This window comes from Symphalangus syndactylus, chromosome 24 (assembly GCF_028878055.3).
Source record: "Symphalangus syndactylus isolate Jambi chromosome 24, NHGRI_mSymSyn1-v2.1_pri, whole genome shotgun sequence".
In the NCBI taxonomy this organism is placed as follows: Eukaryota; Metazoa; Chordata; class Mammalia; order Primates; family Hylobatidae; genus Symphalangus; species Symphalangus syndactylus.
Genome location: NC_072446.2, coordinates 51,214,507 through 51,285,921, shown reverse-complemented (window position 1 = coordinate 51,285,921; position 71,415 = coordinate 51,214,507). Strand labels below are relative to the sequence as shown.

General features: G+C 47.8%; 2 protein-coding genes and 1 non-coding gene across 4 annotated transcripts; 2 read left to right on the top strand and 1 right to left on the bottom strand.

The window, feature by feature from the left end:
• The first annotated feature begins 26,092 nt into the window (after positions 1 to 26,092).
• CST7 (cystatin F) lies at positions 26,093 to 37,063 on the top strand. Its single transcript, XM_055265571.2, has 4 exons — positions 26,093 to 26,569; positions 34,344 to 34,516; positions 35,998 to 36,114; positions 36,703 to 37,063. The coding sequence occupies exons 1-4, from the start codon at positions 26,434 to 26,436 to the stop codon at positions 36,778 to 36,780; spliced, it is 504 nt and encodes a 167-aa protein (XP_055121546.1). The 5' UTR covers positions 26,093 to 26,433; the 3' UTR covers positions 36,781 to 37,063.
• Positions 37,064 to 39,433: 2,370 nt separating this feature from the next.
• Positions 39,434 to 69,343, bottom strand: APMAP (adipocyte plasma membrane associated protein). Of its 2 annotated transcripts, XM_055265640.2 has the most exons (9): positions 69,121 to 69,343; positions 60,441 to 60,557; positions 55,172 to 55,287; positions 49,803 to 49,895; positions 47,907 to 48,023; positions 46,637 to 46,811; positions 45,967 to 46,101; positions 45,330 to 45,522; positions 39,434 to 40,508 (listed from the first exon to the last, which is right to left on the bottom strand). In XM_055265640.2, exons 1-9 carry the CDS (start codon positions 69,213 to 69,215, stop codon positions 40,299 to 40,301), a joined length of 1,251 nt encoding a protein of 416 aa, XP_055121615.2. In that variant the 5' UTR covers positions 69,216 to 69,343; the 3' UTR covers positions 39,434 to 40,298. The 2 variants fall into 2 exon arrangements, with proteins under 2 accessions (XP_055121615.2, XP_063489507.1); XM_063633437.1 differs by lacking the exon at positions 49,803 to 49,895 and having other exon boundaries at positions 69,121 to 69,304.
• LOC129474983 (U6 spliceosomal RNA) lies at positions 50,327 to 50,433 on the top strand. The gene has a single exon (XR_008654722.1). It is a non-coding gene; the product is annotated as a U6 spliceosomal RNA (small nuclear RNA).
• Positions 69,344 to 71,415: the final 2,072 nt, after the last annotated feature.

Here is a 71,415-nt window from a genome sequence, read left to right as displayed (position 1 = left end):
CCATTGCAAGAGATGGCACCAGTGATCCCAGTGGTGCCCTCCCCTTACCAGGGAGAGAGGCATCCCACTCTTGAGCCCACAGTGCTTGCGCCTCCGCAAGACAAACATATCCCTAGGCCACCCAGAGTAGACAAGAGAGGAGGTGAAGCCTCCAGAGAAGCTCCTCCCTTGGCAGCTCATTTAAGACCCAAAACTGGGATACAAATGCCCCTGAGAGAGCAGCGGTATACTGGGATAGATGAGGATGGTCATATGGTGAAGAGGCGTGTTTTTGTGTACCAGCCCTTCACCTCTGCCGACCTTCTCAACTGGAAAAACAATACCCCGTCCTATACTGAAAAGCCACAAGCTCTAATTGATTTGCTCCAAACTATTATCCAGACCCATAACCCCACGTGGGCTGATTGCCACCAGCTGCTCATGTTCCTCTTTAACACAGATGTAAGGTGAAGAGTGCTCTAAGCAGCAACTAAGTGGCTAGAGGAACATGCACTGGCTGATTACCAAAATCCCCAAGAGTATGTAAGGACCCAGTTACCAGGAACCGACTCCCAGTGGGACCCAAATGAAAGAGACAATATGCAAAGGCTAAATCGACACAGGGAAGCTCTCTTGGAAGGATTAAAGAGGGGATCCCAGAAGGCCACAAACGTTAACAAGGTCTCTGAGGCCATTCAGGGAAAAGAAGAAAGTCCAGCACAATTCTACAAGAGATTGTGTGAGGCCTATCATATGTATACTCCCTTTGATCCTGATAGCCCTGAAAATCAGTGCATGATTAACATGGCTTTAGTTAGTCAAAGCGCAGAAGACATTAGAAGAAAACTGCAGAAACAGGATAGGTTTGCAGGGATGAATACATCACAGTTATTAGAAATAGCTAACCAGATGTTTGTAAACAGGGATGCAATAAGCCATAAGAAAAACCACAAAGAGAATGAACGTCAGGCCCGGCAAAACACTAGCCTGTTTGTTAGCTGCAGCAATCAGAGGGGTCCCCCCAAAGAGGCAAGGGAAGGGACGCCCCGGGAAAGAAACTCAGCCTTGAGGAAAAGCTCCGGTCTACAGCACCCAGCATGAGTGATGCAGAAGACGGGTGATTTCTGCATTTCTATCTGAGGTACCAGGTTCATCTCACTAGCGAGTGCCAGAGAGTGGAAGCAGGACAGTGGGTGCAGCACACCGTGTGTGAGCTAAAGCAGGGTGAGGCATTGCCTCACTCGGGAAGTGCAAGGGGTCAAGGAATTCCCTTTCCTAGTCAGAGAAAGGGGTGACAGATGGCACCTGGAAAATCAGGTCACTCCCACCCTAATACTGCGCTTTTCCAATGGGCTTAAAAAATGGCACACCAGGAGATTATATCCCACACCTGGCTCGGAGGTTCCTACACCCACAGAGTCTCACTGATTGCTAGCACAGCAGTCTGAGATCAAACTGCAAGATGGCAGCGAGGCTGGGAGAGGGGCACCTGCCATTGCCCAGGCTTGCTTAGGTAAACAAAGCAGCCGGGAAGCTCGAACTGGGTGGAGCCCACCACAGCTCAAGGAGGCCTTCCTGCCTCTGTAGGCTCCACCTCTGGGGGCAGGGCACAGACAAACAAAAAGATAGCAGTAACCTCTGCAGACTTAAATGTCCCTGTCTGACAGCTTCGAAGAGAGTAGTGGTTCTCCCAGCACGCAGCTGGAGATCTGAGAACGGGCAGACTGCCTCCTCAAGTGGGTCCCTGACCCCCAAGCAGCCTAACTGGGAGGCACCCCCCACTAGGGACAGACTGACACCTCACACGGCCGGGTACTCCTCTGAGACAAAACTTCCAGAGGAACAATCAGGCAGCAGCATTTGCAGTTCACCAATATCCACTGTTCTACAGCCACCGCTGTTCTGCAGCCACTGCTGCTGATACCCAGGCAAACAGCGTCTGGAGTGGACCTCTAGCAAACTCCAACAGACCTGCAGCTGAGGGTCCTGTCTGTTAGAAGGAAAACTAACAAACAGAAAGGACATCCACACCAAAAACCCATCTGTACATCACCATCATCAAAGACCAAAAGTATATAAAACCACAAAGATGGGGAAAAAACAGAGCAAAAAAACTGGAAACTCTAAAAAGCAGAGTGCCTCTCCTCCTCCAAAGGAACATAGCTCCTCACCAGCAACGGAACAACGCTGGACGGAGAATGACTTTGACGAGATGAGAGAAGAAGGCCTCACATGATCAAACTACTCCGAGCTACAGGAGGAAATTCAAACCAATGGCAAAGAAGTTAAAAACTTTGAAAAAAAATTAGACAAATGGATACCTAGAATAACCAATGCAGAGAAGTCCTTAAAGGAGCTGATGGAGCTGAAAGCCAAGGCTTGAGAACTACATGAAGAATGCAGAAGCCTCAGGAGCCATTGCAATCAACTGGAAGAAAGGGTATCAGTGATGGAAGATGAAATGAATGAAATGAAGTGAGAAGGGAAGTTTAGAGAAAAAAGAATAAAAAGAAATGAACAAAGCCTCCAAGAAATATGGGACTATGTGAAAAGACCAAATCTACATCTGATTGTTGTACCTGAAAGTGACGGGGAGAATGGAACCATGTTGGAAAACACTCTGCAAGATATTATCCAGGAGAACTTCCCCAATCTAGAAAGGCAGGCCAACATTCAGATTCAGGAAATACAGAGAATGCCACAAAGATACTCCTCGAGAAGAGCAACTCCAAGACACATAATTGTCAGATTCACCAAAGTTGAAATGAAGGAAAAAATGTTAAGGGCAGCCAGAGAGAAAGGTCGGGTTACCCACAAAGGGAAGCCCATCAGACTAACAGCGGATCTCTCAGCAGAAACTCTACAAGCCAGAAGACAGTGGGGGCCAATATTCAACATTCTTAAAGAAAAGAATTTTCAACCCAGAATTGCATATCCAGCCAAGCTAAGCGTCGTAAGTGAAGGAGAAATAAAATACTTTACAGACAAGCAAATGCTGAGAGATTTTGTCACCACCACGCCTGCCCTGAAAGAGCTCCTGAAAGAAGCACTAAACATGGAAAGGAACAACTGGTACCAGCCACTGCAAAAACATGCCAAAATGTAAACACCGTCAAGGCTAGGCAGAAAGTGCATCAACTAACGAGCAAAATAACCAGCTAACATCATAATGACAGGACTAAATTCAGACATAACAATATTAACTTTAAATGTAAATGGACTAAATGCTCCAATTAAAAGACACAGACTGGCAAATTGGATAAAGAGTCAAGACCCATCAGTATGCTGTATTCAGGAAACCCATCTCATGTGCAGAGACACACATAGGCTCACAATAAAGGGATGGAGGAAGATCTACCAAGCAAATGGAAAAAAAAAAGGGCAGGGGTTGCAATCCTAGTCTCTGATAAAACCAACTTTAAACCAACAAAGATGAAAAGAGACAAAGATCCCTTTACATAATGGTAAAAGGATCAATTCAACAAGAAGAGCTAACTATCCTAAATATATATGCACCCAATACAGGAGCATCCAGATTAATAAAGTAAGTCCTTAGTGACCTACGAAGAGACTTAGACTCCCACACAATAATAGTGGGAGACTTTAACACCCCACTGTCAACATTAGACAGATCAATGAGACAGAAAGTTAACAAGGATACCCAGGAATTAAACTCAGCTCTGCACCAAGCAGACATCTACAGAACTCTCCACCCCAAATCAACAGAATATGCATTTTTTTCAGCACCACACCACACCTATTCCAAAACTGAGCACATAGTTGGAAGTAAAGCACTCCTCAGTAAATGTAAAAGAACAGAAATTATAACAAACTGTCTCTCAGACCACAGTGCAATCAAACTAGAACTCAGGATTAAGAAACTCACTCAAAACCGCTCAACTACATGGAAACTGAACAACCTGCTCCTGAATGACTACTGGGTACATAACGAAATAAAGGCAGAAATAAAGATGTTCTTTGAAACCAACGAGAACAAAGACACAACATACCAGAATCTCTGGGACACACTCAAAGCAGTGTGTAGAGGGAAATTTATAGCACTAAATGCACACAAGAGAAAGCAGGAAAGACCCAAAATTGACACCCTAACATCACAATTAAAAGAACTAGAAAAGCAAGAGCAAACACATTCAAAAGCTAGCAGAAGGCAAGAAATAACTAAAATCAGAGCAGAACTGAAGGAAATAGAGACACAAAAAACTCTTCAAAAAATTAATGAATCCAGGAGCTGGTTTTTTGAAAAGATCAACAAAATTGATAGACCACTAGCAAGACTAATAAAGAAGAAAAGAGAGAAGAATCAAATAGACGCAATAAAAAATGATAAAGGGGATGTCACCACTGATCCGACAGAAATACAAACTGCCATCAGAGAATACTACAAACACTTCTACACAAATAAACTAGAAAATCTAGAAGAAATGGATAAATTCCTGGACACATACACCCTCCCAAGACTAAACCAGGAAGAAGCTGAATCTCTGAATAGACCAATAGCAGGCTCTGAAATTGTGGCAATAATCAATAGCTTACCAACCAAAAAAAATCCAGGACCAGACGGATTCACAGCCAAATTCTACCAGAGGTACAAGGAGGAGCTGGTACCATTCCTTCTGAAACTATTCCAATCAATAGAAAAAGAGGGAATCCTCCCTAACTCATTTTATGAGGCCAGCATCATCCTGATACCAAAGCCTGGCAGAGACACAACAGAAAAAGAATTTTAGACCAATATCTTTGATGAACATTGATGCAAAAATCCTCAATAAAATACTGGCAAACCAAATTCAGCAGCACATCAAAAAGCTTATCCACCATGATCAAGTGGGCTTCATCCCTGGGATGCAAGACTGGTTCAACATATGCAAATCAATAAATGTAATCCAGCATACAAACAGAAACAAAGAAAAAAACCACAGGATTATCTCAATAGATGCAGAAAAGGCCTTGGACAAAATTCAACAGTGCTTCATGCCAAAAACTCTCAGTAAACTAGGTATTGATGGGACGTATCTCAAAATAATAAGAGCTATCTATGACAAACCCACAGCCAATATCATACTGAATGGGCAAAAACTGGAAGCATTCCCTTTGAAAACTGGCACAAGATAGGGATGCCCTCTCTCACCACTCCTATTAAACATAGTGTTGGATGTGCTGGCCAGGGCAATTAGGCAGGAGAAGGAAATACAAGGTATTCAATTAGGAAAAGAGGAAGTCAAATTGTCCCTGTCTGCAGATGACATGATTGTATATCTAGAAAACCCCATTGTCTCAGCCCAAAATCTCCTTAAGCTGATAAGCAACTTCAGCAAAGTCTCAGGATACAAAATCAACGTGCAAAAATCACAAGCATTCTTATACACTAATAACAGACAAACAGACAGCCAAATCATGAGTGAACTCCCATTCACAGTTGCTTCAAAGAGAATAAAATACCTAGGAATCCAACTTACAAGGGAAGTGAAGGACCTCTTCAAAGAGAACTACAAACCACTGCTCAATGAAATAAAAGAGGATACAAACAAATGGAAGAACATTCCATGCTCATGGGTAGGAAGAATCAATATCGTGAAAATGGCCATACTGCCCAAGGTAATTTATAGATTCAATGCCATCCCCATCAAGCTACCAATGACTTTCTTCACAGAATTGGAAAAAACTACTTTAAAGTTCATATGGAACCAAAAAAGAGCCCGCATTGCCAAGTCAATCCTAAGCCAAAAGAACAAAGCCAGAGGCATCATGCTACCTGACTTCAAACTATACTACAAGGCTACAGTAACCAAAACAGCATGGTACTGGTACCAAAACAGAGATATAGATCAATGGAACAGAACAGAGCCCTCAGAAATAATGTTACATATCTACAACCATCTGATCTTTGACAAACCTGACAAAAACAAGCAATGGGGAAAAGATACCCTATTTAATAAATGATGCTGGGAAAACTGGCTAGCCATATGTAGAAAGCTGAAACTGGATCCCTTCCTTAGACCTTATACAAAAATTAATTCAAGATGGATTAAAGACTTACATGTTAGACCTAAAACCATAAAAACCCTAGAAGAAAACCTAGGCAATACCATTCACGACACAGGCATGGGCAAGGACTTCATGTCCTTTTTCTTCAGGTCCAAGAAAAAAGCTCAGATCTGCCGACAGCAGGTACGTTACTTGGGATTTACTATCTGACAAGGGGAGCGCAGCCTGGGATCAGAAAGAAAGCAGGTCATTTGCAATCTACCAGAGCCTAAGACCAGAAGGCAGGTGAGAGAATTCTTAGGAGCTGTGGGGTTTTGCAGACTGTGGATCCCAAACATTGCAGTATTAGCCAAGCCTTTGTATGAGGTCACAAAGTGGGGGGACCAGGAACTTTTTGAATGGGGATCCCAACAACAACAAGCCTTTCATGAGTTAAAGGAAAAACTTATGTCAGCCCTAGCCCTGGGGCTACCTGATGTGACAAAGCCTTTTGCATTGTATGTGTCAGAGAGAGAAAAGATGGCAGTTGGAGTTTTAACGCAAACTGTGGGGCCCTGGCTGAGGCAGGTGGCCTACCTCTCTAAACAACAAGACGGGGTTTCTAAACGATGGCCCCCATGTTTGAGGGCCTTGGCAGCAACTGCCCTGCTAGTACAAGAAGCAGATAAGCTGACTCTTGGGCAAAACCTGAACATAAAGGCCCCCTATGCCGTGGTGACTTTAATGAATACTAAAGGACATCATTGGCTAACGAATGTTAGACTTACCAAGTACCAAAGTTTGCTCTGTGAAAATCCCCGTATAACCATTGAAGTTTGTAACACCCTGAACCCCGCTACCTTGCTCCCGGTATCAGAGAGCCCTGTCGAGGATGACTGTGTAGAAGTGTTGGACTCAGTCTACTCTAGCAGACCTGACCTCCGGGACCAGCCTTGGGCATCAGTAGACTGGGAACTATACATGGATGGGAGCAGCTTCATCAACCCACAAGGAGAGAGGTGTGCCGGGTATGCTGTGGTAACCCCGGACACTGTTGCTGAAGACAGATCATTGCCCCAGGGCACTTCAGCCCAGAGAGCTGAATTCATTGCTTTAATTTGGGCCTTAGAACTCAGTGAAGGTAAGACTGTAAACATTTACACTGACTCTCGGTATGCCTTTTTAACCCTTCAAGTGCATGGAGCATTATATAAAGAGAAGGGCCTATTGAACTCTGGGGGAAAGGACATAAAATATCAACAAGAAATTTTGCAATTGTTAGAAGCAGCATGGAAACCCCACAAGGTGGCAGTTATGCATTGCAGAGGACACCAGCCAGCTTCCACCTTGGTGGGTTTGGGGAATTCCTGTGCTGACTCAGAGGCTCGAAAAGCAGCATCTGCCCCCTTCCAGGCATCAGTCACAGCCCCCCTGCTCCCTCAAGCACCTGACCTTGTACCTACTTATTCTAAAGAAGAAAAGGACTTTTTCCAGGCAGAGGGAGGACAAATGATGGAGGAAGGATGGATTCAGTTACCAGGTGGGAGAGTAGCTGTGCCACAGCTGCTAGGAGCCACAGTTGTACTGGTTGTTCATGAAACCACCCATCTAGGTCAGGAGTCACTTGGAAAGTTGTTAGGCCAGTATTTCTACATCTCACATTTGTCAGCTCTTGCCAAAACAGTGACGCAGCAGTGTGTTACCTGCCGACAGCATATGCAAGGCAAGGTCCAGCTGTTCCCCCCGGCATACAAGCTTATAGAGCAGCCCCCTTTGAAGATCTCCAGGTGGACTTCACAGAGATGCCAAAGTGTGGAGGTAACAAGTATTTACTAGTTCTTGTGTGTACCTACTCTGGGTGGGTGGAGGCTTATCCAACACGAACTGAGAAAGCTCGTGAAGTAACCTGTGTGCTTCTTCGAGATCTCATTCCTAGATTTGGACTGCCCTTACGGATCAGCTCAGATAATGGGCCAGGGTTTGTGACTGACTTGGAACAGAAGACGGCAAAGGTATGGGGGATTACATGGAAACTGCATGCTGCCTACCAGCCTCAGAGTTCCAGAAAGGTGGAGCAGATGAATCAGACTATCAAAAATAGTTTAGGGAAAGTATGTCAGGAAACAGGATTAAAATGGATACACGCTGTCTGTGGTATTATTTAAAATTAGATGTACCCCTTCTAAAAGAACAGGATATTCCCCTTATGAAATATTATATCATGGGCCCCCTCCCATATTGCAGGGACTTCCAGGCGCTCCCTGAGAGTTAGGTGAAATTGAGTTACAGCGACAGCTACAGGCTTTAGGAAAAAATACACAAACAATCTCAGCCTGGATAAATGAGAGATGCTCTGTTAGCTTATTCTCCCCAGTTCACCATTTCTCCCCCGGTGATCGAGTGTGGATCAAGGCCTGGAAAGTAGCCTCTTTGTGCCCATGGTGGAAAGGACCCCAGACTGTCGTCCTGATCACTCCCACCACTATGAACGTAGAGGAAATCCTAGTCTGGATCCACCACAGCCATGTAAAACCTGCAGCGCCTGAATCCTGGGAGGCAAGACCAAGCCCAGACAACCCTTGCAGAGTGACCCTGAAGAAGATGACAAGCCCTGCTCCAGTCACACCCAGAAGCTGACTGGTCCACGAATGGCCGAAGCGTGAGGAAGCTCATCGTGGGCTTCATTTTTCTTAAGTTTTGGACTTATACAGTAAGGGCTTCAACTGACCTTACTCAAACTGGAGACTGTTTCCGGTGTATTCATCAGGTCACTGAGTAGGACAGCAAATGAAAACAATCTTTCTGTTCTATAGTTATTATCAATGTATGGGAACATTAAAAGAAACTTGTTTGTATAATGCCACTCAGTACAAGGTATGTAGCCCAGGAAATGACGAACCTGATGTGTGTTATAACCCATCTGAGCCCCCTGCAACCACCGTTTTTGAAATAGGATTAAGAACTGGCCTTTTCCTAGGTGATACAAGTAAGAAGAAAAGGGAATCCCCAAACAAGTAACTTTAAGATTTGATGCTTGTGCAGCCATTAATAGTAACAAGCTAGGAACAGGATGTGGTTCTCTTAACTGGGAAAGGAGCTACAGAGTAGAAAATAAATATGTTTGTCATGAGTCAGGGGTTTGTGGAAATTGTGCCTTTTGGCCATGTGTTATTTAGGCTACTTGGAAAAAGAACAAAAAGGACCCGGTTCATCTTCAGAAGGGGGAAGCCAACCCCTCCTGTGCTGCCGGTCACTGTAACCCACTAGAACTAATAATTACCAATTCCCTAGATCCCCATTGGAAAAAGGGAGAAGGTGTAACCCTGGGGATCGAAGGGACAGGGTTAAACCCCCAAGTTGCCATTTTAGTTCGAGGGGAGGTCCACAAGCGCTCTCCCAAACCAGTGTTTCAAACCTTTTATGAGGAGCTGAATCTGCCAGCACCAGAACTTCTGAAAAAGCAAAAAATGTGTTTCTCCAATTAGCAGAAAATGTAGCTCATTCCCTTAATGTTACTTCTTGTTATGTATGCGGGGGAACCACTATCAGAGACTGATGGCCTTGGGAATCCCAAGAGTTGGTGCCCACTGATCCAGCTCCTGATATAATGGGGGCTCATCCAGGATCACATCAGGACTGGACGGCTCTCACTGGACTATACTGGATATGTGGGCACAGAGCCTACGTTCAGTTACCTAATGAATGGGCAAGCAGTTGTGTTATTGGCACTATTAAGCAGTCCTTTTTCTTATTACCCGTAAAAACTACTGGTGTTATCTGTAAATTCCAGACATTGTATGAGAAAGCACTGTAAATCTTTTTGTTCTGTTAGCTGATGTATGTAGCCCCCAGTCACATTCCTCATGCTTACTTGTTCTATCATGACCCTTTCACGTGGACCCCTTAGAGTTGTAAGCCCTTAAATGGGCTAGGAATTTCTTCTTCAGGGAGCTCAGCTCTGAAGATGTGAGTCTGCCAATGCTACCGGACGAATAAAAACCTCTTCCTTCTTTAATCCGGTATCTCAAGAGTTTTGTCTGCGGCTCATCCTGCTACATTCTCATCATCAATAAGGATGTATGGTAGTGTAGATGTTCATTGGCTTGATTTAGCCATTCCACAATGCAGACAGACATACTGCAAAACTTCATGCTGTACACCATGTGTGTTCAATATGTATTTGTCAATTAAAATAAATTTTGTTAAAGAGAATAAGGAAGAAAGTCATACAGTGTTAAGGAGGTTCCTGGTGCCTAGTAGGACTATAAACACTTTCCTCTCATCATAATTATTTCTATCATTGTAATTAATGATATTACATTACCCTGTGGCCCCCTGGCACCCTTGGTGGAGGCTGTAGTTTTGGAGGCCACAAGTCAACTCAGGTCCCTGCCCTTCTCACAGGGTGGCATGGCAGGGCCACTAAGGCAGGACAGCCCCACTATGAGCACTGCATGATTCCATCAACCCACACCCACATGGCACAAATGCCTCCCTGCAGGAGCCTGGCCCTCCCAGCCTCTCCTGGGAGCCCAGTCCCAGCACTCTGGGTCAACCACGACCTCCCTCCCAGTGAGGGGCTCTGATGGCCACACCCTGCTGTCCCTGCAGCCCTGCAGCTGGATGTGGTGAGGACTGCGTGCTGAGGTCCACGCTGATGTCAGCACCAGCTGCAAGGACAAAGGGTCCCCTTCCCAGAACTGAGCACACTTGCTTCAGATGACCGCTCACAAGGACCCCAACTCACAACCCACCAAGCCGTGTTCTAGCCCCTACACTCATCCCTGCCTCTGCAGAAACAACAGACACTCAGGGAGTCACAGGTCAGACCTTCAGGCCTTCCCTCCAGAAAAGGGGTAGCCTCCAGCAATGTCCTAGGCTGGCAGTTCCAGAATGTTCTCAAGTCACCAGGCGGGCGCATTTGCAAGCAGACACCTATGCAGATGGTCAGACTGTGACCTGAGCTGTCAGAAAGGGCAGGGAGTAAATGAGCCTCACTCCCCTGAACCTCAGTTTTCTCATGTGTAAAGTGGGGACACTAACATGCACCTGAAAGGGTCATGATGAAATGAATTGAACCAATGTGAGAACGCACACAGGAGGCCATCAGTACACGTCAACAGCTCTGATGATCTCCATCCACTCAGCCACCTCCATGTTTGCTGCCTCCAACCACAGCTCTTGGGGTGGCTCTGGATGTCAGTATAGCTGAGTCGACCCCGGGAACACAGGTGCAGGGCTACACAGCCAGCTGCTTTGACATGTCTTTCAGGAAACATGGCTTTTCACAATCACGACAATAACAGCTGCTTCTTTTTGAGTGCCGTGTGGGGACTGCTCTAAGTGCCCCAGGGCACTGTCTCATTTACCCTCACAGGGCTTCCAGCAGTGGCCATTTCACCCCCATGTGTCTTCAGATGAGATGGAGGCCAAGGCTGGCTTCACATGTGCGGCACTCCCTACGGCCCCAGAGAGCCTGGCTGGGGCCCTTTGTGCAGGGCAGAGTCCGAGGTTCAGAAGGCCTGTGTGCCACCTGCAGTCACAGAGGCAGCTGAGCTGGGGCCAAACTCAGGGTCCCCGACAACCAGGCCCACGCCCACCCAACAGGCCTGACTGCCCTCGGCCTCTAGCACCCCCAGCCAGGGTCAACAGCATGGGACCCGCCCTGACAGGAGTCCTGTCTTGACTGGGCCCAGGAATGCTGTGTCGCATCAGATCTGCCTTCCCATGCATCCTCAAACTGCAGGGTGGGCAGCTGCAGGCCAGATCCGCAACTCCCTTCAGGGTTCTAGGCATTGCCCTGTTCTTCATTTCTTTGGCTCCCCACCTGTCCCATGCAAAGGCCCTCAAACCCAAGCCCCAGATAGCACCAGAGATGCTCTGAGCAGAGGCAGTTCCATCTGCCTTTGTAAGTGAATATGAGCATCTGCACACTATACCTGCCTTCTAAAGGTTCTGAGAAGTCCTGCATCAAGAGACTGCTTGGTTTTCTTTACCTCCACATTCCTCATGTGTTTTTGTGCAAGAGAACGTATGGGTACACACACCTGACATCTGAGAGTTTGGAAGCCCCACTCCTGCTATAAGGAAAACAGACAACAACCTAGCTGTCAGGGAGCTCACACTGAGCCATGCCCCGTCACTCCTCTCCACCTCACATGAAGCCTAAGAGATGAACAGTTAAACCTCTCCTTTATCCCTTCTTTTGTTTGGGTTTATTTTGTAACAGACAAGGAAGCTAGAGTAAGGGGAAGTCCAGCGAGCCCCCTGCATCGCACAGCCGGCACTCAGGAGACCCCTGAGGCCTCCCAGGAACATGGCATTCCGTGGGCCAAGGAGGGTGGCAAGGTTCCCGGTACAGAGAAGGGCTGGGCACCACTTCTCCTTCCTGAGCTTTCTGAAGGCCAGAAGGACACCACCGTGGCTGGGCATGTGGCATAGGGATCAGTGCCTGGGAGAAGGGGCCCCACTGGCCCCACAGCCCTTGGAGGTTGCAGAGGGATTATAATGATTCTCATTGTCATCATTATCAGTATCATATGGATCTCAATGCTGTTTAAATATCTGTGTATTTTAATCCCCTGTAGTTATTATTCTTATTGATGCTAACTTGTCCCTTCCCTGGGCCGGTGGGAGCCTCTTCAGCTTGGCTCCCATGCCTTTGACATGACCCTGACAGCCTTTGAGGGTTTCCCTGCTCTCTGGAAGGGGAGACGTTTCTGGCTCATCTGGTACATTTCCTGCTCTGACCTGGAATCAGCCATTTCTCCAACAGCCTTAGTCCTTAGTGAGAAACCACTTTTGGGGTGCTCACTGCCACCTGGTTGGTCACTTTTTGTGGCCTCTTCAGTGCAGAGTTAGCAAGGGTTTGTAGCAAACTTTAGTAAGTGTGGCAACAGGCTCTGTGGTGGCTCCACTGTCCCAGCCCTGTGCTGTCCCTCCCCTTCAGTGTGGGTGGGACCTGTGACTCACTTCCAGCCACTGGAATATGGCAAAAGTTATGGGAGGTCATCTCCATGTTAATGGTGAGACTGTAACCCATTTTTCCAAGATGCAATCTCTCCCATGCCAGCTTTCAGGAAGCCAGTGGCCCTGTCAGGAAGGCCCACATGGCTGGGAGCTCAAGGCAGCCTCCAGCCAACAGCCAGTAAAGAGCTGAAACTGACAATCTCAAGGAACTGACAGCTGACAAGCCCTTTAGCTGAGAAGCAGCCCCTTCCCCAGTTGAGCCTCTGATGAGACTGCAGCCCCTACCAGACCTACATTGTAGTCCCAGCCACATTGCCCCACTCCAGCCCTGGCCAGCTTGGTGAGACTCAGAGAACCCAGCTCGGCCAGGCCAGACTCCAGGCCCACAGAAACCATGAGACAGAAAAGTATGTTGTTTGAGCTGTTAAGTTCATGGTCATTGCTGCAGTAGATGACTAATACAATAACAGCACACTTCGTTAGATTCTCCTTACAGGTTGCAGAATTGATCCACAATCATAGTAACAAGGCAAGTGACCCTGAAGGCAGGGCCTATCCAGGGCATCTACACAGCAATGCCATCTGTACTGAGATGTGACCTACTAGTAAAACACAATGGGATTGAACTGACTGTGTGCTGACCTGTGGGAGATGGGGTAAAGGACAGTGGGGGAAACCCAGCTGCCAGCTGCCCAGGGGTCCAGGCCACCCACACTCCACCTCCCTCTTCTTCACCCCAACGCCAGGCAGGGAAGGGCTCCCAGGAGACACACAGAGGAGGAGAACAGAAGACAGCCTGTGACTGCCGGAATCCCTCCAATTACACAGACAGTCCTTCCTGCCCACCTGAGTGACAGCAAGGAGGCTCCCTGCAGCATGGGCTGGCCTTAGAAGTCCTGGCTCCACAGAGTCTGGGGGCTTCACAGCCAGTGAGAGATGCATCGGTGGGCATGGCACACCCATGGGAGAGAAGCACATGCCTGTAGCCTTGGCTTTGCTGTGCCCATGTCTATAGGCCACCCCTTGTCCCTCCCACATTCACTCACAGCCCTTGGGACAATAGATCTTGTGCAGAAGCCCTGTTTTATGACCAGAGAATGGGCAAAGTCGAGTTCTCTGCAAGGTCAGATGACTGGCCAAGGTCAGCACTGGGCACACCATGGAGGCCAGAGGACGGTGAGCAACAACACAGGTTAAATCAAAGCTTCTCAAACCTTGGAGGCCAAAACATCTCCTGGAGGGTTTGTGACGACAGACCCTGGGCCCTACCCTCGGGGTGTCAAATCCAGCAGGTCTGGGGTGGGACTGAGAATCTGCATTTCCATCAGGTTCCCAGGGACGCTGGTTCTGCTGGCCCAGGGGCCACACTTTAAGTAGCAAGGGGCTAAAGAATGGGGGAGTGAATGAATGAAGAAATTCATGGATAAATGAAGAAATGAAGGACTGAGACTTAGCACGAAGCCCATCACCCCTGCAGCAGGTCAGTGGTGCCTTGGATGAGAAATAGTGCACTTAACACATACAACCACACATGGACACAGAGAGATACACGCAGACATGCGCACATCCACACATGTGCAGTTTCACACACATGTTCACTCACATGCAGAGACACATATACAGAGCCTTTCAGCCAGACTCACAGAACACAGACACATATAAACACAAACACACAGACATGGAGACATAGACACACAAACAATATGCACTTGCACACATTGAGACACAAAGAGGCACAGACACAAGTGCACCTGTGTCACTTGTTTCTAGTCAGGGCTCTCCTGAGATTGAGCACTCAGCCAGCTTGGCTTTGGTGAGTGGAAGTCCACATTGCTGAGCCCATGCATAACCTCCATCCCTGCCACCATGGCCACCTTGTTCATGAGCCTATTGGCTATGGCAGGGAGTGCTGGGGAAAGAGGCTGGCTGGCATCCACAGACTGGGTCATCCTATCCAGTTGATTATTAAAATCCTCCTGTGCCGAGGTCATCCTTTGATGAGCATTCACATAAAACACAAATATCATCATGATTTTTGTTGCCCATTCAGAGGAATCTGTCCACATGCCTCTTCCCCAATTTCCTTGTCACTAATTTTCCAATTATGCTCCGTCCAAGTCCCTGACCATCAGTCAAGCCATTAGCTACAGCCCATGAATATGTATATAATCACACATCTGGCCATTTCTCCTTCCAAGCAGAGTGCACAACCACGTGCATTGTCCAGAGTTCTGCCCACAGGTAGGATTTCCCTTCACCACTGTCCATCAGGGATGTCCCAGAAAGGGGCTGTGGTGCTGCAGCCTCCACTTTCAGGTGGTGCCTGCCTATCATGCAGAACCGTCTGTAAACCGGGCCAGAGTCTTCTCTTTCTCTGTCACCTGATTGTAGGGAATTCCCCAAGAGGCCATTAGTGTGTCTGGAAGAGGGAAGGCAGCATAACAGGAGTGGGAACCTTGGACATCAGGTCCACTTCTTCATGCAACTTACTTGTGTCTTCAGAGCCTGCTGAGGCCTGATCTTGTATAGACCACTTCCACTGGTGATGGAGTGCAGCTGTGCATGCCCAAGTTTGTGGCTTTCCGGGTCAGATAACACCCAGCTCACGATAGGCAGCTGAGGGCACATGGTGACTTGGTGGCCCATGGTTAATTAAGTGTTCAGCCTGTACTAAGGCCCAGTGGCAGGCCAAGAGCTGCTCCTCAAAGTGAGAGTAGTCTTCTGAGGAAGATGGCAGGACTTCACTCCAAAATCCTAAGGGGCTGCACTGTGATTCACATTGAGGGGCCTGCCAAAGGCTCCACACAGCATCTCCATCTGCCACTGACACCTCGAGCAGCATAAGATCTGCTGGGTCGCATGGCCCACCTGGCAGAGCAGCTTGTGCAGCAGCTGGACCTATTTCAGAGCCTTGTCTTGTTCTGGGCCCCACTCAAAACTAGCAGCTCTTTTAGTCGCTTGGTACCTGGGCTGGAGTAGCCACCCAAGTAAGGAATATGTTGCCCCCCAAATCCAAAGAGGCCCACTAAGCATTGTGCTTCTTTTTTGGTTGTAGGAGAGGCCAGAAGAAACAACTTATCCTTAGAAGGGCTTAGAAGGGCTTAACCTTAGAAAGGCTGCTAGGGCCCTAGAAATTTCACTAAGGTAGGAGACCCCTGAGTTTTTTTGTTGGATTTATTTCCTAGCTCTGACACACAAATGTCTCACTAGTAAGTCTAGAGTATCTGCTCCTTCTTGTATGCTCACTCGCTCCGATCAGCATCATGGCGTCAATGTAATGGACCAGTGTGACATCCTGTGGCAGGAAACAGCAATCACGATCCCTGAGAATGAAAGTGCGGCAGGGGGCTGAAGTACTGATACACTCTGCGGCAGGACAGTGCAGATGGACTGCTGGCCTTTCCAGCTGAAAGCAAACTGCCTCGGGTGGTCTTTATTAGCAGGGACAGAGGAAAAAATAACATTTGCCAGACCAATGGCTGCATACCAGGTACCAGGAGATGTGGTGATTTGCTCAAGCAATGAAAACACATCTGGTACAGAAGCCTGCGATTGTAGTTACCACCCAGTTAAGCCTATGCTTAACTGTCATTCCCCAAGATCCATCTCTCTCCTGCACAGGCCAACAGGAGGGATGAATGGGAATGCAGTGGGAATTGCCACCTCTGCATCCTTCAAATCTTTGATGGCAGCACTAATCTCTGCCATTCCTCCAGTAATGTGGTATTGCTTTTGGTTTACTACTGGTGGGGGGTGGTTAGAGAAGGCACTAGTGGCTTCCACATGGCCTTTCTCATCATAATAGCCCTCACTATGTAGGTTAGGGAACCAGTGTGGGGATTCTGCCATGTGCTGAACATGTCTTCAGTTATGCATTCCAGAACTGGGGAAATAGCCATAGCATGGGCTCTGGGGCCATTGGACCCACTGTGAGATGGACCTGAGCTGAAACTACACTGATCTCCCAACCTCCATAAGCCCCTATTCTGACTGGAGAGCCACAGTGACATATCAGGTCTCCTGGAATTAGTATCAGTTCAGAATCCATATCCCGTAGTCTCAGAAAGGTCTGATTATTTCCTTTTTCCCAACGCACAGTCTCCCTGGTAAAAAAGCTGTAGATCCCTTTCGAGAAGTCTGGGAGAAATATTGACAGTATAAATGTTTGGGACTTACTGGGGTTCTCAAAGGAAAGTGACCTCCCCTTCATTCAAGGGATTCTGGGTCTGTAAACTGGCTCAAGTCTTTGAATTGATTGAGGGAGTGTGACTCCCTGTTTTTAGGATTAAGGTTCAAATTTTGTTCACTTGACCTAGAACTTTTCGGCTTATTCAGATCAAGGAGGAATTTAATGGGCTTCCTATCCATTTCACTTCTAGGAACACCATGATCATCAACTAGCTGATGTCATGGGTATACGGGAGTCAGACTACTTGATTGCTGCCTTGACCATGCCATCCATCAGCATAACCATTCTCACCTTGTCTTTGGTGGTGCCAAGAATGCTGCCTCTTGGTCCCTGCCACCCCAGGATGCAAATACTCCCACTGCATTTAGGTTTCCCAGCTGAGTGGCTGCCATTTTGGCCCAAAGAGAAGAGTGACTACAGAGGTCTTCAAAGATGCTGGGGTTCCCCCTCACAAATCTATTTCTCAAAGTAATTGTAAAAGGGGAGTCTTCTGGGCCTTCCCAGTGGGGCGAGTAGCCCTTAAATAACAAATTCACTCTAACACTCCAATCTCCCAAAGCCTTTCAATCCCTTTCTCTACATTAAACCAAAGCAGGCCAGGCATTTTCAATTCACTTACTATGGGTCATCATTTGGTCCATGTTTCAGCCAACCAACCAGCCAAACAGCTAAAGCCCTTTCTAACTCTCTGAGCTGCAATATTAAATGCAGAATCTTTGCTTAGTGAGTCTATATCAATAAATTCAACTTGATCCAACTTTATGTTTCTTCCACCATTATATTGTACAAAACCCTCAATATCTATTTTCACACATGTCCCCTAGATTTCTATTCACACAGATTAGAAAACCTGAGTAGCTCTTTAAGAGTTTAGCACGTATACTCATGGGTCATACCCTGTACCTCACCTTGAGGGACCTGATGGGACTTGAGCCTAGGTATAGGCCTAGAAGCAAAGGGGGTGGGTCCTGAGAAGAATCAGTATTGTCTTCCTTCCATGACAATTGCCATTACGGTTTCCTCAGGAAATGCAGAGTTAACTCCTGAGAGAGCGGGATGCATCTTTCACTGAAAATGGAAAGGCCTCTCCACTGGCAAAGAAGACCCATTAGAATTTAGGGGCTCAATGTCACCAGCTTCATCAGAATCTTCCCACATGTCCCCATTCTAACTTATAGGATCTCATTTTTTCCCAGTCAATGCCCTCACTCTAACAGTCAACCTCAGCAAGGCTGGGAGTTCAACTTACATTCAGCCAATTGAAAGACGAGATTCTATATTTGATTTTCAGCAATCTCAGCCTTGTGGCTTCAGGGAATACCTAGCAGCTTTCAGGTCATTTATGCAACACAACTGAGTTGGGAATTCAAATCCTTGAGTTCATCTTTTACTTTCACCACTTTGTCCAGTGACATTAGGGACAACCAGCCAACCCCATTATATTTGTTAGATTTACAAAAATGTTTGGAAGTATTATATGCATGGTCACCCAGAACGTGTTTCTTACAACAGATTGATTAGCAGAACCCAATGAAGATATTTTTCATATTGTTATTGCCAGATCACACCAGATCTGGCACACACAGACTATCAATGCTCTCTTTACTACTGGAAATACAGTCACTAACAGTCTTTAAATCTAATCATATCAGAGAGCCAATTCCAGAAATTCCAGAACAAATGCAGAAAACTTATCCTTAAAATTTTATTCCTTTACAACCCCACTCCTGACAAAATCTGTATTAATCAGGGTTCTCCAGAGAAACAGAATCAATAGAAGATATAGAAAGACAGACATAGAGACATATAAAAACATACATATATTTATTATAAAGAATTGGTTCACACAATTGTGGAGGCTCAGAAGTCCAGACCTAGGATAGCTGGACGGTATAAGTTCCAGTATAAGTCTGAAGCCCTGAGAACCAGGAAAGCCAATGGTGTAAGTTCCTCTACAGATCCAAAAATCAGGACAGTCAGTGGTGCAAGTTCCAGTCCAAGTCCAAAGGCAGGAGAAGACTGATGTCCCAGTTCAAAGAAAGGCAGAAAGAGAGAATTCTTTCTTCCTCAGCCTCTTATTCTATTTAGGCCTTTAATGGATAGGTGAGGCCCACTCACACTGGGGAGGGCAGTCTGTGTCACTGAGTCCACCAATTCCAATGGTGATGCCATCCAGAAATGCCCCCAAGACACACCCAGAAATGTTTAACCAAATATATGGCCACCCTATTGTTCAATTTGACACATAAAATCAACCATCACAGCAAACATACACAGACTTACACACATGCATATAAGTACATACATATTCAGAAAATATTTACACACATTCACACTAGAAAAAGGCAGACTCCTGGACACACATGCATACACACACAGAGACACAAACACATTTACACACATCTACACACATACCATGTACACATGCACACATTTCCCCAGAACCCATGACCATGTTATTGTAACAGCAGCCACTTGCTGCTGTGGCATTTTATGACTTAACTGGGGCCACCATGTGCTTTTGCTTGCCTGACAGGCCTGAGCATGGCAAGGCCAAAGAGTGTGAGTGACCATCACCCACATTCACAGATGGAAGGGCCTAGGCTGAGTGAAGCTGTAAGGACCAAGCCAAGTCCCACATCCACTCTGAGCTTCGTCCAGTGAGTCTGAAAGTGAGAAAAGCACATGACACTACCAGCAGCAGCAAGCAGTGACAACAATCCGCCCTCCTGGCTCCCTGGAGGGTCAAACCTGTTTCCCTGCCTGTGTTTGGTCATGGGCAAAGTCACCAATGCTGAGGCCCCTGAGGTCACTCTCCCTCTGCAGGAGTGAATCCCAGATGGGACACATGAAATCAGGGCACAGGGGCCTGGAGAAGAGTCATTGCCCACAGCCCTGGTGCACAGTGGCCAAAAGGCATAGGATTTGAGTTTCAGGAGCAGCAGAGCAGGACAGACAGAGCAATGGGGGACAGTCGCAGCAGCTGCTCTTTCCTGAATGCCACCTTCTACCATGTGCTAAATTCCTTTTCCTGGTAACAGTCCTCACAACAAATCTCCAAGTGGGCAAAGACCTGAGAGGCCCTGAGAGATTATGTGGCTTGTTCAGTCCTGCAAACCCAGATCTCCCTGCCTGAAATCTGGTATGACCCAGCAGGACCCACCTGGGGCACAGCTTCCCTGGGACGGTGTTAAAATGAAGGTTCTGACTCTGATGGCTGGTCACGCAGCTCCTCCCACCATGACCTTCAAGGCCCAGGTGTCTCCCTCTCCTTCCCACTGCCTACACTGCCCAGTTTGGAAGGGGTACAGGAACTTGCCTGAGGCTGAAACCATAACTGCTGGCTCTATTCGAAGCCATGAGCATTTACACTGAGGAAGTCTGCAAATCCTCATCACAGCTTCTATGGGGAAACTGAGGTTGGGAGAGACTCTTCCTCAGCTAAAGTCACTGAGGTGTTGGGAGGCAGAGCAAGGGTTTTGATGCAGGCCACCCGGCTCCAGGGCCCCACCCCAACCGTGGGTTGAGCATGCAAATGAATGCTCAGGCCAGGAAACCAGAGGCTCAGAAGAACCTCTGAGTTCTTTCCTCCTGGGCTGCATACTGTTCTTTCCCCTCTTTTATAGAATTTGAGCCAAAGATGGAAAGTGATCAATTGCTTCATCAACAAACCCTGCTCATCTGTTTTCCAGGTGCAGAAATCACCAAAGGCAGGGGGAGGACACATGCTGAGATGTTCATCCTCAGAAGCTGCAGTCAGGACCTACCTTCCCACGGAGTTGCCACAGCCAGATGACCACTCACCCCATAGGGACAGAGAGCCTCCTGCCTGGGGCCACTTGGAACACCAGAAGTTTGGGCAGGAGGGGTGTATAGTTTGGAGGAGAAAATCAAGTGATTTCTAAAAACTGGTTATTCTAGTTAGCAATTTGTCTAAACTTTTTTTTTTTGACCTGATGTTGCTGAGAAACACAGCATGAGAACTTTGTGAAGCATACACAAGTATCAATAGCCAAATCAATCAAGTGGAAGAAAGGATATCAGAAATTGAGGATCAACTTAATGAAATAAAGTGAGAAGACAAGATGAGAGCAAAAAGAATGAAAAGGAATAAACAAGGCCTCCAAGAAACATGGGACTATGTGAAAAGACCAAATCTACATTTGATTGGCGTACCTGAAAGTGACGGGGAGAATGGAACCAAGTTGGAAAACTCTTCAGGATATTATCCAGGATAACTGCCCCAACCTAGCAAGACAGGCCAACATTCAAATTAAGGAAATATAGACAACACCACAAAGATACTCCTTGAGAACAGCAGCCCCAAGACACACAATCATCAGATTCGCCAAGCTTGAAATGAAGGAAAAATGTTAAGGGCAGCCAGAGAGAAAGGTCGGGTTACCCACAAAGGGAAACCCATCAGACTAACAGCAGATCTCTCTGCAGAAACCCTACAAGCCAGAAGACAGTGGGGGCCAATATTCAACATTCTTAAAGAAAATAATTTTCAACCCAGAATTGCATATCCAGCCAAACTAAGCTTCATAAGTGAAGGAGAAATAAAATCCTTTACAGACAAGCAAATGCTGAGAGATTTTGTCACCACCAGGCCTGCCTTACAAGAGCTCCTGAAAGAAGCACTAAACATGGAAAGGAACAACTGGTACCAGCCACTGCAAAAACATACCAAACTGTAAAGGCCATTGACACTATGAAGAAACTGCATCAACTCATGGGCAAAATAACCAGCTAGCATCATAATGACAGGATCAAAATCATAATAACAATATTAACGATAAATGTAAATGGGCTAAATGCCCCAATTAAAAGACACAGACTGGCAAATTGAATAAAGAGTCAAGACTCATTGGTGTGCTGTGTTCAGGAGACCCATCTCACAGGCAAAGATACAAATAGGCTCAAAATAAATACATGGAGGAATATTTACCAAGGAAATGGAAACCAAAAACCAAGCAAGGGTTGCAATTCTAGTCTCTGATAAAACAGACTTTAAACCAACAAAGACCAAAAATGACAAAGAGGGGTATTACATAATGGTAAAGGTATTAATTCAACAAGAAGAGCTAACTCTCCTAAATATAATGCACCCAATACAGAAGCACCTACATTCATAAAGCAAGTTCTTAGAGACCTACAAAGAGACCTACAAAGGGACCTACACTCCCACACAATAATAGTGGGAGATTTTAACACCCTGTCAATATTAGACAGAACAATGAGACAGAAAATTAACAAGAATATTCAGGACTTGAACTAAGCTCTGGACCATGCAGACCTAATAGACATCTACAGAACTCTCCACCCCAAATCAACAGAATATACATTCTTCTCAGCACCTCATTGCACTTATTCTAAAATTGACCACATAATTGGAAGTAAAACACTCCTCAGCAAATGCTAAAGAATGGAAATCATAACAAACAGTCTCTCAGACCACAGTGCAATCAAATTAGAACTCAGGATTAAGAAACTCACTCAAACCTGAACAACAAAACGGAAACTGAACAACCTGCTCCTGAATGACTACTGGGTACGTAATGAAATTCAGGCAGAAATAAAGATGTCCTTTGAAACCAATCAGAACAAAGACACAATGTACCAGAATCTCTGGGACACATTTAAAGCAGTGTGTAGAGGGAAATTTATAGCACTAAATGCCCACAAGAGAAAGCAGGAAAGATCTAAAATCAACACCCTAACATCACAATTAAAAGAACTAGAGAAGCATGAACAAACAGATTCAAAAGCTAGCAGAAGACAAGAAATAACTAAGATCAGAGCAGAACTGAAAGTGATAGAGACACGAAAAACCCTTCAAAAAATCAATGAATCCAGGAGCTGGTTTTTCGAAAAGATCAACAAAATAGATAGACCACTAGCAAGACTAATAAAGAAGAAATGAGAGAAGATGCAATAAAAAATGATAAAGGGGATATCACCACTGATCCCATAGAAATACAAACTACCATCAGAGAATACTGTAAACACCTCTACACAAATAAACTAGAAAATCTAGAAGAAATGGATAAATTCCTGGACACACACACCCTCCCAAGTCTAAACCAGGAAGAAGTCAAATCCCTGAATAGACCAATAACAAGTTCTGAAATCGAGGCAGTAATTAATAGCCTACCAACCAAAAAAAAGTCCAGGACCAGATGGATTCACAGCCAAATTCTACCAGAGGTACAAACAGGAGCTGGTACCATTCCTTCTGAAACTATTCCAAACAAGAGAAAAAGAGGGAATCCTCCCTAACTCATTTTATGAGGCCAGCATCATCCTGATACCAAAACCTGGCAGAGACACAACAAAAAACAAAATTTCAGGCCAATATCCCTGATGTCCCATCAATGTGAAAATCCTCAATAAAATATGGCAAACTGAATCCAGCAGCACATCAAAAAGCTTATCCACCATGATCAAGTCGGCTTCATACCTGGAATGCAAGGCTGGTTCAACATCTGCAAATGAATAAACGTAATCCATCATATAAACAGAACCAATGACAAAAACCACATGATTATCTCAATAGATACAGAAACAGCCTTCAGCAAAATTCAACACCCCTTCATGCTAAAACCTCTGAATAAACTAGGTTTTGATGGAATGTATCTTAAAATAATAGCTATTTATGACAAACCCACAGCCAATATCATACTGAATGGGCAAAAACTGGAAGCATTCCCTTTGAAAACTGGCACAAGACAAGGATGCCCTCTCCCACCACTCCTATTCAACATAGTATTGGAAGTTCTGGCCAGGGCAAGCAGGCAAGAGAAAGAAATAAAGGGTATTCAAATAGGAAAAGAGGGAGTCAAATTGTCCCTGTTTGCAGATGACACGATTGTATATTTAGAAAACCCCATCGTCTCAGCCCAAAATCTCCATAAGCTTATAAGTAACTTCAGCAAAGTCTCAGGATACAAAATCAATGTGCAAAAATCACAAACATTCCTATACACCAATAATAGACAAACAGAGAATGAAATTATGAGTGAACTCCAATTCACAATTGCTACAAGAGAATAGAATACCTAGGAATACAACTTACAAGGGATGTGAAGGACCTCTTCAAGAAGAACTACAAACCACTGTTCAAGGAAATAAGAAAGGATACAAATAAATGGAAAAATATTCCATGCTCATGGATAGGAAGAATCAGTATTGTGAAAATGGCCATACTGCCAAAAGTAATTTATATATTCAGTGCTATCCCTGATCAAGCCATCATTGACTTTCTTCATAGAATTGGAAAAAACTACTTTAAAGTTCATATGGAACCCAAAAAGAGCCTGCATAGCCAAGACAATCCTAAGCAAAAAGAACAAAGCTGGAGGCATCATGCTATCTGACTTCAAACTATACTACAAGCCTACAGTAACCAAAACAGCATAGTACTGGTACCAAAACAGATATATAGACCAATGGAACAGAACAGAGGCCCAGAAATAACACCACACATCAACAACCACCTGATCTTTGACAAACCTGACTAAAACAACCAATGGGGAAAGGATTCCCTATTTAATAAATGGTGTTGGGAAAACTGGCTAGCCATTTGCAGAAAACTGAAACTGGACCCCTTCCTTATACCTTATACAAAAATTAACTCAACATGCATTAAGGACTTAAGACCTAAAACCATAAAAACCCTAGAAGAAAACCTAGGCAGTACCATTCAGGATATAGGCATGGGCAAAGACTTTATGACTAAAACACCAAAAGAATTAGTAACAAAAGCCAAAATTGATAAATGGGACCTAATTAAACTAATGAACTTCCACACAGCAAAAGAAACTGTCATCAGAGTGAACAGGCAACCTACAGAATGGGAGAAAATTTTTGCAATATATCCATTTGATAAAGAGCTAATGTCAAGAATCTACAAGGAACTTAAACAAATTGACAAGAAAAAAACAACCCCATCAAAAATTGGATGAAGGATATGAATAGACACTCAAAAAAAGACATTTATACAGCCAAGAAACATATGAAAAAACACTCATCATCACTGGTCATTAGAGAAATGCAAATCAAAACCACAATGAGATACCATCTCATGCCACTTAGAATGGTGATCGTTAAAAAGTCAGGAAGCAACAGATGCTGGAGAGGATGTGGAGAAATAGGAACACTTTTACACTGTTGGTGGGAATGTAAATTAGTTCAACCATTGTGGAAGACAGTGTGGCGATTCCTCAAAGATCTAGAACCAGAAATACCGTTTGACCCAGCAATTTCATTACTGGGTATATACTCAAAAGATTATAAATCATTCTAACTATAAAGACACATGCACACGTATGTTTATTGCAGCACTAGTCACAATAGCAAAGACTTGGAACCAACCCAAATGCCCATCAATGGTAGGCTGGATAAAGAAAATGTGGCACATATACACCATGGAATACTATGCAGCCATAAAAAAGATGAGTTCATGTCCTTCGCAGGGACATGGATGAAGCTGGAAACCATCATTCTCAGCAAACTAACACAAGAACAGAAAACCAAACACTGCACGTTCTCATTCACAGGTGGGAGTTGAACAATGAGAACGCATGGACACAGGAAGGGGAACATCACACACCAAGGACTATCTGGGGATCGGGGGCCAGGGGAGGGATAGCATTTGGAGAAATACCTAATGTAGATGATGGGTTAATGGGTGCAGCAAACCACCATGACACATGTATACCTGTGTAACAAACCTGCATGTCCTGCACATGTACCCCAGAACTTAATTAAAAGAAAAAAGAAAATTAAGTGATTTTGCTTTTGAAAATTCCTGCTAATGTTTTTCATGCAACATCTCTTTCGTGTGTGGCTCAGGGGTAGAACATTGCACCAGGGTTTGCTCATGGGTCTCGTGTCTCTTCCTCCTCCCCCAGCAAATGACGGCTGCTTGGAAACTTTTATAAAGGAAGTGGTTGCTTTGTGGCTGATAGATCTGAAGGTGAAGAGCTTCTGGCCAAAATGATTCAGCAGCAAAACACTCCCCTCCCCAGCACCATGCAGACAGCCCCCTAGACCCGCCCCTGCCCCATCCCACAGTGGTTTGCAGGGTGGGGTTCCATGCTGTGGCCCCGGCACCTGCCCCTGGGCTGGGACAGACCACTGCCCTGTGCTGCCCGAGAAGGCTCAGCACAGGCACCAACCACTGCCCGGCACTGCCCCATGCTGCCTGAGAAGGGTTGGCACAGGCACTGACCACTGCCTCCAACTGCCCTGCGCCATCTACCCAAGAAGGCTGAGCACCGGCACCAACCACTGCCTCCAACTGCCCCATGCTGCCTGAGAAGGCACTGCACGGCCACCCCCCACTGCCCCGCACTGTCCCCACCCGGGCAGCCATGCGAGCGACTGGAACTCTGCTGGCCTTCTGCTGCCTGGTCTTGAGCACCACTGGGGGCCCTTCCCCAGGTAAGTGGCGTTCTCCCCTAGCTGCTGCCCCGGGGTCTCTCCCTGAGATTGGCCTCTGGTGCCTTGGGTCTTCCCTAGGGCACTTTCCTGGCTTGGAGCCCCCACAGGACCATGCGGTGGTGAGAGGTGCTGGGAGTGGTGAGAGGGGCAAGGGGCTCCATCCGGCTGCAGCTACCTTTGGGGGTAGCAGGCTACAGGGATGAAGGGTTTGGGGGCTGCCCCAGAAGGCTAGGGGCAAGGGAAACATCTTTTATTCTCTGGCTCTTCACAGAGGTCTGAGAAAGGTCTAAGCAAGGCAGGTCTCCTGCAGCCCCTCTGTGGGACGGAGGCGACAGGGCAGCCACATGCTTGTGGTTAGCCACTTCTATCTGATGGCTTGTCCTTCCTTCCTGCTGGCTGTTGTCCTGTGACTTGGTCCCAGGGACCCTAACGATCAGACTTTTTCACCCTTCCTGAAATCCACTCCCTGAGGGTCAGCACTCATGGGGAGGGGGGACAGGGAGGAAACAGCCACTGCCTGTGCACTGGGAAACTGAGGCACAGCCAGGCTAGGTGATTTGCCCAAGTCACACAGCCAGGGACAACCTGCCCTCCCCCAAAGGGAACTGGGCTATGCCCTCCCTGGCACAGGAATCAGACCAGGATACTGATGGAGACTTGGGAGGCCACCACCTCATTTAACCAGCCAGGAAGCTGGCACCAGAGGGCTGAGGTGACCTCCACCAGCAGACAGGGACAGAAGGGGGCTGGAGCCTGGCCAAAGGGGCCCAGGCGGGGGCTGTGCAGCAGGACCATTTACAAGAGGACGGCTCCAGAGCACCCAAGGAGTCCTTAGAGGGTTCTCACCTCCTCCTGGTGAGTCAGGATACTGAGGACTCAGTGATGCTGGCGGACACTGTGTCGCGCTCCCAGGCCTGGCCTAGGGCAGGTGCTGCGACTGAGCGGCCAAGGGGACAGGGCAGGCTGGAGGAGGGGCCGGGGGCAGCTTCTGCTCTCACTGATGGGAACATGCCACCGCCACCAGCTCTGGGTAGTGCTCAGCGAACATGGAGCTGACCCATGGCAAGCAGAAGGCTGGAGACAGCATACCCGGCCCTGCCTCCCAGCTTGGGAGCCTTCTTCTTAGCTCACGCGTGAAGCCCTCCACCTGCTTCCCAGCCTCACAGGGGCCTCTCCTCCTGGCCCTGTCCTGATGCAGTGCCGCCTGCCTGCTGCCATCCTGTGCCCTACCCCTTCCTGTCTCCAAAGTCCGAGGGGGAAGCAGGGAAGAGAGGCAAGTTCACCCCGGAGAAGTGGCTCCTTCTCACACCTCAGAAAAGGCTCTCCTGGAGAGGACATGGAGCCGGCTGTCCTAGCGTGTCCTGGGATCTAATGAAACCTACTGACTGCTGAGGGGTTTCAGAGCTCTGCTCATCTCACGGAGCAGGCTAGGGACTATAGCAGGGTGACGTGGGAGCCGATGTGCTGGGCAGCTGGCAACGTCACTTTCCTGGGCGGTGTTCCCGGCTCCTCGCTGGTGTGTAATGCTGCACCAAGCCTTTCCTTCCATTCCCAGCAGACCTGCTGTCGGCCACCAAACCCCAGACAGAAGCTCCAGAGCCCACGTTCACACACACAGAGCGGGCCCTCAGCCTCAGTCCTACCATCCATGAAATGGGAAAATAACTGCACCCCGTCTCCGGCCCTGGGGAGGCTGAACAGAGGTGGCTCGGGGAAGGCACAGGCATGGAGGCGTACGGGGCGTGGGGTGCTCTCCGCCGGCCTCAGCCCCCTGCTCTGTCTAGTGCAGGCCCTTCTGCCGCTGTGCTGGTGACAGCCCCCAACACCCTGCACAGGTGCTGTGATCATTTCTGGTGCTTCCAGCAAGGGCCTTCAATCTTCGGCTGTACAGGGAGGGTGCTGGGAGGCCCCCAGTCTAGTGGCAAAAAAGAGGTGGGAACCTGGGCCCCAGACAGAAGCATGCGTCCTGCCCCCACCCCATGACTCCTACAGCCCCTCCACTGCCTCCTCTGAGAATAAATTACAGAGCCTTCCTCATGACTGAGGGGGCTAGGGGGCGGGGAAAGCAACACGGTGGTGCCGTCTGAGCATCTGGCCTCTCTCCACACCCACACACTGAACTGCACAGACCGCAGCACTGAGCCCCTCAGGGCACCTCCCCTCCCTGAGGCTTTCAGAACCTAGGAAATTGCCACACTGGCTTCCACTACCCTTTTGAAAAGGGCTGTTTCTTTCTCAATCTGATGGGCATCTCTTCTGGGAAGCTCTGCCAGGTGCCATGTCATCCTCTGTCCCCTCCACTCTAGCTGCAACGGCCCATCTGCCTGGACAGGGGCCCTGGGGTCAGCTTCCCTCTGCAAGGTGATGTCAGTGCTTACTTCCCAGTAGCAGAGAGACCACTTGCAGCCCGGGGACCTCCTGCCTCCTGGGGAGCCCTGGGAGCTGCCACAGACTGAGCCACCCTCTACGTGGCAAGATTTGTTTTTCCCAATGGGGACATTCATTTGCCCTGAGACCCCTGCTGTGGCCATGTGCATTTTGATATATTTGATAATGATTACAGTATTGCACATCATTTATTGACAAGTGCTTCGTGTATGTTGCCTCATATATTCTCACGGTCGTCAGCATCCTCATTTTACAGGTGAGGACATGGAGGCTCAGAGAGGTTAGGCAGCTTGCCTGAGATCATACAGCCAGGGAGAAGCAGAGCTGGAATTCAAACTCCGGGTATGTCTCAGTGGGTTAAGGTCGGGACTGATCCTGGGAGAGCTCAGTGTCCTGTCTATGCCAGGGGCATGTGTGTGCCCTCAAAAGATAGGCTCTGCCATTAGCCATCAGGCAGAGACCCAAGAGCACAGCGGGCAGGTGTGGCCCCAAGGACCCAGGCTCTCTGAATTTTGATGGTGTCACGTGAGAGGGCTTGGGGTGAAGCGTCTCCAGGTGGGTGGAGTGAACACCAGCACCTCTAAGCTGGACATGCACCCCCCACAACACCCCAGTGCTCAGGCACAGCCACGCAGACCTTATGCTCTGGGTGATGGGGTCCGATGGGGCCCCTCTCAAAGGGTCTCCCCACCCAGCTCAGTACTGGCCCATGGAAAGGGCACCCCCTCAGGTGACACAGGGAGGGACACCAGCAGGGACCATCTGCGTCCAGCTCTCAGCACCCAGGTCCCCATCTCAGGGACGGTTTCACAAGCAGGGGCTTCCCAACCTCCCGGCCACAACTAGAACACTCCTGAAAGAGGGAGGTGGTGGGCAATGCCAGCCCCTACTATGCCCACCCATTTTCCTACTAAAGGCAGGTGGGAAGGGTCTGCCTGGTGCCACCACAGCGATCCCTCCCCATGCTTTCTCTCTTCTCAGATCGGCTTAGTGCCAGCTCTACCACTGGGCCAATGCTCTGAAGACAGGAATGTACCCGGCCCAGGGCATGCCCAGCAGCTGTCAGAAGCTGCAGCTCCCTGCTGCCTTGGGCAGAAGCCCTGGCAACTCCCCTGGCCCGGCAGCTTCACATCTGCACCCCAGTGAATGCTGGTCCTCGGGCGACCCGATAGGTCTGTGCCCCATGCACACAGCCAGTCAATGCTCAGAAACACAGGGCTGCAGCAGAAAATCAGGGTGATCGCAGGGTCACCGGACAAGGAGATGGAGGAAACTCAAATCCATCTCCCCGAGGACGCTGGGGCCCGGGTTTTTAAGGGTTCTGGAGTGGCCGAAGTGTGGAGATCGATAGCTGGAAGGGGCAGCGTGATGTCACAGCACACAGAGAGGAAGAAGCTGTATTTTCGTGATGATCCCGTTCCTCCATGGGGGGTTTCCAAACTGGTTGCTGGAATTGGGATGTGAAAAACATCTTGGGCCAGACAGCAGCCTGATTCAAGCTTAATTATAAATATCTTTCTGTCCAGAACCTGGCATGCAATTCTTGTCAACCTGCAGGGACAGTTTCATTCGCCTTCCTGTGACCATGTGTCCTGTGGCCTGCTCAGCACCTGGTATCATCAGGCCCTGCCCGCCCCTGCCCCACCTCCAGCTTCTATGTCTGGAAGCTCCCTGCCTGTCTCAGGCACGGCCCACCTCCCCTCCCACCCCGCATTAGAAGCAGTGTTGGGCTGGGGTCAGGCTGCCCCGGCAGGCTCCTGGCACAAGCCTCGCACATGGCAGGTACCCCACTCCCCTCGAGCAGGCCTGGCATGCCCCAGGCATTGTTTCTATACAGACGAATTTTATGTGCCTTTTGTTTCTTCTCGCAAGCCTGATGGTCCGTGGGTTCTTTCTGTTGACGTCATCCTGGCCATCACCACCATCACCCTCTGCACCCAGCAGCAGCCTCCAGCGGGGTCTCCTCAACTCTTCCCAGCACGTAGCTCCCTCCTCCCCTAGGTCAGTTCAGCCACCTTCCAGCTGCTCCCCCGTCCCCTGCCCCTCTGCTCACCCATTTTACCCTCAGGTTGGTGGGCGGGGCCTGTCTCAGAGTCCACCCTGCATCTCCCTTAGCACCTGCCAAACAGTCCTTCTTGAATGAGGAAAAAGTGAGAGTGGTGTTTCGAATTAGTCACACCTGGGTTTAGCGCCCCCCTGCACTCCAAGCTCTTGGTCTCCTCACCTGCATAATGGGCATGCATGAGAAGAAACAGCATCGCGGGGCCCTCCAGACAGAGCAGGCAGAGGAGGAGAGCACCCATTCTCCTGCTCCCCACCTTCAGCTGCACTGAGCAAACCCAGAGCCCCCTCCCTGGGGGTCCTCTTCACGGTTCTTTGACTCCAGCGGAGGCTCTCAAAGAGCTGCACTCGCTCACCACCTGCTGGGCCGCTTGTTTTCTTCCCTGAAGATGACTGGCCTCTTTGGGGTGTTAATTCTTAATGATCAACATTTCCTTGTTAATTTCTCTTAACAAATCATCCTAAAAATAGGTTTGACTTTTAAACATTTTTAGATTAAAAATTGAGCTTTTAATATCTGTTTAGACAACTGTAAGACAGTGAAAGGTTTATTGACTTGAAGCCTACATTTTAGGAAACATGTAGTTAAATAAAAATATACCAATTTCAGTATTTTTCATAACCTTTTTTTGTAACTTTACCACAATCTTTTAGAAACTAACGTCATGAGCTTGGAAGGGAAATTTATCTGAAGTCCAGCGTAAACTGAGTTTCACTTCATTTTTAAAATTCTGTTAATCTCAAGCAAAATTAAATACATTTTATTTAAAAAAAGTTAATAGTGGTTAGCTTTAAGATATTAAGAATAATTATTTTTTGTTATGCTCCTCTGTATTTTTCAAATTTCCTACCAAAAATAGGTAAGTTTATAGTCAGAAAAAGCCATAAAATGTAGTTTTTACGAAGAAAACAATGGACAGCCATATTAATGTAATGTGAGGAAAGAAAGCAAAAAAAAAAAAAAACCTCTAATCTCTGATAGCAAAAATACACTGAACACACGCTACCCCTTCCACACACGTGTCTCTTTCTTTCTCTGCTGTTCATATGACAGTGATGAGCAGAAACCAAGCTTGTTTCTAGAAGAGTTTTTTGTTGTAACTAAAAGCCACATTCAACTTCCTGTCATCAACAAGCACAAGGACCAGAAGGAGCTGCCTTTGGCACTGGGGCCCCCTCCTTCCTGATGGTAATACTGCAGGTCCCAAGGGACCCCTCACTGCCAGCACCAGTGTCAGAGTCACCTGAGAGCCCGGGGAAATGCAGCTTCCAGGACCTCCCCTAGAGGGCCAAGCTCAGCCCCTGGCGTTCAGGAACAGAGCGGTTTCTGTTCCATCTTCAGAGGCCTAAAGTCTTAGTCTTCTTTTTTTTTTTTTTTTGAGACAGAGTCTCGCTCTGTCGCCTAGGCTGGAGTGCAGTGGCGCGATCTCGGCTCACTGCAAGCTCTGCCTCCTGGGTTCACGCCATTCTCCTGCCTCAGCCTCCCAAGTAGCTGGGACTACAGGTGCCCACCACCACGTCCAGCTAGTTTTTTGTATTTTTAGTAGAGACGGGGTTTCACCGTGTTTGCCAGGATGGTCTCGATCTCCTGACCTCGTGATCTGCCTGCCTCGGCCTCCCAAAGTGCTGGGATTACAGGCGTAAGCCACCTAAAGTCTTCTTAAGCAAAGGCTGCAGCAGTTTCAGGGGGGATGTGTGTGACACTAATTACTGTGAAGGACAGTCCCAGGGCATGCCAGCGCAGGACACAGCTATCCACCAGCACACAGGACCAGCACGTGGCCAGCATTCTCTATGGGGTGGGGCACCGGCACTGCACTGCTTTTTTGGGATGGAAGGCCAGGCTCCCTGGGCTGCTAAAGCACAAGGCAGGCACAGTCATCCAGAGCCCAGCCATGAAGCTCACCTTCTGGCCCAGAACCAACCACGGGACAGCCATTTGCCAGACGGCCTCCCTTTACAATGGAGACTCTTTACCGAGATGGGGCAACAATCCCAAGGCCACAGAACTTCCAGTCCCATGCCTTCTCTGCCCACTCCCGGCGCTGCACCACCCAGCCTCGGGGTGCCACGTGGTGACCAGAAACCTCATCATCCTGTCTACCCTTGGTGGGGTCTGGTGTGCACCCACAGACATCCAGGACCCAGGAAAGGCCTCTTGCAGACCTCATGCAGCAGTGGGAATGGCCTCCTCTGGGGCCCTCGCTCTGAGTTGACACTGACGTCCTGGCAAGGCCTCCCTGCCGTGCCCAGCTATGAAGCCTGTCCCCTCCCATTCCCCAATCACGCTGCCCCCAACACCCTGGGGCCCAGCTTTCCATCCAGTCCATAGCAGGCACAAAGACGCGTGTCCTGCAGCCTCAGGCACAGATACTAGGGGACATGACTGTGGGGGAGGCCCCCGATGCTGCTTCCCCATCTTTTATCCAAATATAGCCCTCCTTGGTACAGGAAGGGCAGGCCTCCCGACCCCAATGAAGCTTTTGGACACAGTGCACTGTCACTCATAGGAGTGAAAAGACTGTCCCCAGAAAGTCAGGAAGCAGCGCAGGGGTACCACATGCTGCAGGCTGCCAGGAGGGGTGGCCTCCTGGCAGCTGGGCCTGACACTGAGAGCGAGGCGGGCAGAAGGCCTTGAGACGAGGATGGCTCCATCTCCTTCCGGTGGGAGGCACTACCTCCATCCACCACCCAGAGGGCCAGGCTGGGGTTGGCTTTCCCTACGTCCTAAGGCTACATCCCGTACTGAGGATCTCACCTGTGGGACATGTTCTGCTTTTAACACTTACGTTGGAAATAACCCTGGGTTCTGAAAGTGTGGGACAGGTTCATTGCACCCCCTGGCACCTGGTCCTCAGTTCTGAAAATGGAGAAATAAATGCACTGCAGGGGTGTCGGGGGGGACAGGTGAGGGGGCAGGTGAGGAAGCAGGTGAAGGTGCAGGTGAGGGGGACAGGTGAGGGGGGCAGGTGGGGGGACAGGTAAGAGAGGACAAGTGAGGGGGGCAGATGAGGGGGCAGGTAAGAGAGAACATGTGAGGGAGGACAGGTGGGTGGACAGGTGAGGGGGCAGATGAGGAGGGACAGGTGAAGGGGGGCAGGTGACACGGGGCAGGTGGGGGGCCAGGTGAGGGGTGGGTAGGGTGGGGGCAGGTAAGCGGGGACAGGTGACAGGGGCAGGTGAGAGGTGGTGCAGGTGAGGGGTGGGTGGGGCCAGGAGACACACGCCAGCAGAGAATTGAGCATCACGGAGGCATGAGGCGTGACACCTGGACTGAAGGCCCCGCTAACATCAGTGTTCTTGTCTGGTTCTTTGTCTCTTTCAGATACTTGTTCTCAGGACCTTAACTCAGGTGTGAAGCCAGGATTTCCTAAAACAATAAAGACCAACGACCCAGGAGTCCTCCAAGCAGCCAGATACAGTGTTGAAAAGTTCAACAACTGCACGAACGACATGTTCTTGTTCAAGGAGTCCCGCGTCACAAGGGCCCTAGTTCAGGTAACGGTCTGGGTTCTGGTCACGTCACGGACACCCCTGGGAAGCCGAGCTGCTGCAACACGACACCTAGGAGAGCAGGGCGGATCTAACGTGAAGTCCCTCGTGAGTGCAGAGCTCTAAGCAGAAAGCAGACGCACATGGGGTGGGAGTGGACAGCAGCAGCTTAGGCCAGCATCCCCCAGGGCCAAGCACAAAGGTTCCACAAAGCACGCGGCTCCCGGGCGGTTACCAGGCCCCTGGCCCAGAGCCTACTAGGCATGGGGTAAGGAGGCGCCAGGGCCCTAATGGGGCTCCTGGAGGCGGGCGCCAAGGCTGACAGGGAAGAAAGCCGCTGTCCAAGGAGCTGCCCCTGCTGGGACCAGGGTCCTCACCCGGCCTCACCCCTCACGTGCCCTGCAGCCCAGAGGTGTCCTTGCCACTTTCCCCCTGGAGTGCTCACTCACGTCCCAGAGTCCCAGAGCTCTGCCCAAGCCACTGCCCTTTCCCTGACTCATTCCTACTGCGCCCGCTCAGCACCCTTCCTCCTAGGGGACCCTCGTCTGTGTCCTGAGAACACCCACTTGCTAATGTGGGATGCAGGCTGTGGATGACACCCACCACCGTGTGCTGGTGCCTGTAAGGGACAGAAGCAGCCCTGTCCAAGGCAGTCTTCACAGTGTTCACGGTTATGCTGGGTCACAGGGAGGGGCGATTTTTATAATCTAATTATTTTTGACAATTGCAAACTTGTGAAGGGCAGCATGTTTTCATAGGAGAAGCATGCTACAGAAGGCAATGTGGTGTGTAGCCAGGGTCCTCGCTCCGCAGCCTGGCCTCAGGGACAGTGGATCTTCCCTGGGTGATGCAGGCCCTCCCTCCTTCTCTGGGGAGGCCAGTAGGATGCCCTGGGTCTGAGTCCTCGGGGTTCTCTGGGAGGGGACTTGGAGGTTGTCCCTCTAGCTTGGCGATATTGGGGACAACGTAATTCCCCTAGAGCTGAGACTAAAACCTGAGGAATTTTTCTTCAACTCCTCTAAGACCACAAATGAGAATGAACAAGGCGGCTGCCATATCCAAGTGGAGAAGGGCTGTCCAGAAACTCAAAACTCCCGACCCCAGGAATGGAGAGGGGAAGCCCGCAGACCCCAGGCCTGACACAGAGGCCACAAGAAACAGCCATCATGGGGCTGGAGTGAGGGCTGCAGGGCGGGCTCAGCAGGGCATGCAGGAGACCTAGTGTGACGTCCCTCCTGAGTGCAGAACTCTGGGCAGAAAGGAGACATCTGTCTCAGGAAGAGGCACAAACCCAGCATGGGGCAGGGAGGGGAGTGGGAGGGGTCTGCAGGCTCTGCTGTAAGCCCGAAGCATTGCCCCAAGATGCTGGCCCACTTCCCTTCTCCTCGGTGGGCACCTGCACCACTGTCTTGAGGCCCCGCTTCCTAGTGGAGGAGCCTGCCTTCCCTCCCCTGTGCCCAGTAACCCAGTCCCTTTGCTCCCTCCAGATAGTGAAAGGCCTGAAATACATGCTCGAGGTGGAAATTGGCAGAACTACCTGCAAGAAAAACCAGCACCCGCGTCTGGACGACTGTGACTTCCAAACCAACCACACCTTGAAGCGGGTAAAGCAGCAGGCCTTTCTCTCAGATGCGCCCTCTCTTCCCCAGCCCACTCCATCCCAGGGCTGTGAAAAAACACCCTGTCACCACGTCTCTAACGCAGCGCCCCAAACCTCACCCCTGAGGAAGCCAGGCCTCCCGGACTCCCGCACGACCGAGGACCCGGGAGAACAGAAGGTAGAGCCTGTGCCAGGAGCTCCTCAGACGACATCCTCCAGTCCCAGAGGCGGAGACACAGCTCTGGAAGAGCGTCCTGGGGTGTGGGTGGGGAGGGTTAGAGTAAGAAAAGCTTTCAAACAATCCAGAAATTATATACATATATCATATATAGCATATGTATACATATGATATATCATATATAGCATATCTCTGCAGAGAGAGCAAGAGAACAGGAACATAGCAACATTCAGCAATTATAGAGGTGAAAAACATATCTTCTTAAATCATTCTTTCAAGTTTTCTGTAGGTTTGAAATTTTTCAAAATGGAAAATAGGGGCAGAAAAGCTCCTCCGTGAGGAACACCCCTCCACGAGCAGAGGGCTCCCCGCAGGGAAAGTCTGAGCTCTCAGGTGTGCCCTTCTCTGTTTCAGACTCTGAGCTGCTACTCTGAAGTCTGGGTCGTGCCCTGGCTCCAGCACTTCGAGGTGCCTGTTCTCCGTTGTCACTGACCCCTGCCTCTTCAGCAAGACCACAGCCATGACAAACACCAGGATGCACACTCCCTGTCCCCTCCCACCCGCCTCATGACCCAGCCTCACAGACCCTCTCAGGCCTCTGACGAGTGAGCGGATGAAGTGCCGCTGGGTCACCGCAGGACAGCTGGAATGGCAGCATGGTAGCACCTCCTAACAGATTAAATAGATCACATTTGCTTCTAAAATTAACTCCTGTTTCTGAGGCTGCGCACCTAGGTTCCGGGTCTGGGTGTAGGGGACTGAGTCAATGCAGGGAGTTGTGAAACTGAGGGATGATCCCCTGTGGCTACAGGCCCCCAGGAGAGCAGGGCTACAGCTCTGGGTCTGAATAATCGGCAGAGCTGTGGGTGGGGACCCTGTTGGCCACTGGGCGCCTTGGCCTGTTGTGATGAACATAGCTGGGAATCAAGATGAACAGCCAGCAGCAGCCATGCCGGCCTTTTTAGGGGAGAGTCAGGAGGTGAGGCAAGCCTTACCAGGGATCCCCCTTACCAAGGGGTCTCACAAGCTGAAGTTACTTCCTCTGGGGGCCTGGCCAGCCTGAGCTGCTAGCTATAACCCCCCGAAGCCCAAAGCCCCAGAACAGGTGAGCTGTCCACACCAGGAGCAGCAGGGCCACAGCTATGCCTCCCTGAGGTTCAGGCCTCCCAGGGACTGCAGGAGTCCCAGCAGGACTCCCTGCTGCCTGAGTGGGGGCAGAGCAGCAGACCGCTCCCCAGAGCCCTCCAGAGAGGACGCCCCACTGAAGATGACTGTGTTGGGGGTGGAGGAGGAGGGAGAGGCCACCGAGGGCTGGAGGGCACCAGGATTGGAAGAAGACTGGAAGAAGTGCCAGACCGGGCTACCTTGAGCCCTGGGCGCCCCCAGAGGACTCTGCTGTGCAGCCAAGGTTCGAGTCAGTGCTCTGCCATGATCCATAGGCTGCAGGGGCCACTGCCCAGTCAGGCGCTGTCGCCCTTGCTCCCAGCTTCACCCGCGCTTTCTCCAGTCACATCCCCGGGAGGCTGGCTCAGCTGTGCTAGCTGTGACTCTGGCAGTCACTAACCTAACCCCTTGGAGCCTCAGTTCCCATTGGTGCAATGAGGCCATGTCTTCTGGAATCATTAAGAGTCAGCGTATGTGAACAACTTTCAGAACTACAGACCACTCTGCAAGTGTAAGCTGATGATAAAAATCTCAAACTGAGATCTCTGTCCTGTGAAACGTAACAGCTGAATCTTGATGGAGTTTCTGTAAGGGATAACAGAGGCACACAATGAGTCACCTGATTAAGAGCATGTTAGTAATTCACGTTAGAACGAATCCCTTTTATGTTTACAGCAAAAGCATATCACATATTTAAACCTAATAAGAAGACTCTATTTCACACCTCACCATGTCAAATTACCAGATAAGACACAGGAAATGATACTTGGAGACAGAAAATCAACAGCTAAGTCAAAATCAAGACTTCATTGCTGAAAACTGTGAAAAACAATTGGCCACCTTCTTTATATTTGTGAAAATTAAGCACTGAAAGCAAAGCTCTCTGTTCTCAATTTAAAAAGGGAAGTCTACCTATAAGCCCAGAACATTTAAATAGTTTGTATGACAGAATGATTAGGTATTATCTTATTTTCTTTGTATAATTGACATACAAGGCACACCATTTGTTACTAAAAGTATTTCTAATGAGCACTAATTTTCTTTCCTATAGAGTCACACAAAAATGAGTTGTTTATCTGACACAATGTGGGTCACACCAATTAGACAGAAGCCAATCTTTGCCTCTGTCCTACTGGTGCTGCCTCCAGGAGCCAGCCTGGAGAAGCAGGGACACTCCTGACTCTCTTCCCCCAACACGGGGCCTGGCCAGCGCTGAAGGAATTAACCATCAGACTCCCGACTCTCTTCCCCCAACACGGGGCCTGGCCAGAGCTGGGGGAATTAACCATCAGACTCCCGACTCTCTTCCTCCAACACAGGGCCTGGCCAGAGCTGGGGGAATTAACCATCAGACTCCCGACTCTCTTCCCCTAACATGAGGCCTGGCCAGCGCTGAAGGAATTAACTATCGGACTCCCGACTCTCTTCCCCCAACACGGGGCCTGGCCACCACTCAGGGGAGAGGATGGCACAGGAGTCCAAGGCCAGCCAGTGCACACAGATGGTCCCGATGTTACCACAGCTATCAGTTCTCTGAATTTTTGTATCATTACATATTTATCTCATTTTTTTCTTTTATATCTATTTAAAATATTGTCTCTGTGAAGTTATTACAAACATCTTTGGAGACACAATCTCTTGTTACTCTCACAAATACCCAGGAAAGAAAGGAACAGATGTCAGCCCCATTTCATAGGCTGGGAAACAGGAGGGAAGTGTAATACCAACTTATGCCAGAGGGAGTCAACATCAAGAGCAGATGGCCTAAGGCCACCTTCTCCCTGCCTGAAGACAGCTGCCTGAGAGAGGTCCCGCGGCTTCCCTCCTGAGCTAGTCAGATGGACTGCTTGGCCTTAAAACATCATCCTCACCAAAGACAATCCTTACATCAACACCTGATGGAATTAAATTTCAGTACTGTTAATTAAAGTAGAGAAGAAACTCCCAGGCCACACCATCAAAAAAGGTTAATCAGCAGAAATCGATTTATCATTATTTATTATCAAAATCATGACCAGTGTGTAGACATACTTGTGAAAATATACAGCAACTTGGAGCTTATAACACAGGAGCAAAGATGACATTAACACGTGCACTGTTCACATCTTGGGGTCTAGAGGTCAAGAACGAAGGTCACAGACGTTACTAAACGGACCCCTGCAGTAGGTACCGAATTGCAGAATCATCCAATTCCAGCATGGTCAGTGCGGAGATATTCACAGAAAGAACCCAGCCAAGTCCTCTCTGAGCTGCTGGAGTCAACACGCTTTTCATACACACTATGGAGAGCCCACGTCCCACACAACCCTTGAGAACACAGTTCCATGTCTTGGCTTACACGGCTCTCACCGCTGGCCTCAACACCCTCGGGCCATGCTCCCTCTGCTCTTCCATCCCCACCCCAACAAAGGTATGACCACACATTATACAATAGTAAAGAAGGACTTTGAGGCCACAGGACAGGGCCGCAGCAGCAAGCTCTCTGGGTAGTGCGCTACTGCTGCACCCGCCTGAGCCCTGTTCCAAGTGCAAGGAGCTTCCCAAGTCCTAGAGAATGATTGTACTTAGAAAGCTTTGTTTTGTTTTTTTTAAGAGAAAATGGCTTTACATGAATTTATGTTCCTCATGGCAGATATGTTATGCTTCCCTCTAAACAAAAAGATGAGCCCAGGTGGGGCCCGGGCATCCTCGAGGGATGAAGCAGCCATGCCCACCACCCCTCAGGGACTGACAGGTGCATGTGGACACTTGAACCACGACTGTGTCCACAGCTCCTCCTGGACCAGGCCTGGTGCCTGAGTGTGAAGACTCCTGGCCTGCGTGGCAGGAGCAGCTATCCGGGAGGGCTAAACAGCCTGGAGGCTGAGTCTGCAGAGGAAGGGTGACCTGAAAGAGCCCAGGTACAGGTGCCCATCGTGCTCGTGCACCTCGCTGATGTAGGTGGCCACCAGCCCGTCGGGATCATGCAAGCTTCTCCGGAAGGCACCGCTGTCGCTGAGTTCTAGGACGAGGCTGTACCGCGGCACAAACTTCATCACCGTCTCTTGACTAAAGAGCTAGAGGGAAGCACAGTGCAGGGAGAGTTCACCAGCTGGCCAAGAATGCTGTGCGCAGATCAATCGCGCCACCCCCACCATCCAGGAACAGTCTGACTCCTTCCTATGACAGGGCAGCCCCACAGGACAGTGCCCCACAGGACAGCTAACCCAGCTCCCACTCCCAGCCCAGGGGCCCCAAAGCAGGCCCCACCCCAACCCTGTCCCTGTGAAGATCAGGCCAAAGAGGCTCCCCAGCACAAGGACAGCAACGTCCCGGCTGAACCCAGAGAGACACATCACATCCGAGGCGGTCACAGCACTGGAGCCAAGGCTCAGAATGACCTCCACTCACCAGATCACAACCGGCACAGCTTCCCTGGAATACACAAGTCTTCTGTTTAGATTTAAAACATTTCAAATAGGCAAGGTGCAAATGATGGAGATTTGAGAGCAGCTCACGTTCAAAAAAAGCGAGCAGGTCCACAGACCACACAACATGGCTTCCAAAACAGAAAGCAAAATTCCACTGCTTTCCTCAAAGCATGGCGTGCAGATCCTGAGGGACGCCTCCAGGGATGGAGGCAAAAGAGCCCTGGACTCTGTGGTCACACGGGACTGTTGAAGAGTTTTAAGCAGAGAACAGATGGCAAGAGGCGTGATTTCTGGCAGAGCAGAAGGACACCTGGTCGGAAATTATGACAAGGCACTCCACTGCCTAAGACCAAGGAATGGAAATTAACAGACAGATTTCTAGCTTTTAATACAAGGGAAAATACCCAAACAAGTGTCCAACGAATAATGTCTCCCAGTCACTGGAAATGCTGAAGCAGACAGACAAGCTGACTAGACTCTAGGTTCAACAGCGATAGATCAACTGCATTACAGCTCAAAAAATTGCCAAGGTTTCCCACTACCCACGAAATGCCACCTCCTGCTGTTCGGCCGTGGATCCTTCCCACTCTCCTCTCTTCTCTCTTCTCCCTAAGAGATCTCATCCTCTCTCACTATTACAACTAGTCACTTTCCCAGAAAGCTCTCAAATCGCCATCTCCATTTCCAACACCAGTGCTAAGTCTCTCACTGTCTCGGACCCAGGTCTGCCTGGACTTTCTAACAGCACTTCAAATTCAACAGCCTCCCCAGTCTGGACACAAGGCCAGGACCCCAGCCCTCCCTTGATCCCGGTCTCTCTGTGCCCTACAAGCCCAGCTGCCAATCTTGCCATCTGTTGTGTGTGTCCCTGGCCTGGGCCCTGCCCTGCCGCCTCTCCCCAGTCACTGAGACAGCTTCCACACAGGCTCCCACAGCCAGCTGAGCCCTGCTGCAAGCTGTTCTCCTTGCAGTAGCTGCAGTTCTCTTTAAAAACATTCTTTGTACTAAATCACTCCCCTCCTAAACAACTCCATCAGGAGCATGGGGCTGAGCAGGGTACATGTGTGCAGGGGATGGCAGACCATGGTGACCCAGACCAGCCCACTCCACTTGGGTGAGGAAGTGTCCCTGCAGGGGGGTGGCCTGGCATGGGCTCAGGGCCCACAGTGGGTGAGGAGGTGTCCCCACAGTGAGGCCCAGATCAGGCTGTGAGAGCCCATGAAGCTGAGGAGGTGTACACCCAGGGACAGCACGGTGCAGGGATCACAGCCCTTGATGCAAAAGGCAGCCTCCAGCACACGGTCAGGGAGAAAGGGGACAGCCCAGCATGGGGTGCTACACCCCTGGTTGGGGCCATGTGACAGGGCACAGCAGCCACAGATTGGTCACATGCACAGAAAATGGTTGAACAGGTAAACCTAGGGAGGACAATGGGATCCAGGTTTCTCACTGTTAGAGAGGTACAAATAGGGGGAGAAAAAAGGGGAGAAAACTTGGATCAGTCCTGTGGTGTTGTCATGGTTTTCAATTTACAGATGACAGATGCAGGCATAAGCGTGAGTGGCGTGTGTGTGATGTCTATGCATGCAGGTATATGTGAGTATGCATCATGTGCCTATATTCCCAGCGTTGTCCCTTGGGGACCTGGGAGCAGCAACACCCAAGGCAGTGAGTACACTCAGCACCCAGATCTCCTCCACAGGGAACCAGGGCTCCTGGAAGAAATGGCCGATTGCAGAGCTGGAGCAGGGACAATACGAGAGGAAACTGAAACGACTGATATGCTGGAAAGTGAGGAGCTAGCCCAATACAACAGGACATGCCCAAAGGCCCAGAAGCCACACTGAAGGGGCTCCTCCTGGCCACAGATGGGTAATTTGAGCATCAAAATCAATGACGACTGTAACATAATCACCATTAAGAACATGGGAAACCATAAGATGGCACTGGTGATTACTTACAGAAACCACCTCTCTGCGAGCAACTCAGTAATTAGACATGAAAGAACCATGTCCAGGTGGAGACACCTAGCATTCCCTGCCTGAATCAGGTGGCTGGAGTTGCCACCCCCCCAACAGAGCAAACTGGTATCACGCCCTCATGACAGCCTCGCCAAGATGAGCACAGCTTCACTGCTGCGTCACTGCTGCCAACGATGCGAGACCAGAATCTAAACATGAACAACAAACCCTACTGGAGGGACATTCTGGGACACAGCTGACCTGTACACTTTCAAAGGATCAAGGCGAAAAATTCAAAAAAAGACAGGAGCTGAATATCCCCCAGACTGAAGGAGATTAAACAGAGCTGACAACTAAACACCACTCCTGATCCTGGGTTGAATCGTTTGTTATAAAGGACAACACCGGGACAACTGGCAAACTGAATGGGGCCTGCAGACCGGACAGTCAGAGGGGAGCTGTGGGCATCTCTTGGTTTCAATTGGTGGTGATGAAGGAGAACATGCCAAACACATGCTCGGGCATCTGCAGTGAGTGACAGGGCATTAGACCAGCAGCTAACTCGAAAACAGTGCTGGGAAAAAAATTCCTTGTACCCTCCCTCTTTCCACAGCTTTGATACTGCCTCGAAATTAAAAAAAAAAAAATCAGGCCGGGCATGGTGGCTCATGCTTGTAATCCCAGCACTCGAGGCAGGTGGATTACTTGAGATCAGGCGTTTGAGACCAGCCTGGCCAACATGGTGAACACTCGTCTCTACTAAAAATACAAAAAATTAGCCGAGCGTGGTGGTGGGTGCCTGTAGTCCCAGCTACTCAGGAGGCTGAGGCAGGAGAATCGCTTGAGCCCAGGAGGCAGAGGTTGCAGTAAGCCGAGATCGTGCCACTGCACTCCAGCCTGGGTGACAGAGCAAGACTGTCTCAAAAACAAAAAACAAGAAAATCTTCAATGACTTGGATTATATTTTGAATACAACTGAACCTTCTTTCCAAGTCCATGGGGCCGTGGTCCTCCCCGTCACCCCTCCTCACCCAGCTGCAGGAAGACTCTGTGTTCCCTCATGCTTGCAGCCCCCTCCCTAACTGTGCCCTCAATCAACGGTATGTCCTCGTGCCTACATGTGCCAGGCACTGTTTCAAGTGTGTAGGATGACAAATGAACTACACAGAAAAACACCTGCTCTGATGGTATGCATATTCTATTCAGAGAAAGAGACACAAACAACCACCACTCATACTACCTTACACTAGGGGCACTATGTGCAGATTCTCACTAAATGTTCCCAGCACCTGATGAGGCACTATTATTCTTTCTACTTTACAGACACAGCACCTGAGGCAGAGTCCAAGTCCCCGGCCCACGGTCCCACAGCTGGTCTGGCAGCCTCCAAAACCCCTGTTCCAGCCCACCTGCCATTCTGCCTCCCCCTAGGTCCCAGCAGGAACAGATGCTGTCTCTGAAGCCAATAAGGCAAAGAGAAGCACAGATTTCTCAGCAGATTAGGACTTCCCACACGGCGACCCACAGAACTCACATCACTGAAGCCGTGAGCCAGTCTAACTGAGAATGTGCACGCAGCCCCCAGGAGGGGTCCAGACACACAGCCCAGCAGCAGGACTCAGCAACTGCTGCCTGTCAGCCTCAGGACCATAAGCTAGTATTTCCATATCTGTTCAAATACTCAGTATCAATTTCAAATACCTATTCAGCCTGTGACATGGAGCTTGCTGGAAAAGCAGATCTCTGTATTACACAAGTGCCCACGTCAGCAAGTGACCCCTCCACAGTGTAAACGTGCTGAGTTATGATGTGGGGTACTTCATGGAAGCCACTGGGAAAATGGCAAGATTTAAAGGCTGTGTTGAAGGGGCTGTTGTGTTGAAGTGGGCTATGGCTGGCCATTGGTGGGGGTGGGTGACTTTTTTTTAAAAGGGAAAGATTTTGGTGTGGTAAGAGGTCAAAGGGCAGAACTCCATAGAGAAGGGTGCCTGGCAGTGAGGCTGCAAGAAGGCAGCAGGGAGCAGGCGGGACGGCAGCTGTGGTGACTGGGTTACAGGGGTGGCCACACCTGCAGGGAGGGGAGGAAGGGGCATCTGCCGACTCTTTCCCTGAGGAGGCAGAGAGGAGGGTGGAGAGCAGAGAAGGTCTGGCACAGCCATGGCAGATGGAGGAGCGAGACTGACAGGCACGCGGATGCCCAGAGCCACGATAGTGAGGGTGGCAATCAAAACACCCAGAAACAGGGAACCAGAGACCGACAGGCAGGCAGATGCCCAAAGCCGCAATGGTGAGGGTGACAATAAAAACACCCAGAAAAGGGGAAACCATAAGAACCAAAGGGTCCAAATGTTTAAATCTGCATTTCAGATGAAGAATGAAATGTGTTTCTAAGTGTCATTCAGAGCCAAATACTACAAGCAGAACTAGATTTTTAAGCCATAAGGTTAAAAAATATGATTCAATTCATTTCCATTTTCTTTCTTGGAGTAACAGTTTTTATAGTTACCTTAAAAATCATCCTTTTAATCCAGGGTCTCTCAGATAAGAAATCCAGCATGGAAAACCCAGGGTTAGGGCGGATGGTCGACATGCCGACCCAGTACCCCCCAGAGCTGCTGGGCCGGATGTTGTCTGGAAATCCAGGCATGTTCTCCACAAACAGATCAGCCCCGCCCTTCATTAGGCCAGAAACGTAGACTCTGAAAAATTCACCCAAGCAGACAGTGAACCATAGCCCCTCAATTTAAGAAAAAAATTTAAGCCAAGCACCAAACTGGTCTTGGTCCAAACATATATATGGGAAGTGCTCTAACTATGTCCATCATGAACAAAGGCACAGCTGCTGAGAAGAAACCTTTGTGCACAGGGCCCAGCATGAACACAGGGGAAGCAGGTCGGGGGAGGACCAAGGCCCTGCCAGCAGGGGAATGGGGCCCGGACTGCACCAGTCGGCCTTAAGACACTCTCCCAGACTGCGACTCGCAATGGGAGAAAGAAAGCACACCTTTGAATTTTCTTTAACATGCCGTGTAGAAGGTGCGCTGCTGCCTCTGATTTCCGTCGATCCCATTTCCATGCCCACCCCACCCCGGCCATGATGCGCTCTGGCCAGCAACTGACGGCTCAGCTAATCCCAAACACACCTTCGTATCCTGGCCATCGTTGTTTCTGCCACCAGGACAAAGTCTTCTGCAGGAGACAGCTGGACTCCATTCGGGAACCGCAGCTGGTCCAATAAAACTTTCACTTCCCTGGTCACAGTATCGTACTCCAGCAGGCTGTGGAACACCAAAAGCAAAGGGTTATGGGGGAGAATCCCTGGCTCCCACTCTGGGCCTTCAGGGTATGGGCCTGCCGAAGGTGACTCCACCTCACCCGGAGCAACAGGCCCTGGGTCCCCTGCTCAAACTTGATTCGAGGCTGGCCCCTGGGGGCCCTTCCCCATCCAGAGCAGATCCAGTGTCCCCTCCAGAGAACCCCAAGGTCAATTCTCTTGCTCACCTGGGAGCCAGACAGGAGTCCCCCTCAGAGAGGCAACCCAAAGCCCAGGCCTGCCTCCGGGTTCTCTCCCGACTGCCTAGACTTGCACCCTCAGACGGACTGGCCTGTTTTATTTCCTCAGAGAAAACGAAAGCATCTTGTTCCATTTTGTGACATCCTTTACCTGCCTCCAGAAGCCACTAAGGTCCTGTCCTAGAAGCGGAAATATGATGCTGGAAATACTCCCTTGGTCCCTAGAAGTAACAGGCTCTGCTGAAGCAGCTGGCCTGGCTGGTGAACTCAACAAATGGGAGACCTGGAGCAAGGCCTCACCGCCCGTCATCTGTGCCCTCCATCACCAGAAGCAGGTAGTCTCGTCTTTGCCATTTGCTGCTAGAATCGGTGAAATAAATCTTCCTCCCATCCTGAGTGACCGTAAGATCATTCACAAAGGACATTTTCTTCCCCTCAATGGGTGTCTCAGAGGACAGCAGCAGTTTCACTTCACCTGAAGTTTAAAAGGAGAGAAAAAGATTGACTTGAACTAGGAACTTCTCAATAATTTCAAAATATTAACCAGCCTAACTGATTTAAAAAGAAAAACTGAAACTTCTCCATGTTATTTGCCAGAAGATTTATTCCTTTTTATAGTAAAAACGATATTAGGTGTTAAATGATTTTTTTTAGACTAACTTCATTAAAGGCAGAACCTTTTCTACAAGGATGAGGAATTCTTTCTTTTATAAGGCCAACTGACTTGATAACATCTATTGCAAGTGTTAGGCAGGCTTTAGTTCTATTTGTTAGTTCTATTTGAGAGAAATATGACATTCTACTCAACTGCTTTTGGAAAAAAAAAGCAGTAGTAAGTTTTGAAAAGTAAGAGAAAGAACATGGATTGAGTGCTAAGCACTCTCGAGGTGTGATCACCTTTAAACCTTCACAACAATCCCACGGGCAGGGCTACTATGACCCCGATTTGATGAGGAAGCTGGGCACAGAGCAACCCAGGGACCTGCAGTCGCAGCTGGTGGCCAGCAGAGTGGAACGCCCCCAAGCAGCTGGGCTGCAAGGCCTATGTTCGGGCCCCCATGCACTGCATAAGACAACGGACTCCTCCCCAGCAGGAACCTCCACTGAGACACACAGCACGTATTACAGCCTGGTCAAGGGGACTCATGAGCAGTCAGGGGAGAGAAGAGGAGGAACTACAGGAGAAAATAGAAAGGAAGAGACAAAGGGGAGGGCCACAGAGAAGAAAAAGAGAGAAAACAAATAGACAAGATGCAGAGAGACACACAGAAAAATAAAGACAGAAAGAGGTCTAACTTCCTCAAAGTAAGTCCTTTTGAGACCCTGTGGCTAAAATATAAATACTAGGAGGAAATTAGGGTAAGGGCCAAATGGAATCATGGGTAGGGAGTTTTCTGGTGTTTAAAACTAGCTGACTTTTGCAGGCAATGTTTTCAGTACTGTTCAGTGAATAAGAAATATCAGAGTCTTTAGTAGACTGTTGTTAACAAATCTTATTAAGTCTACACATACATACATTGTTTAAAAGATCTAAAATCTTCATAGAAGAAAACAAGATATTGTCACATACGTTTCCAGGGATTTACTTCAAATAGTCCCTTGTATGCATCAGCCACAAAGAGAGTCCCATTGGGCCCTGCACGGACACCCAGGGGTCTCCCACACACAGGCTCATCATCTCGGGTTTCTAGAAAAACAAACAGATGGGGATTGGTAGCTGGTCCCAAATTCTACCTGTGCTGTCCTCAGTATCCAAGCATCTCATCCATCCCTTCCCATACATCATGCTGTACAGAACAAGACAAGACCATGGCATTAGAGCTACAACTGCCCTGTAGGTGCTCACTGCAGGTGCTTATTGCAAGGTGTTCATTGTGGGGTGCTCACTGCAGGTGCTTACTGCAGGGTGTTCATGTGGAGTGCTCACTGCAGGTGCTTATTGCGGGGTGCTTACTGCAGGGTGTTCACTGTGGGGTACTCACTGCAGGTGCTTATTGCAGAGTGCTCACTGCAGGTGCTTACTGCAGGGTTTTCACTGTGGGGTGCTCGCTACGGGTGCTTACTGCAGGGTGTTCGCGTGGAGTGCTCACTGCAGGTGCTTATTGCAGGGTGTTCACTGTGGGGTGCTCACTGCAGTGGTTATTGCAGGGTGTTCACTGTGGGGTACTCACTGCAGGTGCTTATTGCAAGGTGTTCACTGTGGGGTGCTCACTGCAGGTGCTTACTGCAGGGTGTTCACTGTGAGGTACTCACTGCAGGTGCTTACTGCAGGGTGTTCAAGTGGAGTGCTCACTGCAGGTGCTTATTGCAGGGTGTTATTGCAGGGTGTTCACTGTGGGGTGCTCACTGCAGGTGCTTATTGCAAGGTGTTCACTGGGGTGCTCACTGAAGGTGCTTACTGCAGGATATTCACGTGAGGTACTCACTGCAGGTGCTTATTGCAGGGTGTTCACTGTGGGGTGCTCACTACAGGTGCTTACTGCAGGGTGCTCACTACAGGTGCTTTTGCAGGGCATTAACTGTGGGGTGCTCATTGCGAGTACCACTGCAGGTGTTCACCATAGGTGCTCACTGTGGGGTGCTCACTGCAGCTGCTTACTGTAGGGTGCTCACCATGGGTGCTCACTCCAGGTGCTATTGTAGGTGCTCAGCATGGGTGCTCACTGCAAATGCTTATTGCAGGGTGTTCACTGTGGGATGCTCACTGCAGGGTGCTTACTGCCAAAATGGCACGGAAAAAGGCAGATTAAAGAACTGATGTAGAGTATAATTCCATCATACATGTGGGTGTGGATGCCCATGAACAAAAGGATTTCTGAAAAGTCAGCCACTAAAATGTTCAAAACAATTACATCTGAAAAGACTCAGGTGATTTTTATTTTCTCCTTTGTACTTTTGTGTTGTTTGTGTTTATTAAAATGCATCACTTTAATAAAAACATTCCAGCTATTAAAAAATAGTAACTATTAAGTCTATAGACTATCAGTTTTAAACAGTGAGTCTTCTACTCTAGTTTTCCAAAATTTGAATGACTTAAGGATATTCTCACTTACAGGGCTGAAATTCCTGAGACCAAAGCAGAATAACACTTACACATCCGAGTAATGACAAGGCCACCTGCTTTTCTACAGCAGCACTGTGATAACACCTATCAGCCTCTGACGTACCACAAAGGTAAACAGGGACCCCAGTAAAATGGTGAGGGGGGAGGCCCACGCAGTACCAAGCAGGGGCCATGGCCACTGCCCAGCTGCAAAATGGGAACTGCAGGTGACCATCAGGCACCGTGAGGCCCAAGGACCACCAGGCAAATGAAGAGCTTGTGGTGACATCATGTTCCATCTACTAGATGGTCGGAGGTTCTTTTTCTCCCACAGGCATTCTAGGGAAAAGCAGTTCCACACAGCCATCCGACATTTTTCTGAAAGACTGGAAGAGACACGTCGAGGGATTATCACCAACTTACTGCAAGGGCCCGAACCAAACCGGGCAATGGTCTCTATTTCACCATTTTCAAGTTTTACGACCTGGCCATCTGCTGTCCCAGTAAACATCACATCTATTTAAAAACAGAAAAAGGAGGAAGAGCAATGTTAGCCTAAGAAATGTGACTAAGCCACATTCTCCTGCAAGAGGACTTGTTTGTGTGTTCCCCCTGCCCCTCTAGAGGAAATGCCAATTCTCAAGATGAAAGAGAAGCAATTTCTGGGAATATAAAAAATCCTTAAAACTTAAAGCGATAAAACTGCGGGGGCCTAGGGAAGCAGCCTGTGGGCGTGAACCTGACTCAAGAGCAAGGGTGCAGCAGATACCAGTCAGTGATGAGAACTGTGAGGATTTTCTCCAGTCCTGAAGCACTCAAGCTGACACTCAGCACTTAGGGGCATGAGTTCATATTCACCTCACATCAATGTCTGCTGCTGATATTGATTATATCCAACTAAAGGAGAACTGCCAGAAATCCTTCAAGAGAAAATTACAGCACATTAAGCGCTTACTTCAGCAGCACATATACTAAAATTAGAACGATACAGAGAAGACTAGCATGCCCCTTGAGCAATGATGATACACAAATTCATGAAACATTCCTTAGTTTTCAAATGTATATTGCAAACTCAAGGGTAACCACCACTACAAAAAGTAAAAAAAGAAGTATAACTGATATGCTAAGAAAGGAGAGAAAATGGAATCATATAAAATACTCAGTTTAAAACTACAAAAAACAAAAAGAGTAGAATGCAAAAATAGAAACAAAGAATAAGGGCAAAGAATAGAAAACAGTAACAAATACGGTAGATATTAATCCAATATATCAATAATCACTTTAAACATAAATGGTCTAAATATACCAACTGAAAGAGAGACATTGCTAGAATTATTCAAAAAACAAAACCCAACTCTATGTTGTATACAAGAAACCCACTTTAAATATAAAGACATATATAGATTAAAAGTGAAGGGATGAAGAAAGCACGTCATGTTAACACTAACCAAAAGCAAGCCAGAGTAGCTGTATTAAATTCAGACAGAGAAGACTTCAGACCAAGGAAAGTTATCAGGGATAAAGAGGAGCATCACACAATGACAAAAGGGTCAATTCCTCAAAAAGACATAAGAACCTTTAATGTGTATATGCTTCACAATACAGCACCAATATGTGAGACAAAAACTGATGAAACTGCAAGGAAAAACAGAATCCACTATCACAGTTAGAGACTTCAACAATCTAAACAAGAATAATCACATGATCATATCAACAGATACAGAAAAAAACACCTAGTAACATCCAACACCTATTCATGATTAAAAACTCTCAGCAAGCTGGGAGTAGAGGGAAACTTTCTTAACTTGATCAAGAACATCTATAAAAAATCTACATATAACATCATACTTATGGATGACAAACTAGAAGCTTTCCTGCTAAGATCAAGAACAAGGCAAAGATACCCCTATCACCACTCCTTTTCAATATCATACTGGAAGACCTAGCTAATGCAATAAGACATGAAAAGGAAACAAAAGGTGTACAGATTGAGAAGAAAGAAATAAAACTCTCTTTGTTTGCAAGTGATATAATTGTCTAGGTAGAAAATCTGAAAGAATCAACAACAACAAAAAACCCTCCTGGAACTAAGCAATTATAGCAAGGTTGCAGGATACTGCAAGATAATGACTCACCTTCCTTTATACTAACAATGAACAAATGGAATTTGGAATTGAAAACACAACACCATGTACATTAGCATCCAAAAGACTGGCATACTTAGGTATAAATATAATATAATATGCACAAGGTCTATATGAGGAAAACTACAAAATTCTGATGAAAGAAATCAAAGAACTAAATAAATGGAGAGATATTCCACGTTCATGGATAGGAAGACTCAATATTGTCAAGATGTCAGTTTTTCCCAACCTTAATCTATAGATTCAATGCAATCCCAATCAAAATCCTAGCAAGTTATTTTGTAGATACAGACAAATTAATCCTAAAGTTCATATGGAGAGGGCAAAGACTCAAAATATCCAACACAATAATGAAGGAAAAGAATAAAGTCAGAGGACTGAAACTACTCAACTTCAAGATTCTCTATAAAGCTACAGTAGGCCGGGCGCGGTGGCTCACACTTGTAATCCCAGCACTTTGGGAGGCCGAGGTGGGCGGATCACGAGGTCAGGAGATCGAGACCACGGTGAAACCCCGTCTCTACTAAAAATACAAAAAATTAGCCAGGCGTGGTGGCGGGCGCCTGTAGTCCCAGCTACTCGGAGAGGCTGAGGCAGGAGAATGGCATGAACCTGGGAGGCGGAGCTTGCAGTGAGCCGAGATTGTGCCACTGCACACCAGCCTGGGCGACAGAGCGAGACTCTGTCTCAAAAAAAAAAAAAAAGCTACAGTAATCAAGACAATGTGGTATTGGCAAAAGAATAGAAAAATAAATCAATGGAACAGATAAAATTTTCAGCCCAGAGACAGACCCACATAAATACAATCAACTGATCTTTTGACAAAGGACTAAAGGCTATACATAATGGAGAAAAGACAGTGTTTTCCACAAATGGTGCTGAAACAAATTTGTTTGCATCTACATGCAAACAAATAAATCTAGACACAGACCTTATACCCTTCACAAAAATGGAATTCAAAATGGATCACAGACCTAAATGTAAAATACAAAACAAATTCCTAGAAGACAACATAGGAGAAAATCTAGGTGACCTTGGGTATGATGATGAATTTTTAGATATTACACCAAGGTGAGATACATGAAGAAATAATAAGTGAAACTTCATTAAAATGAAAAACTCTTGCTCTACAGAAGATACTGTCAAAAGAATGAGACGCCAGACTGGGAGAAAATATTTGCAAATGACATGTCTGATAAAGAACTATTATCCAAAATACACAAACAACTCTTAAAACTCAACAATAAGAAAATGAGCAACCCAGTTACAAAAATGGGCAAAAGGCCTGAACAGACACATCACCAAAGAAGATATACAGATGGCAGGTAGGCATATGAAGATATTCCACATCAAATGTCATCAGAGAAATGCAAACTAAAACAATGATATACCACTACACACCTATTAAAAGGGCCAAAATCCAAAACACTGACACCACCAAATGCTGACGAGGACATGGAGCATCAGGAACTCTGACTAATTGTTAATGGGAAGGCAAATGGTACAGCCACTTTGGAAACGCTTAGTAGTTTCTTACAAAACTTAACTCTTACCATACAATCCAGCAATTATGCTTTTCAGTATTTACCCAAATGAGCTGAAAACTTAGATCCACACAAAAACCTGCCCACAGATGTTTATACCAGCCTTATTCATAACTGCCAAAACTTAGCAGCAACCAAGATGTACTTCAGTAGGTAACTAAACTGTGGCACATCCATACAATGGAATATTATTCAGTGCTAAAAAGAAATGAGCTATCAACCTATGGAAAGACATGGAGGAACTTTAAATAAATGCATACTACTAAGTGAAAGATGCCAATCTGGAAAGGCTACATACTGTGGGAGTCCAACTACATAACATTCTGGAAAAGGCAAAACTATGGAGATGACAAAAAGATCAGTGGTTGCCATGGGTTAAAAGAAAAGGGTGGGATGAACAGGCAGAGCAGAGAGGATTTTCAGGGCAGTGAAAACACCCTGTATGATACCATAATGGTGGATACATGGCATTTGTCCAAACCCATAGAACGTATCAAACCAAGAATGAACCCTACTGTAAACTACAGACTGAGTACTACTGACGTATTGATGTGAGTACATCAGTTTTAACAAACGTACCTCTGTGGTGGGGGATGTTGATCATGTGGGAGTCTGTGCATGGCATGTGTGCAGAAAAAGTATTTGACGAAATGCAACACCCAATCATAATAAAAACTCTTTTTCAGAAAATCTCTGTACCTTCTGCTCAATTTTGCTGTGAACCTAAAACTGCTCTTAAAAATAAAGTCTACTTAAAAACAAATAAAATAAAGCCTGCTATAGTTGGTGATTACTCTCTCCCAGCACTCCCCAGAGCTAGTACCTCCTTCTACTGTCAGCAACCTGCCAGCCAGCCCCCAGGGCAGCTTCCAAATGAGGTGGCAGAGACAGCAGTGGCAGGTCCCTGCGGCTCACACCCACCAGAGAGGACCCCACTGTGCCTGGCCAAGAAATGTCACCAGTTCATCAAAGAGAAAAAGCTGGGACCTGGTGACAAAGTACAATGAGAATTAACCCAGTGAAAAGGAAAAAGACACGAAAGTGCTCTCTTTGGGAGGTAAGATCATTGGTTTGCACTTCAACTGCTGTTAAGTTTCAGTTTAAAGAGCAATATTTGATTTTTCACCAAAAAAAAGCTAAAGCTTATACAATTTACATAAATAAATGCCAATGTCTTTTTAAGAGAAATACAAAGTTCTATCATGATATTTACTCTTCTTGAAACAATTTTGACTTTGACAGCCAAGAAAACAAACCAACTGCAGAAATAGACTAGTCCTTGGGGCCTGTGTCAAATAACAGGGCCCGGGCAAGAAAAGCTGGTCAAACGTCACTAGAAGAGAGGCCACTGACCGGCCTTGAGAGCACAACAGAAGCACCCTGTGTGCATGTATCCACAGCCACCCACTGCCTGGAGAACAGAGTGTGTTTCAGAATAACAAGCAGCACTTCCAAGGAAGCTGCTCAGCAAGCCCACACCAGGTTAAGTTTTAAACTATCTGTGACTATCTGTGCCTTCCCAATACTAAACTTAATTCTCATTTTAACAAACAGAAAATGCCTTGTTCAAGGTTGCTAGAGACGCAAGTATTAGAACCAGACCCAATTCTAGTTCTGAGGCGTGGGCAAGTGTGATGCAGATGATTACCCTTAAGTGTACCCATCAAAGTGAGCTTTCAAACAGACAAACACAGTGGAAATATTGAGAACCATTTGTCTTCATTTCACAGTGAAATCTATACAAAGCAAATGGAACTAAGAAATACTGTGCTGTCAAATACCTATTTAACTTTGATAAATGAACTAAACATCAGTATCTGTATTTGGCCTTTTTCCTTTCACACTTTGAGCACAACAAAGTGTTCCATAGAGATGAATTCAAAATCACCCAGTGCTAAAATGGCATGCAACCTGGGCAGATGAGACCAGCAGGAAGAGCCACTAGGGCCTCCCACGTGATGTCTGAGGGCCAACTCCCACGTCCACAGCTAAGAAGGATGTTCAGGGCCCTGGTCCAGGGGCAGCATGCCACTGCAGCTGCTCCTACAGAACCCGCCCCCTCAGACAACAGACAGCCTGGAAGGCCCCCCCAGCTCAGACTTACCCCCAATATGTGCTATGGACTCCGGTCCAATAAGTTGATTTTCAAACAGCCTTTCTGCCTGTCGCAACTTCGTATTTGGATGCAGAACACCAAGCAAGAGCGGGGGTTCTTTGAAGCTGCAAAATAATGCAATTCCAGAGATTTGTCTATAAATACACATGTGAAGAAAATGTGTACTGAGCATCTACTCTCGGTTCTTTGATAAAGATGGCACTTTCTAACAACATCCTCAGTTGCCAGAAATACAAGGGTTAAGAAAAAACTGTTCTAGGATATCAGAAAACATCATGGTACAAAAGAAATATAAAAATATAAATGTGGTAGTGCAAGGCCTTCAGCAGTCCTGTCACCTGAGAGCAACCTGGGGCCTGTGCCCACCCACCTTCCAGCCTCCCCAGCTCCCCACCCCCATCCAATGCCTCAGGGCAGCTGGACCTCCTCACCCCTGTGACTCACAGCCCTACAGCCACTGGAGTCCACCTAGGGTGGTGGGGGGCAAGTGCCCATGTTTCACACCTGATGACCTGGCCTCGTACTTCACAGAGAAGATGGAAGGAGCAAGGGGAGACCTTCCTGGGACTGGAGCCACCATCCCATGGTCCAGCACAGGGCACTACACCTCCCGCTGACACTCTCAGGGCCCACCAGGCTCTCCCTGAAGCAGAGGCCTGAGCTGGGCCCTGGAGCCCTTCTACTCACAGACACAGCTCCAGAAACTCCTGCCTCTACTCGTCCTTCCCATCCACGTGCCAGTATGTCACGCCTCCCAACCCACCATCAAGTTCTGCTGAGGCCACTTTGAAAAGACACCATTGAACCCTTCTCCCCATGTCCTCCTTACCACCCTGGCTGGGGCCGCCATCCTCTCGCCCCTGCTCCCTCCCTTGACCCCTGTAGTCTACTCTAATCCAGCCGCCATGCCGGATCATGACCTTCCTCTACTCAGAGCTCCACAATGGCCCCCTCTCACCTAGAGCCAAGTCCTGGCAGCAGCCTCTGAGGACCACAACCTGGCCACAGCACCTTCTTGCCCCCTCTCTCCCTTGTGCCTTCTGCATCCCTCATACCAGCCCCTCCCTGCTGGGTCCTAACCACACCAGCATCTCCCTATCTGGGGCCTTCTCACCAGCTCTCTGCTCTACCTGGAACACCAACCATCCCCCACCCAGGGGGCCCACTCTGACCACCCAACTGAATATCTGATACCTCCCTCCAACACAGGCCCCCACCCTACTCCATGCTCCTCATAGCACATACCAGCTTCTCATACAGTGTGTAATCTGCTTCTGTTATGTTTCTGGTCTGTCTGTCCCCACTAGAACATATGCTCCATGAGATCAGGGATTTCCTTCTGTGTTTTTCTCTACTGTATTCCCAGCACCTGGCACCCAACATGGTACACAGAAGGCTCCCAAAGAGCACTGCTGGAGGAAAGCAAAGTGGAGAGGAATATCTTCCAATTATCCCCTGCCCCCTGCCTCCAGCAAGGCAGAGAATTCAAGAACACCAAGGAGCCAAGCGTTGGGGAAAAGTTTATGACAACAGCAAAAACAGCTTCTTTAAAGCTCTCTTCACAGCAAAAGAGGAAGGAAGGGAAACCCCACCTGGGGCAAGTGGTGCCATGCTATGATGACAAGCAGAGCTGCCAGCTTTGCTCGGCCTCGCTCACCTCGACACGCCGGGCAGCGTGGGGTCACCATGGTCGAGAGGCCATGCTACCATGACAAGCAGAGTTACCAGCTTCACTCGGCCTCGGTCACCTCTACACGCTGGGCTGCATGGGGTCACCACGGTCAAGAGGCCATGCCACAATGACAAGCAGAGCTGCCAGCTTCACTCGGCCTCAGTCACCTCTACACACCAGGCAGCGTGGGGTCACCATGGTCAAGAGGATCAGGCCAGCAGACGGGCCAGGAACGGCCACTCAGCTGATGGACGGGTGTTTGGGAGCCTACCCAGGGTACTACATCACTCCCGTGAGAGCTTAGACCACACTTAGAAATCTCTAAAAAATCAGAGAACAGGCAGACCAGGAGTATGGAGGGACAAAGAGAAGGATGGTGGCTCTTCCATTCTGGACTATCACACAGCTGGTTTCAGTACTTGAAGACAGTCACCAGGAAGGCTGCAGGGCTTTGCCAAAAACCTGCCCTGCAAAGCCACTTTCCCTTCTTTTTGGAAAGATTAGAGGGCTGTCACAGACACAGCATATATGACATCCTGATTCCTATAGCACGTACAGAGTGGTTTTCAAGATCCCTGTGACAATGTGGGGAGATGCGCACAGAGTAACAGGGCATCTGTATGATCACGGATGGCTGGCACAGGTGAAGAAAGCCTGCACTAATGCAGTGATACTCAACTGCAGAGAAGTGACCCACTGTGACCCACAGACTGCACAAATGTTTTCCTAAGCACTTCAGAGAACCAGCTCTCTGAGGTCCCCCACATCTCTCTCCCTAACACAGGAAGCCAGGGTGTGGGGCACTGCTCTCTCCCTCCCCAGTGGGTCTCCTGTGGGCCCTGCCTGAGTTTTATACAGTGCTTCTATTTGGTCTTGATGTCCCAGACCACCCATAAAGGTTGTTGCTATTTTTTAATATCTCTCAGTTTGTCAGTTTCACCCGGTAGTAAAATGTGTAGTTCTAACAGTACTGCAACTTTCAACTCCCACTAGAATTACTCTTTCTGTTGGTCTTTAAAATTATAGCAACTAAATCCATTCTCCAAAATGCTGCTCTATTTCTTTTTACCATAAATTTGACTTTAACTGCTATTTTTTCAGTGACTAGAAACATCCACATCCTTCCATGAAAAATAAACTTTTTGCTCCCTTCTGGAGAGAAACCATGTCCTTCCACAGAGTGACTGTGGGCTGAGAGGGCTGCAGCTGAGTCAGCACCCACTGGGATGGCGTGCACGGGGCACGGCCTGTGTCGCGGCCACATGTACTTGCATGAGACACACCAAGCTCTGTCACGTACCAGGCTTCTGCTTCTGCTCTGCATTTTGGGGCCTATCTTCCTGTTTTTGAGTGTGCCATTCTGAAAGCTGAGCCCAGGAGAGAGGTCCCTGTGGGCTGCAACGGTTCCACTGCCATTCCGAAAGCTGAGCCCAGGAGAGAGGTCCCTGTTGGCTGTGACAGTTCCACTGCCATAAGCTGAACCCAGGAGAGAGGTCCCTGTTGGCTGTGATGGTTCCACTGCCATAAGCTGAGCCCAGGAGACAGGCCCCTGTTGGCTGTGATTCCAATGCCATAAGCTGAACCCAGGAGAGAGGTCCCTGTTGGCTGTGATGGTTCCACTGCCATAAGCTGAGCCCAGGAGACAGGCCCCTGTTGGCTGTGATTCCAATGCCATAAGCTGAGCCCAGGAGAGAGGTCCCTGTGGGTTGCGACGGTTCCACTGCCATTCCAAAAGCTGAGCCCAGGAGAGAGGTCCCTGTTGGCTGTGATTATTCCACTGCCATTCCGAAAGCTGAGCCCAGGAGAGAGGTCCCTGTTGGCTGTGATTGTTCCACTGCCATAAGCTGAGCCCAGGAGAGAGGTTCCTGTTGGCTGTGATTGTTCCACTGCCATTCCGAAAGCTGAGCCCAGGAGAGAGGTTCCTGTTGGCTGGGATGGTTCCACTGCCATTCCGAAAGCTGAGCCCAGGAGAGAGGTTCCTGTTGGCTGGGATGGTTCCACTGCCATTCCGAAAGCTGAACCCAGGAGAGAGGTCCCTGTTGGCTGCGACAGTTCCACTGCTTCTCGTCCTTTCCTTCCTCATCAGGCTCCTTTACTCAACAGACAGAACTCACTTTGTACAAACAACTTCCAATCCCCAGTAGGCCCTGCTTCCTTTCAGTGTCTGGCCAGGGCTACATACCCCATTTCCCAGTGCATTTCTTCACCACCCTTTCCACACATAAAATCATCTTTCCTGAGATCAAAGGTCTTCAATCACTGAGGCTCCAACCTCTCTCTCCAACTCAAAACTCAGTCTCAGCCTTCTTTTCCAAGGCCAGCCCCCCAACCCAAGCTTCTAATCCCCGACTGTGGACACAGTTCACTCCCCCACCTTAGCCAACTGGACTATCCAAGAAGGCCCAGGTCAGTTTCCCTTTGGGTAGAATGAGCCATCCTGCTCTGTAGGGAAGGGTTAGAAAGAGAGAAGCCCCTCCCTCAACACATCGGGGGATCCCCCCCGCCCGCCACATCTCTCTCCCTACGTCTCACCCGACGCCCCTCCTTTGGAGACAGGATGTCCTCAGGCCTGGCTCAGGCAGAAAAACGCATCTGAGGACCCACTGGCACACCAGGAGTTACAGAGCTGACACTCTTAGGGCTGACTAGAGTCCCCAGTCCTTCACCCATTCTCAACCTTATACGAGCAAATTGTGTGTTTACAGCACCTTGTGCCTTTACTATTCTAAATCCAACAACAAAAAGTTCACTCAGCTACACATGTCAATCTAAGGTCAGAACTGTGTCCTCTACATTCTTAGTGAATTGGATCCAATATAAAGCCTTAATTTTTATGGATAAAACACTACATTATTCAGTTAGTATGTCATATTCACTCTTTAACTAGATATGATTCTTGTCTGAAGTTTTTAAGGCCTTACCTGGACTAACTCATTTAAAATAAGCTTCAGATGGCCTCACCCCATCAGCAGTTGCAAGGGGAACCAGGAAATTACTGAACCAGACTACACAACCCTCCTGCAACTATGTCAACATGGAAGTCATAGATCGTCACATCGATGACAGCCTGGCTCTATCCCACTATAATTATAAACACAAATCTATTTCAGGGGGGCTCTACATATACAATAGTTTTTTCAAATTATAATGGACCACATTACTCATAGATCTCTATTGGTGAAAGGTAACTTAGGAAAAAAAGAACACTAATTATGGGTTTTGTAGAAAATCAGTTACTTATAAAATTTAAATGAGGTAACTGAAGTTCCATTTATGTGTGTTTTTGCTACTTGAAATGAATTACGGTTGACTGTCTAATGATTATTAAGCTTCTCTAATTTCGAATTTTTGTTTTTGGTTTATGCAGTTTTTTTTAAACAATGACAGCAAAAAATACCATGCATATTTCCTGAGTAACATCTAATTCAGCATAAAAACCCAGGTACTAAAGAAATCACAAAACTCTGTTTCTCCTAACTTACCTTTCAGATCAGATTGATTTAATCACCCTCCTTTCCTTGGAAATTATTTCAGCCTATTACGTTTTGTCAAGCAACCCCTCCTGAGGACTGCGGGGCAGCCTACCTGAGAGGCTGTGGATCTATAGGAGATTCCAGCAGCATCATGGCTCCAAGCAGGGGAACGGTGAGAGAAACAGCCAGCATCAAGAAGGTCACTCGGAAAACTCTGCCGCTAAAGGAGCTGCCAGAAATAAAAGATACAAAGGCAATCAGCTGAGTCTCAGACAGTGACAAGGTCGGCTGGTCCGAAAGCCCTCCCGGCAGGAGCAGGGACGCTCATCCAGTTTCCCCACTGCAAGCTGGCCGACCTCTGGCCTGTGATTAAACTTTAGCACTATTTGCTAGGATTGGCAAACACACTTTTGTTGTTGTTCTTTTTTTTAATCTTCCAGCTTCCCCTGTGTGGGATACGTTGGATCAATTACTTTCCAGATCTTGAATCCTCCAGCAGGGTTTTAAAGAAGGCAAACTCAAAGAACTGATGAACACAAAATGTAATGGGGAAAAAGAGTTCTAATGATGTAAATGATACACACTCATCCACAGAAAAGGTGGGTAATTCTCAAAAGCTACGCGTTCCTGGTGCATGGACTCAAAGCAGCAACATTCAGTACTGTGCAGCCCTAAGATTCTCACAGATACAAGAGACAGCTAAAGTCATGAAGGAAATGGAAGCAGAACAACTTTCTGAGGGTCCAATTCCCCAATCACTTTTCCCAACCTACTTTTAAGAATTTAAAAGGAAATCCCAGCTCTTCAACCTAATAGAAGAAGTCTGACAAATACTGACAGTTATCCACACAGGATCCACAAAATTACAATTCAAAGTCATCACTCCTGAATCCTTGGGAAGATGTGAAAGCTTCCCTGGGAATCCTGGGTGAAGTTTTTGGACAAATGACCAGTAGTGCCTTAAATATCTCTGAACCAATCTTCACATACAGTATTTCTCATCTGGCAAACAAGTGAAAACATTTGGCCTCTTGCTACTAAATAAACCTCATAGGATCATTACTTGCTTACATGAATTGAACTCAAATTTACTAAATGCTTGACATTAATATTAACTCAAAACAAACAAAATCATGAGTTCCTAAGGTAGAATTTTTTTCTTCCATCAAAAAAATTAAAGTGTTGACGAAGAAAAAATTCAAGACTCACACTTAACAAAATAGACTTGATTTAAGGGGGCAGGGTTTGATTTTTGACAGAAGTGTAGTCTTCTGCCATTTAGATGTGTTAAACTCTGTTCCAGGTATGGTGTAGAAACATATAGGCCAAGCCCTCTTTCCCAACAGCCAGCCAGGGAACTGCAGGCCAGTTTCTCCACTCCAAAACCCACAGTTTCCCCCAATGTGAAATGGGGTGTTGGGCAGGGTAACTTCCTGAACATGCATGATTTTCACAAACGAATAAATCAGAAAAGAAAATAAATCCCTCTATCTCTACTGGGGTAGGTGGAAATAAAGACAAAGGAAAGACTAAGGGGAAGAAGAGGGAGCAGCTTTCACAAAGTGTCCCTTGCATTTTGGACAGCACCTCTGCAGAGTGGCTGGGTTCTGCCACCAACCTGAGTGGGCAGGAAACAGAGTCTTTCCAGAGCCTCCAGAAACACAGCCCTACTGACACCCTGATCTTAACACAGTGAGACCTGCCCAGGACTTCTGACCTACAAAACTATTATATAATAAATTTGTGTTGTTCAGGACACTCATTGTGTGGTAATTTGTTAATGGCAGCCATAAAAATTAACAGTTTTCTAAGTAAACTAGTTTCCAGCACCCTGGAAGTAGGGTGTTGCTGTAACAAATATCTAAAAAAACGTGGAAGTAGCTTTGGAATAGAGCTGTGGGTGAAGGAAGGAAGAATTTTGAGGAGCGGCACAGAAAAAGCCTAGATTTCCTTGAACACAGTAGGAAAACTACGGATGTTAAAAGACTCTACTCGTGAGGTCTCAGAAGACAGGAGCATAGCAGGAAAAGACCATCGCCTTGGAGAACACCTAACTGGGCACGAACACTGCTGGCACTGCTGGGGAGGGCGCGGAAGGATGTCAGGAGCATGGGATTGGAAACTGGAGCAAAGTAGATCCTGGAACGCAGTGGTAGAAAGCTTGGCTGAATCGTGTCCTGCAGTTATGTGGAAAGCAGAGCTTTTAAACACTGAAACTGGATCCAGCTGAGGACATTTCCCAGCACAGTGTTGAAGGCAAGGCCCGGTTTCTCCTGCTGCTTCCTCCTCCAGAGCAGGATGGGCCCGAGGGCAGTGTTAACCACTGCCTTCTTCCTTTGACATTTCCCTTTGCTGATGAGAATTCTATGTCTATTTTTCTTCTAATAATCTTCCAAAAATGAATTTTGTCCCTAACTTCCTCCTCTTCACTCATAAGGGGTTCAGAGCTCACCCCGTACATCTAAGACCAGGTAAAATGCCACAATGCCGGTCCTTACCCCTTTTATTAGGTGGGAAAGGAGGTGGTCCAGGCCCTACAAACCCAAACAAAATGCCACAGACCCAACCAGGGAGAGGTCAAGAGAGCCCAGGCTTCTGGAAGATGGCAGGTGAGAATGAAGGGGAAAGTCAGGTCAACCTCTCCCTCCCAGTCCTGTCTCCAAACCCCAGGACCAAATAATCTTCTTCTAATGTGACGGACTTATACCAGTCAAGGGTATAAGCACCACAGGCATAGAAATGTCTACAAAGCACAGAACTATGACCTGATACGACGGCAGGCTCATGCAACCTGAGAGGTCTGCAGCAGGGAAAGGAGTAAGGACCAGGAAAAGAGGAATGGCAAACAGTCAAAATGAGAATATGCCAAGAAATGTGCTTTACATGGGCAACCAGATGGAACCAGGTATCTCTCTCCTTCACAAATGAGGGAAGTGGGCAGGGAAAGGCTCAAGTGGCTTTCCCACAGCCAATGCAAGAGCTGGAAAAGCACGACTGGGAGCCAGATGTGACCCTACGGCTGCGGTCACCATTAGAAGCGCTGCCTGCCAAGAGCAAGAGGAGGGAGCAGAGGATGCCCAGACCTAGAGCCCTCAGAGCGGGAGTTTGAAAGCTCTGTGAAAATTCATGGTGATTTGCCTATTCTAGGCATTTCATATAAGCGGAATCATACAACACGTGACCTTTCATGACTAGCTTCTTTCATTCAGTGTGTTTTCTAGGCCCGTCTAAGTTACAGTGTGTATCTGTACATGGTTCCTTTTACCAGTTGATTATGTACGTATATACCACAACTTGCTGCCCACTCATCTGGTTTTTTGTTTTTTAACTATAAAGACACGGTCTCAGTATATCAACCAGGCTAGAGTACAGTGGCGGGATCATATCTCACTGTTTTCTCAAACTCCTGGGCTCAAATGATCCTCCTGTCTCAGCCTCCCAAAGTAGCTAGGACTACAGGTGCGCACTACCACAGCTGGCTAATTGTTTTACTTTTTGTAGAGAAAACATCTTGCTACATTGTCCAGGCTGGTCTTGAACTTCTGGCCTCAAGCAGTCTTCCCACCTTAGCCTCCCAAAGTGCACCCTGAAATGAGCAGGCATGAGCAACCATGTCCAGCCCCACTCATCTGCTGAACATTTGTGTGGGAGGGGGGAATGGGAGTGATTACTTAATTGGTACAAGGTAAACAACTTGCTTTTATGGGGTGATGAAACAGTTTTGAAAGCAGAAAGAGCTGGTGGTTGCCCAACATTGTGAATACACTAAATATCATGGAACTGTGCACTTTAAAGTGGTTAATTGTATGTTATGCGAATTTCACCTCAACTAAAAAAAAAAGTTGACAGTGACAAGAATGTTCTAAACTTGGATTGTGGTAATTACTGCAAAACTGGCCATTATACTAAAAATCACTGATTTGAACATTTTCAGTAGGTTAATTTTATGGTATATAAATTATATCTCAATAAAGATGTTAAAAAACAAAAACAAAAACAAAATAAAGTCAGTGACTCCACCATGCAAACTGCCACTCCAGTGGCTAGGACACTCTTCAACCCAAGTGATTTTCTTTAAGTGACCTAAAGTCTTCCAACACAATAGAAATGAAGTACTTGTACAGTAAAGCAGGGCTGGTTACAAGTAAATGACAGAAACGCTTCTGACAGTGCGAGCCCCAAAGGGAGACAAGCACATGGAAAGGTGGATGGTGAAGATGTGTGGCTGCCAGCCCTGAGAGCTGCCCTCGCTGCACTCTGGTACTGAGTCCAACAGGGACATGCCTGTCCTTAAAGGAATCTGATGCCATCACCCACCCCACTCCCAGGAGAGGAGAGTCCCTCTAGGGAAGGTACGTTGTGTTTTCACCTCATGACCTTCATTACAAACAGTAACAATCCTGCCAAAGCGCTACTTTGTTTTTCCTTGCCTAACATCATTCTACCTAAGGCAGATTTTCCTCATCTGTCTTGACTCCAACACCGTGACCTCTACTTTACCACACTGCAGCTTACATTTTTAAAATCTTGATGTGGTCATCTCATTCAGAGCTGGGGGCACCCCATTTAAATATCTGGTTGCCCCTTCACACAATAGTTAGAGGCTCAATTATATCCCAAACAAAAAGTCCAGCCAGGACTGAAAGCCATGGGGCTTACAGCCAGAAAGGAGGCCAAAAATCCATTGACAAAGATTTGTGTCCCAATGCTGGGGTATCTACCAGCAACACTCTCCTAAAGCTGGAGAAGAATTTAGAGGTCACTCAGTCTACTGTTCCCAAAGGCAGCCAACTCCTGGATGGGCTACATCAAGATGACCTGGGCCAGAGATTCTGGTTTGGTGGGTACAGGGTGGGCCTGCGAACTCTTTCATCCGTTGTTCCTCATGTGCAGCTGGACACCACTAACTCTATGCAGCTCCCTTCCCGGTCAGACTTCACCAACACCTCCCCAACCTCACCTGATCAACATCCAGCCTCCACTGGAAAGTTCTGTGGTCACGTATTAGAAATACTAGCTTAAATTTAAACAAAACTCCTTGAGCAGCACTGTCCAATAGAACTTTCTGCAATGATGGAAATACAATAGCTACTAGCCATGTGTGGTTCCTGAGCACTTGAAATGGAGTTAGCTTGTTATATAAATGAGGTAAGCACAGCTCCTGGACCCCTGCTCTGGGCGCCACACTTATTTTAGCCCAAGGTCCATTAACTTTTTGGCAGGCCCTCATCAGTGTTGCTTCCTGTAAACTCACAGTTAACCACAATTCTTCTGTCTTTTCTCGGTGTCTGCCTCCCTCTTACTCATTTTTTAACTTGAATAAAGGACACTGTATCGATCCCTATCCATTTTCACTGACAAAGCACTGCAGGTTCCCAACCTGTGCTGACACATCCAGGAACGCTGGCAACTTAGTTCTCAGGCGCAGTTTGAGAAATCAGTTTGTTTGCCCCAATCTCTCAGAAGAGCCTGGAGGGATGCCCATCTCCATGAGGACATCTGCACCCTGAAATTGCCTACACTCTCTAAAGGCAAGAGCACAACCACAGTGATGCAACAGGATTTCACAACTGCTGTTGGCTGGGCCATGATTTACACAATCTTCTGTAGATTCACCAGCCAATTGGGCAGATTTTGAAGGGTATCCTCTAACTCTGCACACAGGACATTAGGGCCTTGGGTCCTGAACTGAAGTCCCAACAAGCAGACTCCAAGAGATCAAAATTCACCTGTGATTGTTGTGGAAAACCTGATAGCCCCAAATCCATGGGGTACCAGCAACCTCATGTGTCAAGGTGATCCCTGGAACCTGAGAAAGTCAAATAGCATCAACCCATCTTTTTTAGTGACAGCATCTTGAAATTGTTCATTTTTCACAATCCTTTAAACTGGGGCTCCTAGATTCATCAATTTATCCTTGAAAAAAATTAAGAAATCAAGAAACAAGTTTAAAAAGCCATCTGAAAATACACACCTGGGGCAAAGCTGAGACAAACACTCCAGCTGCCTCACTCCTCATGAATTCATGAATGCCCAATCTGTTTCTCCATACTTCCTCCCTTACTCTTCAGTTTCCAAGAGGAAAAAGGAAAATGGACCTAGCAGAGACTTTTAATTAGACTAAAATCCTTCAGAAGCTTATTGAAAAAGCAGAATTATATGGAATTTAATGTACTGAAATATATTAAATCCTCAATATATTTATTCTGCATCCCTAAACAGTCATATATGGACATTAAACAGTTCTCTTCCTAGATAAAACTGTGTTTCAAACAGAAAGGAATAGTTCCACAGAGTACAATTAAGTTTCTAAAGCATTTCGGGAAATCAATGTCAAATAATAATTATAAGCTTGCACTGGTATGTTAAAGTGCTTAGCTCATCTATGTTCCACACTGAATAAAATGATTTACCAACCAAATTCACCATTATATCTCAAATACAGTAATTCAAGAGCTTTGGCATAAAATCTTATTCCCAAAGCATAATTTTAAAAATACACTTCTCAATCACTGTCCAGCTGCCAGTTCTATCCTTCTTCATTCATTTTCATGTCTCTTTTGACTCTATTCTCTGTAACTTCATATAAACCACCTCACACACATGGACCTCAATTATCTCATCAGCAAAAAAAAGCAACCACCCACCTTTCATGCCAAGAGTTGGGAGACCAGCCAACGTATTGCTAGGGGTCCTTACCACTGCTAAAATCCATGTCTTAGTTCTGTCAGTTTAGTAATATGCCTTTCAAGGCTTCCTTTATTCTATTTAGCACATCTAAAGTGCTAAAGTTTACTCTAATAGGTTCGTGTTTTTACTTCTGAATTTAGATTCCTTTACTTCGCCCACTATACACAGGCTTTCCTGGCTTATGTTGAACCCTCGACTTTTAAAGTAATCAAGAATACTATTACATGAACTACTAGAAATGACCACAAAATAAATGAAAAATATAGGAGAAATGCAGGAGAAAAATAAGAAAAACATCTACCATGTTACAATAATAACTGCGGAAAGGAAGGGTGGTGACAAGACCTCACTTTGAAAGAGATCATTACAGATATACAGAAAAGGGATAAACAAACAAGAAGGACAAACACAGGGAAATAGGAACAATGTTCATGGACAGGGAAGTCAAGGAAATAAGAACGTAAATGTAAAAGGCACACTGGAAAAGATCAGGCAGTAAAAGATGACTGCAGAATCAGATTTACTTAGTCGTTAAGGAAGAAATCCCCATAGAGAACCTGAAAAAAACAATGAAGTCTGCCTGCCTGCCCTGGGGCCAGAAGTGTGAGCCAGCAGACTGAGAGTTGGGACCACCTAACCAGTGCCCTCAGGGGCTGTATGCCCTGGTTTTCAACACACTGCACCTAATGACAAACTCAGGCCACTGCTCTTTCATTTCTCAGGTAAAAATGCCTTGTTTTCAAGATTTCCGTAGGAAAGTGTTGCCAATTATTGCATGTCCATTCTAAATGGCTCCTCAATCATCAACAGATGATTAATTCACAATATTCACAGTAAGTAAGGTGATCAAATTGTCCCAGTTTGCCCAGGTTTAGCACTGAAAGTTCTACATCCTTGGAAACCCCAGTCCAGGGCAACGCAGGATGGTTGGTCAGGATATATGGGAGCATCTTCCCGATCTTTTCATTGGCCCAAGGAGACAACTATCACAGCAAAGTCTTCTCTCTAAATTGCCTCTCTAGAGCCTAAATGCTCCTTCCTGCCATCGCTCTCCTTCAAATGTGTTCCTCTTATCATCAGTCAATAAACTCAGTCTACAAGGGCAAAAACTGCCTCTCATTCATATGTACCCCACCATCTCTTGGCACACTACTGATGAACAAATATTTCCAGTATTTCTATCAAATATAAGTCAATCAGTTCCACAACTTCAAGCTTGGTCTACGGGGCCTCTTGATTCTCCCTGAAACTTAAAAGTTATGAAATTCAGGACACAGAATTGAAAAGTGAATTTTAAGTATCTTATAGTGAAATCTATGTTTACGAATCATGATTCAGTTTTTACCTAACAAAACACAGAATTCTTATATTCTGGAAGATGGGAGAGGAGGCAAAGGGCAAAACCTGATATTTCTTAGGTGTCAACAACTACAGTTTCCTATGTTTCTCCATCCCTATCAGGAAAAACTCAAGCTGAATTCTCAAAAATTGCCTACAATGTCACTTCTGTTCTCCACTCTTTCCAAGAACCGCGGTGAGGACTGGTCACGCAGCGTGAGGGGGGCAGGTGCAGAAGAGCAAGTGTAGAAGCCATCTCTTCGCCGGATAACGAGGCAGGACCCCAGCATCTCGTGGGACCTCCTCCCTTCGGGAAAGTGCGAGTGGGGAACCAGGAAGACGCAGGGCCCTGGCCAGGTAGCTGTGCCCAGGGGGATCAGATAAGCCAAAGGAAGGGAAGCGCGAGGGGAGCGAGGGAAAGGCGAGGAAGCAACCGCTATGCAGGGTGGGGCCGAAGTGAGGGGAGGGAAGAAGGCACAGGAGCGGCGCGATGCGGTCTCGGGTTCCAGAGAGCAGAGGATAACGCGGCGACTGGGCGCAGGGTGCACCCGAACCTGAAAGACCTGGCAGGTACATCCGCCTTGTCGGAGCCTGCTTCCTTCTCGAAAAAATGAGTTTTTCTTGGGGATGAAACGAGAGGGCTCTGACAACGCGCTCGGCACCGCATCCCCAGGTTACTGTTACTGCCGTCGCCGCTGTCCAAGAGGGTCGCCCTCCACTCCTAGCGGCCCGGCTCCAGCGCCCGGTCTGGGAGTCCGGCCTACCTGCCGTCCTTAGCCTCCGGGGCCTGGCGATCATCGTCTGTAACAACCTGCGGCCGCAGGGGCCGCCGCTGTCGCAGCCCGTCCGCCTCGCTCATGGTACGGGTGCCAGCCTCACCCTCAGGAACCACCCCACACTGAGTCGGATCTGCTCAGGCTCCAGGCCCGCCCTCCCCCGCGAGCGGAAATGACGTTGCGCCCAGGGACCAATCCGCAGCGTTCTCCCCGCCCCTTCCGGCCTCATGGGCGGGCGGTCCCCGGTGCGTAGCTCCTCTGCGCTCGGAGGCGAGTTCTGACCGCCCGGAAGCGGGGCTCGGGACCTGCTCAGAGCTAGCACACGGAGCTGCCGACATGCCCGCCTGTCTCGGACTCCGGGGCCCGGAACGCGAGTGGTTCAACCTCGGGCCCACCTAGCCGAGTCCCTGCGCGTGCCGCCTTCGTCTCACGTTTCTGAGGACGGGGATGCTCCTGACGCACTTGGGAATTGCTTGCACGAGATGTTGGCCACTTTTATCGTTAGAGAGGATGGCGCTGTTTATTAAATGTCAGCGACCCCGCTCTTACAGGCAGCGTCAAAAATAATGCATTCACACCCTTGGAACGAAGTCACCTCTGCCTGAAAATTACATCATTCCCCGACTCATCCCGTTAAGGGGAAAACTTGGGCTAGAAAATGTTTCCCTCTGGTTAAGGCCAGATGTTGAGTATTAAATCTTTTTATGACGATTACAACAGACTTTTGATAAAGTTTATTAAGGATTACCCTTAAGCAAAGGCCAGGTAGAAGTAGAAATTATCACTAACAAAGTTTAAGAAAGCATAGAGAGGCATCGTTCTTTCAACAGTATTTCAGTAAACCAGAAATGTTCCCAGGTGCAGGGAGATGACGGTGGGCAAATCACAGACAAGGCCCCTCCTTATAGAAATTAAACTAGTGGGAAAGATGACTTTAATCAGATCATCATCATAAAATAGACATGTAAAATTATCAAACGTAATAATTGCTTCAAAGGGGAAGAACTGGATCTTGTGAGTGCATTTGACAGGCAGAGGGATTGAAAGAGGAATCGAATCTGGAGGAAGTGACAGGGAGGATTTCCAGGCAGAAGAAATCAAAGCCTTTTACCAGTGGCACGAGGAATTGTCTCTGGAAAAGCCACGTTCAAAACGCAGTGTCAAGAAACAATTTCCTCTTGGAGGCTTTCCTGATAGAAATATGCCTTTACCTTTTTAAGTGCTATGGCACTAGAATTCCATGTGAATGTTTTTTATTTATTCATTCAAAGAGCTGAAGAACCAGTTGAGGGAAGTGGAGAGCGGTGCATATCCACTTCTCCAGAGATCCCAGGTAATAATTCAGGCCTCGGCAACATTTTACTTCATTCTGTGTCATTGAGAATAGCCAATACAGCTATTAAATCAGGGATAGTGTTAACAAAGTACTGTATGGTCTGACGCCTTCCTGCCTGTCTGGAGTATCCCTCTTGCTCCGCACCCCCCATTTCAGACACTCAGGATGGCTTACCATGTCTAATCTCATGCCTGGCTGCCTTTGTCCTTGAGGTTCCTTCTTCCTGTGATACACTCTCCTTCACCTCCACTTGGCCAATTATTTTTATCATTCAGGACCCACTTCAAGTATCCTTGCTGAAAATTCTTCTCCCAGTTTCCCAAGCAGAACATCTTCCTCTTTGTCTTCAAGGCACTTTAAGCATGCCCCAGCCACAACATTGAACTCACTGCATTGGAGCTATTTGTGTTCCATGCCCAGTGTTAAAGCCCACGCACTGCAAACACCCAGGGACACATCCAGAAGAAAAATAATGGCAGTAAGTTGGGTTTACTGAACTTGCTGCAGCAAAGAAATGCACCAGAGGACCTGTGAGGCTCCTCAAAATGGGGGAGTCATGGGAGAGTCCTTGTGGGGTTTGGGGCCTGGAGTTAGTCTATCAACAGTCTTGCCCGGGATTGGTCAGAATCCGTTAACAAGGGGAGTCACTGGAGGAACCATGGCCTTAGCTCTGGGACATGTAAGTCCATTCGGAGTTACCAGGAGGTCAGCTCATGGGCTTATCATGAAGCACTTAGGTAGTTGGTGTTACAGTGGTCTGAGGTAGATCATTTGTGCTGCATAGCACAGGTTCAGTACAGTTTTTCTGTTTTCAAGTCACGGTGAAGCCCGCTTTGCTTGTTGTATTTGTTTCAGTTGTCAGTTCTCCCACCCCACCTTCCAACCAGACGGACTTTGTTTCTCATCGTGCTGAAGCTAGTTATTGGCAGAGGAATGGGACCACTATG

What these genes read in the sequence shown, in the direction of transcription:
- APMAP (XM_055265640.2), bottom strand. Translation starts at nt 69,215, where the DNA reads ATGAGCGAGGCGGACGGGCTGCGACAGCGGCGGCCCCTGCGGCCGCAG. An exon ending in TGAAGTAAATCCCTGGAAAC is followed by an intron (nt 46,812 to 47,906) that starts GTATGTGACAAT and finishes TTTAAACTTCAG; the next exon opens with GTGAAGTGAAACTGCTGCTG. An exon ending in GAGGGCACAGATGACGGGCG is followed by an intron (nt 46,102 to 46,636) that starts GTGAGGCCTTGC and finishes GGTGTTCCACAG; the next exon opens with CCTGCTGGAGTACGATACTG.
- CST7 (XM_055265571.2), top strand. Translation starts at nt 26,434, where the DNA reads ATGCTGCCTGAGAAGGCACTGCACGGCCACCCCCCACTGCCCCGCACT. An exon ending in TCACAAGGGCCCTAGTTCAG is followed by an intron (nt 34,517 to 35,997) that starts GTAACGGTCTGG and finishes TGCTCCCTCCAG; the next exon opens with ATAGTGAAAGGCCTGAAATA. An exon ending in CCAACCACACCTTGAAGCGG is followed by an intron (nt 36,115 to 36,702) that starts GTAAAGCAGCAG and finishes TCTCTGTTTCAG; the next exon opens with ACTCTGAGCTGCTACTCTGA.